The following is a 72,089-nucleotide window of genomic DNA, read 5'->3' as shown; positions in this document are numbered from 1 at the left end:
ATAACCTGATGTAGATTTCCTACTATCTTGGCATCCAGCGAAATCAGAATCAGAATACCCTACGACCTCCAAAATATCTGATCTCTTATAAGTAAGCATTTTGTTCTCTGAAGATATCTCATAACCCTTTTGGCTGCTATCCAATGGTCTATACCAGGGTTGCTTAAATATATGCCTAACATCCCAACAATATACGCAATGTCCGGATGCGTACATACTTGAACATACATTAAAGTCCCAACAGCTAATGCATAAGGAATCTTTTGCATTTCTCAAGGTTACTTTTAGGGCATTGAGTAAAACTAAATTTGTCTCCTTTAGCGACAGGGGTGTCACATGGTCTACAACTCTGCATACTAAACCTTTTGAGTACTTTATCAATATAGCTCTTTTATGATAATCTAAGAATACCTCAAGATCGATCTCTATGTATTTGAATTACTAAAATAAAAAAAGCGTCCCCAAGATCTTTCATCTCAAAATACTTGGATAAAAACCTCTTGGTTTCGTGCAATAAGTTTATATCATTAGTGCAAGCAAAATATCATTAACATATAAAACCAGAAATATGTACTTACTCCTATTGAATTTGTGATACACACAATCATCAACAATATTCATCTCAAAATCAAATGAAACAATTATTTGATGAAACTTGTGGTACCATTGACGGGAAGCTTTTTTAAGTCCATAGATGGATTTTGTTAATTTGCAAACCATATTCTTTGAGTCTTTCGACTCAAAATTTTCTAGTTGCACCATATAAATTATTTCTTCAATGTCACCATTAAAAAACGTAGTCTTAATATCCATCTGATGTAACTCAAGATCAAAATGAGTAATAAGGGCCATGATTATCCTAAAGGAGTCTTTCGATGAAATTGGAGAGAAAGTTTTTGTAAAATCAATACCTTCTTTCTAAGTATATCTTTTAGCTTTATACCTCTCCACATTACCATTTGTATCCCTCTTGGTTTTAAATATCCATTTACAACCAATTGGTTTTGCACCTTCAGGTAATGGGACAAGTTCCCAAACTTTATTGTCTTGCATAGATTTATACTCATCTTTCATGGCATCAATCCATTTTTGAGAATTAGAACTTTTCATGGCTTGATTAAAGTTTATTGGATCATCTTCCATCATTCCATTATCATCCTCATATTCTTGGAGAAATGTAATATAATCATCTGGAATAGCATTTCTCCTTTCTCTTGTGGACCTCCTTAATGGCACTTGTTCTTGAGGTTGTTGAATTTGTTCTTCTAGAACAATTACCTCATTTTGAATGGAGAGTTGTTCAACATTGTCTTGTAGAGGTTCTGGATTCACTTCTTAATCAATGATAGGTATAAGAACCTGAACATCGTCAAAAGTGATAGTAAGAATTGAGTTAGAATCCAATTCCTCCTCAAAATCAATGTCTCTAACCTTATTTCTCCCTCCAAACTCAACATCCTCAAAAAATGTTACAGTTCTCGTCTAAAAAATATTTCTTATTATAGGATCATAAAATTTATAGCCCCTAGATCATTCAGAATAACCAATAAAATAGTTTCTTACTGTTTTGGAGTTTAATTTCTTTTCATGTGGCCTATAAGGCCTTGCCTCAGTTGGACATCCCAAATGTGAAAGTGCTTTAAACTAGCCTTTTTACCTGTCCAAAGCTCATAAGGTGTTTTTGTAACTGCTTTATTGGGTATTCTATTCAGAATGTAAGCTGTTGTCTTTAATGCTTCTCCCCAGAGGGACTTAGGTAAGGTAGAATGAGCAATCATGCTCCTTACCATATCTTTAAGAGTTCTATTTCGTCTTTCAGCTACACCATTCATACTAGGTGATCCTGGCATAGTGTACTGTGGGACAATACCGCATTCCTCTAGGAATTTCGCAAATGGTCCTGAACATTATTCACCTGAGCCATCATATCTGTCGTAGTACTCACCACCACATCAGATTTGATGCTTTTAATCCTTTTGTTGAGTTGATTCTCAACTTCAGCTTTATAAGTTTTGAACATGTCCAAAGACTGAGATTTCTCATGAATGAGATATAGGTACCCATAACATGACTAATCATCTATGAATGTTATGAAATATTGTTGACCATTCCAGGATGCCATAGGGAATGGCCCATAGATATCTGTATGAATTAATTCTAAGACATCTGTAGAACTGTTTGCACCTAACCTCTTGGTTTTGGTCTGTTTTCCTTTAATGCAATCGACACAGACATCAAAGTCTATGAAGTCAAGGGACTCTAAAATACCATCAGACACAAGGCATTCAACTCTAACTTTTGAGATATGACCCAAGCGCCTATGCCATAACGATGCTGAATTTTCCTTATTTAATTTGCGTTTAGTACCACGTGATTCCACATACAAGGTTTCATTATAGGATGCAACTGTTTCTAACAAATAAAGGTTGTCATAGGTGTTTAAATAACCAGTTCCAATAACATTTGAATTTAAAGACAAATTAAATTGATTGTTTCCAAATGAACAATAATATCCAAATTTGTCCAAATAAAAATAGAAACTAAATTCCGTCTAAATGACGGTACAGCAAAAGTATCTTTTAAATCCAAATAAAAACTAGTTCCTAATAACAACCTAAAATGCCCAATTGCTTCCACTTCTACCAATTTTCCATCACCCACAAAGATGTTTCTTTCACCATCACTTGGCTTTCGGTAACTCAGGCAACCCTGCATAGAAACACTTATGTAAGTAGTAGCACCAGAATCTATCCACCAAGTGTTTCTAGGTACTGAAGCTAAATTAATCTCAGAACAGACCAAATTAAGAATTATACCTTTCTTTACACACCAAATATGATATTTGGTACAATCTTTCTTTACGTATCCAGACTTAATACAAAAGAAACAGCTCTCTGTAGCTTGTTGTTGTTTCTTTTAAGCTGGACCCTTAGCAGCTTCATTCTGATATTTTCTTTTCTTGCCCTTCTCCTTAGGGACATTGGTCAAATGAGCACTTTCAGACTTATCACGCTTCAACCTTTCTTCCTCTTGCACACAATGAGAAATGAGCTCATTTAGGGTCCATTTCTCTTTTTGACAGTTATAACTAATTTTAAATTGGTTAAACTGTGCAGGAAACGATACCAAAACCATAAGAACAAGTAATTCCTCAGAAAGCTCAATCTTAAGTTCCTTAAGTCTTGAAGCAGTATGGAACATCTCCATAATGTACTCCCTTACGTTTCCTTGACCCTTATACTTCAAGACATCAAAGAAGTCAAAAGTGATGTCATCTCAACCTTATCATTTTTAGCAAAACATTTCTCAATTTCATCAAAGAAACCTTTGGCCTGAGTAATCTCTTCAGATTCTGTGCCCCTAAAGGCTTCTGGAATGTTGTGTTTCATGATCATTAGACTCATGCAATTTGAACGATCCCACCTCTCAAAGTCCCTCTTAATATTAAGGGTGCTTTCCGCAGTGAGAGGTGTAAGTTGTTCTTCCCTTAGTGCAAGGTCTATGTCCATACAGCCAATCACTATAAGTGCCTTTTCCATTCCTTAAAATTAGTTCCATTAAGCATGGGTATAGAATTTATATTAGCAGATATTGTGGCAGCAGAAGATGAATTAGCTGAAAAGAGAACAAAAAACAAGCTTAAATCAATATTCATAAGTAAACAATAAATTCAAGATAATGGCTGATCCCATTTTAAGATACCAAACACTACATTAATATCAAGTCTTTGGACAGTAATATTAACAGTAAGCGGTACTCTTGTTGTAGCAATTAAACATTGACAATAAACTATGTCAAGCAATGAATTAATCTTTGGACTAACTTATTGCTCACATAAAATACCTTATAATTGTCACACATTTATCACCACAGATGTCGCTGTAATTCTGCCAAATATTAACTTGTCAATCAATAAATGCACGAATTACAAAAACATATAACCATATTAATATTTTAAACAAACTAATCCACACAAAAGAGGTCACTTTGGCGACATTTTGTTTCAACTAATTTATTTAAAATATTAGGCATCCTTAATTAAAACCAAAATCTGAATTTATTTGTTCCAAAATATTTACCTTAATTTTATCTTTCAATCAAATTAAAAGATATATATTTATATAATTTTCAAAACCTCATATATTAAACCAATCAAAGCATGCATATATTATATATTTATATATATATACAAAACATATATATGAATCAATTTCTATATATACATTTATATATTTTTTAAATTCATATAGGATTACAATAATGATAATCACATGCCTTGCAAATATACAGAACTGAATCACAATATTTTCAAATAAAGCTTAAAAACGTAGGTATCAAATAATATTACACAAATATTTTAAACTTTATAATTAAATCTATTAATTTGAAAATCACCCAATTTTTTTTTAATATGAATTCAAGATAATTAAAAACTTTAATATAAATCTTCAAAAACAACATATATATCCGAAATATAAAACCCATGAAATTTTATGAATCAATTATTCAAATGAAGAACCTGAATCAATTCCCAATGATTCGATATGACAAGGCTCGGATGCCACTTGTTAGATTTATAAAATAAATATAAAATACAACTTAATAAACCAGGATCTATCATGTCAAATCATCAAGAATAAATCAAGAACAAAACTAGATGCGGAAGTGTACCTGAATCTATAGATTCCTTGAAACTTTCTAGATTTTGGGGATTTGATCTTCCAAATTAGTACACAAGAAATTCAAAGAATATCTGCTCTCTCTTTCCTAATGATGGGATATTAGAAAAGATATCTTGTGTGTAATTTGGGGACCATAACCCTAATATTTATAACCTTGGTATATTAGTTCTAATCAAATCCTAATTAGTCCATCATTAATTAGAATTTGGTTAAAAGAGTATCTACACATATTTGACCCATACTTTATTTAATAATTAAAAGCCCAATAAAATTCTAACCAAATTAGATCACTTTTAATTTGGACTAACCTATCATAGTAGTAAATAATAACATGTAATTATTCTTATTATATATGTGATGTCCAAAATTTTCAACAAATTATTGTTTTAAGAATGTAATAAGTTTGTTTATGGACTATGGCATGAAACATTATTTTGGGGATTATTATTTTAATTTGTATGACTTGATTACATGACACTAGAGTTTCAAAAACTACTCAAACAGGTATTTTAATTGATTTTGCTTGAAACTCGATTTTTAAATAAAATTTTTAAATAAAATTTGTCAACATCACATTTTTCACTACCAATACTGAGAAATGAGTTTTAATAAAATTCCAAATGGTTTTAAATAATGATTGAATTTTTACAAATGAAATACTAAATATATTGATTTCTAAAATTATCAAGTTTTTGAGAAATTAAGATAAATGTTGCATTTCATTTGTTTTGAATTCATAAGCCAATGATTTTAAAATATGTTAAAATTTATGAATATCTAATTTAGGCCATTTTTCGATTTCAATGGATTTGAAAATTTACGCAAATTGTTTAAAAAGTATGTTTGAAAGGTTATTTCAGCCATTTCTGTGGTTAATGTAGCCTTTTTAATTCAGCCATAAAGTTTGGGTCAGATTTGAGATGTTATGGTATTCCCTAGACCTTTAGCATCTAGGTGAATTTTAACATCTAATACTCATGACAAATAATTCTTGCTTGACAAGATTTCACATTATAATCACTAAAAAAATAGTAAAATAATAACAATTTTCAATAGTAAAACAATCCAAATATATATACCAAAGTTATGGAATAATAATATGCATGTCAAATATTGGCATAGAGAGGAATAGTCATAATAATAAGTTAAAACAAACTGAAATAATTGAAATTTCTTTTAGTAACCTTAAAAAATATGTATATATAATTATCATTATAATATGTATATAAAATTGATTTGTATGCTTTTAATATATTTTTTATAGAAATATGATGAATAAATTAAAACAATGTTGAAAATAAGTACACCATATATAGTTCAACGGAAGCTTTACGGGCAAGTTATAAATAGTGGCAATGACGTGAACTTCACTATGAACTTGTAGAGGCTCGTGTTGATAACGTCTTATAAAACTAAAAGAAGAATATAATGATATGGAAGGATGATTTAACTTTCAGTTAGGATACAATAAGTTTGTACATGCCCTCTATTTGTAAAACTTCAAGTACCATAAGTTACAAAGCATTAAGGACCAACATTAAGGTAACCTATAAATGACTTAAAGGTTACAAGATAATGATTTTAGGGATTATGGATAGGAAAAATTTGAGGTGATTATGGACATCCATTTATCAATGGATTTACAACAATTTAATTTTTATTTAATATTGAATTTCAAAATTTTTATAATTAAAAATGACACATGTTAGTTATTGATTGACTCCATTTTTATTTAACAGAAAGTAACGAAGGTAACAGTAGGGTTCATAATGGTCACATTATTATAGTTTAGATATCTAGTTGGATAAAAAACAAATTAAATATGTCACTAAAAAAAGTTACATAATTTAAGAGATTAAGCGTTTTAAATAACAAAAATTATTATGACTTATATAATATTAAATTAAGTTAATTTGATATAAACTAAATTCGAAGAAAAAATCAATGGACTTATGAGGTATGTAATGTATTAATTAGAATAGAAACAACCAATCCAAACACGAATTTAATAGGTTTTGAAGGAAATTTTTTTATAAAAATGGAATTATACTAATTTGATTTTTCATTCTTCATATGATTTTCTTTGACTTTTTATTATTATTATTATGATGTGAATGAGATATACATTGGATAATTCAAATTTTAAAATAGTTATGATTATCACAATTTTAAATAATAATTATTATTACTTAAAAATATAATTTAATATTTATTATCACAAATCTATTAAAATTATTATCTCTCATATTTTAATAGATTACTTTTCTTAATGTAATTGAACATTTTAAACATAAATGAAAAAAAAATAGCGGAATAAATTGAGAAATTGAACATACAAATTTAACGTGAAAAAACTCCTCCAAAGAGGATAAAAAAATCATGGGTAAAGATAATTTTACTATAATGGAAAAAAAACGAAGAGTACAAAAGATGGAGATAAAACTAAACCCCAAAAACCTGAAAATAAAGAACCCTCAAAACGTAAACACAAAATTCTCTAAATGTGTTATGAGTTCTAATATCTAATGGGTGTATTTTATAAGGTTGTAAAATAGCCTATTTATAGGCTAAATTCATAGGTCAAATAATAAAAAAATAATCTAAATTAATCAGTGTTTGATTGAAACAAATAAACAGAGTTTAACTAGAAGATTATTTCTCAAATTTGACTGAAATAGGAGTCAATACTTAACAAATCTCCACCTTGACTCATATTTTCACAACACCATCTTTACCAAAGCCCGTCACGAGCCTATCTTGAACTATGCAGGGAATTAACTGAGTCGAATTTGTGCTTAGAAACTGGAAGACTTCTAGCCTTCAACTTGTACACTGCCAAATCAAAACTAACCTGGGTTTGATTTTTACGAATATGGTGCCCTAACTTTTCAAAACTTGCATCCAAAAGAGAACCTCTCTTCAACGAAACGGTCATACCTTTTTCCCTCCTATGACCAAGTTGCCTCCGCTCCAAACGAGTTGACTTCAACTCTAACGGACGAGGGACGTCCGATTTCACCGGTCACTGTAAAACCTTCTAGAATATAAAGATTGCTAGTTCTTTTACCTTTTAACAAAACAATAGCTCCACAAGATACTTTAATGCCGCTAGACTCGATGTTGATTCTGCATTCTTTCAAGTCTAAAATACTTAAGGAGATAAGATTCTTTCATAAATCAGGTACATACTTGACATCTGTGAGTGTCCTAATCGCCCCATCGTGTATCCTAATTTAACAGTACCAATACCAATTACCTTACTAGATGAATCATTTCCCATGCGCAGAACTCCACCTTCATCCGAACTATATGTGGAGAACCATTCTCTATTGAGACACATGTGGAAAGAACATCCCGAATCTAGGACCCACTTGGACATGAGCTTGGAGTTTTCACTCGTTGACACTAACAAGAAATCATCACTACTTTCATCGGCCAAATTAGCACTATCTACATCTTCTTCGTTACTCTCAGGAACTCTTTTATTTCGCAGTTTATAGCAATCTGCTTTGACGTGACCTAACTTTTTACAATAGCAACACATTTTGTCTCGTTTCTTTGATGCTAACAAAACAAAAGCTTGCTTATCTGCCTTGCTATCCAAACCAAACTCATTGTTGAGTTTGTCTCTATTCAACAAATGAACCTTCACATCTTCGAACAAGAGTTTGTCTCTACCATAAATCAAGGTCTCCCTAAAAGACTTGTATGAATGGGGTAAAGAGCACAATAATAGCATAGCCTAATCTTTATCGTCAATATGAACCTCAACATTCTTTAAATCATTTAAAAGAGTAATAAATTGACTAATGTGATATCTAAGAAACTCACATTCGTTCATGTGAAACGTAAATAGACGTTGTTTCAACACTAAACGATTAGCTAAAGACTTAGTCGCATAAAGAGTCTCTAACCTTTTCTACAAGGCGGATGAGGTTTTCTCCATCAATATCTCCTGCAATACCGTATTCACGAGGCACAATTGGATTACAGACAAGGTCTTTTCATCAAGCTCTTCCCATTCTGTTTGATTTAGATTCTCAAGCTTTTTCCTGGTAATAACCTTTTTCAAGCCAGTTTGAACTAGAATTGTCATCATCCAAACTTGCCACAGGTTGTAATTTATCTCACCATCGAACTTCTCAATTTCAAACATTATTGCTGTCATATCTAAATGGGTTGATCTATGAAAATTAAACTAGCTCTGATACCACTTATTAGAATCAACCAGATTAAGCAACAAGTAAAAAAAATAGTGAAATAAATTGAGAAATTGAAAACACAAATTTAACTTGGAAAAACCATTCCAAAGAGGATAAAAAAATCACAAGCAAAGATAATTTTAGATGGAGAGAAAAACTAAACCCCGAAGACAAAAAACCTCAAAACGTAAACACAAAATTCTTGAAATGTGTTATGAGTTAGAATATCTAATGGGTGTATTTTATAAGATTGTAAAAGAGCCTATTTATAGGCTAAATTTATAGGTCAAATAATAAAAAAAATAATCTAACTAATCAGTGTTTGATTGAAACAAATAAATAGAGTTTAACTAGAAAATTATTTCTCAAATTTGACTGAAATAGGAGTCAATACTTAACAAAATTATATTTAAAAAAGAAAACTATAGAAATTGAATATAAAAAAGAGAGATGCACCACTTTGTGATCCTTAAATGATGTATGATATGATTTCTTTTATATAAGATAATATAGATGTTAACAAAAAAAAAATTCTCGTAAAAGAAGGGATAGTTTTATGCCGCCTCTCTATCTCTATATTTGAATTCATTTACAGTTGGCGGTTTAGCTCTATATGTGAATTGATCAGTCGGCCATAAGAAAGAGTTCATTGCCATGTTTTCTAACCTTTAGCATAAGTCTTAGACATGAATGCCCCTGTAGATGCTCCGTCTAAACTAAACCTTAAATTCTCGTCCATACCATTATAAAAAGTCTGTAACTGCTACCAATCCTAAAGACATGGTAAGAACATTTAGCATAAGTTTGAAGCGCTTCCACGCCTCATAAAGTTATTCCCCATCTAGTTGTTGGAAGTTAGTGATGTCCATCTGCAACTTCATCGTTTTGATTGGTGGGAAATATTTTTCAAGAAATCAGATGACTAGTTCATCCCACATCGTGATGGAGTCTATCGGCTATGGATTCAAAAACATAAAAGTGTCATCACATAAAGAAAATGAGAATAAATGAAGATGTACAGTGTCATTGGATACCCTCATTACACTTGAAAGTATCACAAAAGGTAGGAAAATACTTAAGGTGTTGGTTGGGGTCTTCATTCATTGGGCCCCAAAATTGGATATTACTTTGTATCATTTAAATCATAGTTGGCTTAAACACAAAATTGTTGGCATTAATGGTGAGTCATTTGATACTGCCTCGAAAAACATCTAAGTTTGGCATGATGTAATCTCTCAAATTACAGTTTATTATTTGTCTCAGTCGAAGAAGAGGTTCAAGCTCCTCTAAGTTGGGAATACTGAGAAATGTGCCCATATTGTAATAAACATGTAATTATTTTCTATGTATTTGAATGATAAATAAATAAATTTCACATTTCACTATTATGTCTTTTGTAATTTTGTCTTTCATATTTTGCATGCATAGCAAAATTAGCTCATTGATTGTTTAAGTTTAAACTAATGATAAGTGGCATTGTAAGAACGCGTACATTGCGAGAAAGACAACTTACTTCAGTAGATAATCTAAACAAGTCTGTAATCTTGTAAAAAAATAAAAGTGAGCATTTGATTCAAATACTGAGAAGAATTATTACGTTATCTACAATTCTAATTGGAAAGATGGCTAGTCTTGATTATTAGAGTAGTTGACTCCATGGATAAAGACATAGATGTATTCATTGGCAAAATGATACATTGGACTAGACCCAAGATGAATTAATTCTAAATCCATTTGTCAATTAAATCACTTGTGACATTTATGGTCTAATTTACCTAAATCCTAAGTTAGTCACTAACCATGTGTATGTAACTCATATGCTTTGATATAAGTAGAGGCTTATGCTCTAAAGATGATCGAGCCGATAGTCGGTATGTTGGGTACATGACTTGTGCATGGCATAGCTTTACTAGTAATAGTGGAATTCCTAGCTCAATTAAAGAGTTAACGATATCCTCTCATTGGCATTGTGTGGATTGATAAATATGGAATGTGGTCACGAGTTGTTTGTTCTCGAACGAGCAATTTATCACAATCATTTGTTGATAGTGATCATATTAATCATTAAAAAGACACAATTGTGACAATGAAATAAAATAGGATTGTATTGAGTGAACGAATTTAACTAAAAGGAATCAATGATATCATATGAGGGTAACACACACATGACGAGGTCATTGGACAAAACACTTGGATGAATTGCTTTTGCAAAGAGTATACAATAAGGAGTTTTCAATCATGATACTTTTTATGGGCTGAATCCATGATTAAGTAATAGTGAATTATCTAAATGATGCTTCTGGACATAATTGCAATTACTAGAGCCTAATTGTATATGTCTGATTGGTCCCTCCACTCGCTCAACAAAAGTTTGATCAGACTGCTTTTGAATTAGAAGAAAAATTTGACTTTGAAAATAATTTAATTAAGTCAATTTATTCAATGTTGAATTAATTTTGGCGGTTGTAAGAATTATTCAACTAGAGAATTTAATTAAAGAATTTTCTTGAAAAATTAATTTGGAAAATCTAAGTGATTTTTGAAAAAAATTAATTTTGATCAAGTAAATTAAATTAATCAAATTAATTAAAATTAATATGATATTTTTGGAAATCAATTTTCAAGTTAGACAATTGACCCAATGTAAAATTGAACTTGAAAATTGGACCTAAGATCATAAATTGGGCCCAGGAGCCCAAAACCTAGACCAATACCCAAAAACAGGGTGAATCGGGCCTAGTATGTAAAGCCGGGTGGACAGCCCAATCGGTGGCTAAATCGGACCGGTCAAGTCGGTATTAGCTTGGACTGAATCAACAGAAACCGTACAAGCTCGAGGTGCTGGCGACTGCGACGACGGCATTCCGATGGCCGAAAAATGGTCAGCGGCGGTGGATCTTCAATGGTTGAGCAGTGGAAGAATTACACTCCTACTAGGACTCTACTAGAGAATTTGATTTCAGATTAACTATTTAAAAATAATATTATTTTAATAGATTAATATTAAATTTAATTTAATATCGATCTTAATAGTATTTTATTAATTAATATTAAAATTATTATCTTAACATTAATTTTAATTTAATTTTTATCTTATAGATAAATATTCTATTAATTTAATAAGATTAATATTAAATTTAATCTGATATTTATCAGAAATATTTAAACTCTCCCTGTATATAGAGAGCCTTAGGTCATTATTTTTCACACACTTGAATTCTAGAGAAAATTGTAGAGAGAAAATTCTCTAATAGAAATTATTTCAGAAAATTTCTAGAGATATTTTTCGTGTTTACAACTTGGTCCAAAAGTTTAGAGAAATTATAAAATTATCTTATTGGTAAATTTTGTGAAAATTTTTTTGATTCGAAGCGAGCTCACACTCGATAGACGTGAGTTTGAGGATAACGGAGAAGACTAATCGATCAAAGTGTTAATTTTAGACAAATCTAAAAGGTACAATTTTGATTAAGTGTTTATTACTTTAGTTATCACAACCAAGTTCTTGTTTTGGAATAATTTTTTTAAAACTCTAGTTTTTCCCTAAATTTATTTTTCACTGCTTTTTTCAAACTCGATCTTCCTATAGGGAAGGCCTACAAGTGGATCTTCAGAGAGTGGATTGTTAATATGATGGAAAAAATCCAGTTTGAAAACAATTTTCTTACACAACGAAAAAATAAAATTTTGAAAACCAACCCGATTTGTGATATTTTTAGCAATAAACCTTGAACCAAAAGCATACATGTGTTTTCATATAAAAGGATCCTTGACATTTTTCATCTTTCAACCAAACAATCTTCTCTGCTATTCTTATACCACGAACTACTTTGAGTGTAAACTTGAACCAATTGAATCAAAATACAAAACTAGAAAAAGTTTTCTTTTATCTTTAGGATGGAAACGAAAATTCTCTTTTTTTAATAGAAACTGGTAGAATTGTTATTTTAGAAAAATGTATTTAATAATTGAGAATAAATTCACTTTGTTTTTCGATAGAGTAACAATCTCTCTAAGTTACGTAAATAACTCTACTGGTGTCATCTATTTATAGGGAGAGAAGGTAGAACTTTTATTGAATTGTAGAGATTTTTTTTTTCAAATAGGAAAACAGCTTTCTAGTCCAACTAGAAGAGGGAGAGAGGCTAATAGGGTGTATTTCCCCTCATATGTATTATGATGGGGATTCAAGCCTCTCATTGTATTGGGCCAAATTATATATGCTTTTTAGACTTTTAACGCAACACTTTATGGTTTAATCCAACTCAATACATAATTTTCTATTTTCCAAAATAAACATCAATTTTACAATTAAATAAATTTCTCATCCTAAATTTACCCCCGATAAAATTATGACGATTTTACCCCTAGTAAAATTTCCAAGAAAATATATTCAATATTGCACAACTCAACTTGTTCACTACGACTGAATGGTTTATTTTTATTTTCGGGCTTTAAAACTGCTTAAAAATATAAAATCATTTTTCCGATTTCAATGTATCCATTTCGTAGAAAATCATTATTATTTCTTAATGTTTTCCATTTCTTTTTTTTTATTCATTCCATTCATTTTGATTCAAACACGCAATTAATTTTTGGTTTCAACGAGCTAGCGGAGGGACTGATTAGACATATGTAATTAGGGCTTAAATGATTTATAATTAAGTTTTGACTTTTCGCCTATTAATTATAAACTCATTTAGTCACGAAGTCATACCACTATAGTATTGTGACTAAGCTCTCTCTAATCAACATACCATTACGAAAGCAACTATTCAGTGCTCGTCCAATGACCTTGCCATAAATGTGTTACCCTTATAATATATCTTGATCTCTTTGGGATAGTATTCGTTCCCCTAATATGATCTTATTTTAACTCATGGTAACCATTATATCTTCCTTAATAAAAATTTAATCACTATCAAATAGTGATCAAGTCATCCATCACAAAGACGATGACCCATTGCCACGTTTACTTTTCATCAACCATGTAATGCCTATGAGAGAATATCATTTACCCATGTCTCGGGCTATGAATTCCACTATTTTGAATAATGCTACATACTGCAGAAGTCGTACACCCAACGCACTAACTTTCAGTTCCTTCTCTATTCGAGCTCAGACTTTTACTTACATCAAAGTATACGAGTCATGCATACATAGTTCACCATCCACTCAGGATTTAGGTATGCCAGACTATGAACGTCACAAGTGAATTGCTCCATAAACGGATTTAGGATATATTCTACTTGGGTCCAGTCTGATGTACTGTTAGTCTAGTTAGTCACATCTATGTCTCTATCTTCGGGGAGTCATCCACTCTGATGCCTAAGACAAAGCATCTACCTAATTAGACTTGATAGATGACATATTAGTCTTTCAATCGATTTGCTCATTTTCTATTAGACTAAAGACATGTTTAGGTTCGTCTACTAATACAACATGTATTTCTATATTACGATCCGATCACATAACATTGTTAAATATTATTCAAACAATAAACAACCAGTGAGCAACATTTGCTTCCATTTTACTTTGCATGCAAAAATCATGTCAGGACAATATACAAAGTATTAATGTAATTCATGAATAGTTTTATTAATCAATCTATTTGAGAAATTACAAGTGTACTTAGGCAAAAATACAAGACTTAGGACACTAGATCCAATACAAAAATCATTGGTTCGACCGGTGATGAGTCGTATCTCAAAAGTTTCCCTTATCTTGTGTTGGTGATATCTTTTCTGACTCAAGATCAAATGGGACTAACTCATTGTTACTCCAAGTTATACACTAAGAAATGCAACCATGACAAACACAAGTAACGAAAATAACAAAACAAATGCAGAGAGAAGTACAAGAATAAGTAAAACGTTGTATATATAAATCTTACTTTCACTAATTATCTCTCTAGAAATGTATGCAAAAAAGTCAAAACAATTCAACTTATCACACACAAATCTTCCTGACAACGGTTCCAACAACTTGACCACCTCACGTCAGTGTACAAACATCGAGCAGAGATTTAACACAAATATAGATTTAAAAGTGGTTTTAATTGCAATTATGATAGGTTAATTGTAATATTTATAAATGTTACAATGGAACACTAAGAGTATTCCAACGATTGAACCCAAGATAGATCAGGTGATAAAGTGGATGGAAAATAATCAAGAATGCAAGTCTAGCTCACTAATAACTAAGTGTTATATTACAAAAATCCATAATTCAAGGTTGATTAAATTAAACTATACCTATAATGACTAAATTGGACAAAAGTCAAAATTAAAAAAGTATTAATTCTATAAAATAGTGGTCAATTGATATCCATGTTGCTAATTAATTATTGAATTAGGGATCTAAATTTTTTAAACTCTTAATTGGTCCAATTTTACCTTTCAAACACCATTTTATCTAATTAGACGATTTAGTCAAATTTATCTCTTGACCTTACCAAAATAAATCAGGAAAATCAATTTTTTTCACAATAGGATCTCCCCTCGATCCCACCTATCTAAATTTTCCCCTAGAACCATCAATCTTAAGTTTTGAAGTTTATTCGATTTAAGTTTAATTTTTATAATTTACTCCCTAACCCTAAAATTAATCATGCAACATCTCAATCAATCAACCACTATAAAGCTTAGTTCCTACTCATCATCAAAGCACAAAGCCCAACCAATTTTAAGCTTAAAATGAATCATCAAATAATTGTAAAAGACATAAGGGTTAAGAAATGTTTAGTGAATCTTGAAGATGTCCTAAATTATTTTTTCCTTATTTTAAGTCTCAAGACAAAAACCCTTTGTCTCGAGACATCTAAACAATGAAGTTAAAATAGGAAAACAAGAGAGGTCTCGAGACATAAAGAACCTTGCCTCAAGACACAATTTCTAATATCTCGAGACATGTTGATTTCAAATCTAAAATTATCAAAAATAAAATAAGGGTTGTCTCGAGACATGAAACCTCTTGTCTCGAGAAACAACATTAAAATTTGAAAAATGAGTTGGATTCGAGTCCTAACTCCGCTTTTGACCCCGTTTAATTCTAAAACACTATTTTTGAGATCATTTGATATGGATTATTCACGCTTGTTCATTAAATTAAATATGTATGTTATGTAATGTGATTGAATGCCGTTATCATTGTTGAAATAATTTGAAATAGTCTTAGTTGCTTTGACAACGTAGTGTGATATCATGCAATTAGATCCGTGATCGGATCGAATGTGGGGTGTCACAACACTATTCCTATAACATATACCCATGCAGTGACTTGATATCCCCTACCCATGAGAACATCTTGTCATCAATCAACCACATATTAAGTTCAATGTAATATTATTGTCTTAATCCACAATAATATTCGACTAAAGTTAATTTAATAATAATCATATTATTCTAGGGATTTTGCTATTAATCAGTTTATTTAACACTCAAAAATAATGATTGAATATAATTATGGGAATGTCTTCTCAAGATTAGCCTTTGGGCCTAGTTCAACATGATTAGTCTCTCAAACTTTCTCCTTTATCATACTCTAGCATCTTGGAAAAAAGAGAAGACGTAGTCTATCAAAGCATGAGCCTTTAAAGGATTAAAAGAGAAGACTACTTTAACGATTTCAACTTTAATGATAGGTTGTAAGAGTTGTCAACTTAAACATTTGTTAGAGTGGTGGAAGGAGAGTTTGAGGGTTGGACATCCATTGGGGCTTTATCTTTAGAGGAAGAGAAATTGAAGTGAAATAATCATGAATGATGTGATCCATACTAGTTTTATCAATCTTCTAACTTCCCTAGCTGTTTGATAATCCTATAATCTTATTAAAACTTTGTCAAGTCAAAGTAGTGAGAAAAAAATCTTTTATCTCTTTCTCCCTCGTTAAGCCAATTCGCCTAGATTTTATAACCCTAGTATCCCCTTTTTGTTTAAAGATGTCTTGATATTCCAAAATAAGGGATTTCTAAAGCTTAATGTTAAATCAAATAGCAAAATAGTCCTTATTAAAAATGCCATCCATTTTTATTATTAAAAATTAGCATGACTGATGGAATAATCAAACACTTGAACATGGTGTGTCACGTGTACATCATGTTGACGTACGGAGACCAATTTTTAATAGCAAAATTTGATGAATTTTTAACAGAATGACTATTTGCTATTTGATTTAACATACATGGACTAATTTATTTATTTTTTTAATAAAAAATTTAATTCGCTTTTAGTATAAAAATCTCTATGAGATAGATTCAAAATAAAATCAACTATTGTACTATATATTTAGTTTCATCTCTAACTTTATTTTTATTTTTAATTTTTGGGTGAAAGTGGAAATTGGGTAGGAAAAATAAACATAAACTAGTCGCTTACATGATTGCATCAAAAGGGAAAAAAAGAACATTAATAGCTTACATCATTAATAGATATATAGTTTTAAAAATTCTGATTCTTAAAGTTGTATGTTAATGTGAAGCAAAGAGTAATGCTAAGTCCTAGGAGCAAGCTTCTTAAATGTTATATTTTTATTTTCCTTATGTCATCAAAAAAGAAAATTTCTGTAATTGGTTATTGGTTTAAACATACCTGTCTGTGTCATATATGCTTTCCTTTTTTTCCCTCACGGTGTAAGAAAAGGATATATAATAGTTTTTTTCACCAAGGGTAAATAACAGAGTGTCTTCACTAAATTATGAAAGACAAAAAGAAAGGAAAATATTAATTAAAAGAGTTAATGAAATAGTAAAAGGTAAGTGGGGGACTTGTCTGCGAAATGCACATGTCCTTTTCCATTCAACTGCTACAACCAAGAAGAGATAAATTTATTATTCTATTTCACTTTGTCCTCTGCAATTTTTTAACTTTAAACGCTGTTACCTTGTACATAAGTATTGTGTCTTTCTACTATTAAAATTTTAAACTCGTATTAAAGCATGTAAAGAAAAAAAAAAATGGGTTCAATTTTGAACTTTTTTCATTATCAGTCACACTCTTCTGCACAAAGCACCAGGTTTTACTCGTGTGGGGTTAAAAAGCCCTAAAGAAAATAAATAAAAGAGAAAACAAAAGATTCAAGCATTGGTATATACGATTCATCAGCGACAAACCAGGATTGAAAAGAATTAAAAAAAAAAAAGTTAAAAAGAATAATTTAAGGTTAATATGTAATTTGTCTCCTACATTTGTTTAAAATTACTTAATTGGTACCTGAATTGTATTCTGTTATATAAGTTATTACCTTTGCACTAACGCTATTAGTTTATACTGTTGTGGCATTGATAATCAGTCCGTTAATGATACATGTCAACCTCTTAATATACTACATGGTAGATATAAATTTCAAAAATTATAAAAATTTAAAATATATAAATTAATAAAAATATATTTTTTCCCACATCAATATTCAATTTAGACAAAAAAATTATTCTCTTTTATTAATTTTTTAGTACTAAGAAACTGTTACATATTACCGTTAGATCGACTATCAATATCGTGTCAGCACATATTAATAATATTAGTGCAATAATATTAACTTAAATGACAAAAATAAATTTAAATACTAAATAAATACAAAAATAATTTAAAACGAATTAAATACTTTTTAAACAAGTAGGCAATAATTTAAAAAACCCATATCAAAAGTAACCCTCACAGTTTCTCTTACTTGTCTTTTTACCTATTTGTCCTTGTGTTGACAACTGTGAAAATTCGTTGTGTGGGTAAATTTTCCTTTTACCCAACGCAAGGTTTCATTGCTTTCGTTTCCCTTACTCTTTTACCCTCTCACTTCTCCTTTTAAATTGGTAGGCAGGCAGGCCAGGCTCCCACGCTCACTCAACAAACAAACAAGGGAAAAAGAAAAGCTCTAATTTAGGTCTCTCTTTGCAGTTCTTGACCCTTTGAAAAATTCAGGTCAACCTTCAACATTCTTCCTATTTCCGACTTCTAACTCACTTTCCACCTCTGTCACAAAATGGATGTAAGTAAATTGAGTTTCTTTTTTGGTTTTGTTTTTGCACCTGCTGTGTTGTTGGTGATGATGAGATAACTTACTTGTTCTGGGTTTTTGTTGATGCACAGGATTACTATAGAAGGAGCCATGTTCCAGCCTTTGGTAGCTGGGATTGGAACAACGACCTCCCTTTCACTCAGTGTTTTGAAACAGCTCGACCAACTGGGATGCTTCGTTACAGCTACTCCGAGGATCGTGACTTGTACGTCGCCGGTGATCTTTATGAGAACGATGTTGTTACCCCTGCCATGATTGTTGTTCCTCGCAGAAGGGTAAACCACTAAGAACCACAAAATTTCTTATTCTTTAATTCCATTTTTTTCTGAGTTTTTCTTTTCCCATTTGTGCATGTGCATTTTAGATGCTTTTCTTCTTTTCTTTCATAATTATCTTTGGTGGTCTTTTTGATGGGAGTGAAAGGCTATTCATTGAATTCTACATGCGTTGTTTATGAAAAGCAGTTTCTGGCTTGCAAACAAAGGTTCGAAAATGTCAAAACGGAAAAAAAATTCATACAAAGAAGCTTACTTTGTGTTAATTTAATATTATTACCATAATCAAGAAAGAAGCTGACCCAAATAAAGTGAGAAAATCCAAAATTGGGTATGCTAAATACATAGCAAAAACTGCTTTTTCCAGTGGGGACCATAAACCATCTTTCTTTCTTTCTTTCATTTTTTTGTCATTTCTAAACTCAAATTAATGCGAGCAGATTCCCCTAATAACGCCATTTCCTTTTTCAAAGCCTAAAAGAAAACCAAAAAAAGATGGAATTGTGATGAGCAAATGATGGTAAAATTGGGTAATAGTGAGTGGAAATTTTGCAGACCAAAGTAGGGCAGACGCATAGTAAAGAGGGCAAAAAGCAAAGGTGGGAAGTGAGTGACGGGAAGGAAGCTCCTGAGCCAAGGCCAAGGCCAACGCCCAAGCCTGTTGATGAAGACCTCTACAAAATCTCCCCTGACCTCCTTTACGCAAAACCCAAAAAGGTACGCTCCACTTTCCATTACCATTTTAAAAAAAAAAAAAACCCACATTCAGAAGGCTTTAAAGTTGAAATTTAGCATCCGCTTTCTTTGATTTTGATGCAGAAGAGAGGGTTAAGCTTCTTCTCAAGCTGCCTACTGCCAACCTGCGTATCGTGAATCTTCTGCCATTGCCCATTGACAAGTGCATGCAGCATGTTTTATATATATATATATTATGTAAATATTATAGTTTAAAAGAGTTGAAGAAGAGTCAAGGGATGAAGCATGGGATTTGTACTGTTTACCCTTCCCCTTTGTATATTAAGGGGACTATTGGGTTGAGGAGAGAATTAATATACTGATTATCAAGTAGAACAAAGGGTTTTTTTTTTTTTTTTGGTTTGGTAAAACCATTTTTTTCTTGGTAAGGCTATCTTTTGAAAGATCTTACAATGAAAATCGAAAATCTTGGTTTACTTTTGGAACTTGGAAATGGAATGAAAGAGAAAAGGAAAGTAAAATGAGTTTACATTTTGCTTTTTTAGTTTATTTATAAAATGAGTAAAATAATCTCATCAAATAGTAAAATTTTATTCATTTTGATTGTTAATAATTGATTTTTGTATTTTGATTGTTAATAATTATGTCACTTTTACTAATACAAATGAATGAACATTTTAATTAAAATGTTCAATTTAACTTATATAAATTTAATTATTTATTTTTAAAGTAAAAAAAAAAGCAAAATGTAATAAGAGTTTTAGTAGAAGATATTTTATGATGCAAAAAAATGAGAAAATACCACTTTCAAGAGTTAGTAAAATAATTCTACTTACCTTATGTTATAGCACATTGGTTTTTTGTTTTAGAAAATATTATTAATGTTCATCATGAGAGATCACGTGGTTCCTTTGATTATTAAATGTATATTTTCAGGGCTTTTATATTTCAGTTTTGGGCAAACTCTTTTACCAGTTTTTACAAATTCAGCAAAAACCCAAGAAAAAGAGTATTGAGAGAGTGGTTGGAACTTGAAAAATATGGACCAACTTTCTCTCTTCTTGGTATATAGTTAAGAGTACCATCTTTCACTGTGTATGGGACTCTTCTTTGCAATATTAGTATTATTATGATAAGAATGAGTTCATCACTCTTTGTTTTTCTCCTTTGAATTTTATTGTTTATATGTCTCTTTTTAAAATAAAATAAAATGCATCAAAATATATATCATTAAATTCTGCTATTAATCTTTATACTTTATAAAATTATGGATTTAATCACTATTTTTAAATTTGATAAATTTGTCTATGTAACTTTTAAACAGGTCAATTTTAGTTCATGTATTTTTGAATTAGTTAATTATAGTTTTGACTCATTTTCTCAAATCGCATCATTTTAAATCTTTATACTTTTTAATATTTAAATTTTAGTCTTGGCAATCATCATTAATCCCTTACTTGAATTTTTAGTAAGTAATATATGAAAATAAAAAACTAACATGACATGTTATGTTTGCTGCATCAGATTTTAAAAACAGCATAACTTAATTGAACAAATTTAATAATTATCATTTGATTTAAACTTAAATTTTTATTTAAAACTAAAACAACTAAATTATAGAGATTAAATTCATAATTTTATAAAATACAGGGACTCATAATAGAATTTAAAATTTTTTCCTTGAAACCAAAATGTGCAGCATTGGGGCCGATAACACCGTGGTGTAGGTCCTAAGGTATATTTATTTTCAAGTTAAATGTGATTTGAATTTAAAATATTAAGATTTGCACATTACAATGGTCACAAGTTCTTCTGTTATTATATACCTACATATTGGTATAAAATATATTTTTAGACAAAATTAGAAGTAAAAAAATTTTAGTTTTACTAAAAATATTTTTTGACCTAAAAGACTATACTAAACCATAATAAATTGAAATGGAGAAGTATTCAAATTACTATTTAATTAAAAACAACATTTTACTTAATTTTAATTATAGACCACCCCACCATTCTTAAATAAGGGGTTTTCGTCAATGTTCGAATCGTCGGCAACAATGCAAATTGGGATGAAAAAAAATAATGGAAAATATATGGATTTTCTGCCATAAATTTAAATCATGGATCTGGTTTGCACAGCATTCTAAACTTGATAAAATCAAATACTAATAATTTCAGGATCCAAGAAAAATGTTTCTTGATAGCATAAATTAGATGAATGAGCTTAAAAGGTCTTAATTCTTACTTTTCTATCATTTCTCCATTAAAATTTTATTTGAAAAATGTCCATTCATTCAATGCACTCCTTTTATCCTCGTCATGCCGTGTTTTATTTATATTTTTATTATTTAAGATCAACTGAAATTATAAACAAATTTATTAGTTTTATAAATTAATAAATATTATTTGGAGGATTTTTTTTTATCTTTTATATAAAATCCAAAAATGTGTGCATATCATTTAAACCTAAAACATCATAATCTTCACTATTTTTACTTTACTTTCTTAATTAAAGCTAGTCTTGGTTTTTATATAACTGTATTACATAAATGTTTTCACCTATATTGTGGTTTGTCATAATCTTTATAGTATATTTATATAATTTTTATACATTAATAATTTATATTATATCTATGTTATTATTTAAATATCTTATTGTATTAGGATTACGAGTTAACTAAACATTAACTCAGTTAAGAAATGACTAAAATTTATTATTTATACAAATTAAATTATATTATTATAAGAGTGTTGCAATGCCCAAAAAATCATAGGGTAAGAATTAATAAAATCATCATGAAAGAAGTTTTAGTTTATGTGATTGAAAACTTAGGACATTTCCTAGAGAGCCAAGGTTCAAACCTTACTTTTTTTTATTTTTACCTCTTATTTTTCAGCAACTAGGGAACAAATTCAAACTAGTATATATATTAAATGTGGTAAAAAAATAATTAAGAATGTGTTTGTTGCTTTAGTAGTTAAGTCTTAATATATTTCTCCCACCTAGATTTAAATCATGCCAACTCCTTTTCATTTTTATTAATTTCGACGTAATGGTTTAATTACCAAATCAGCCCTCTAAAGTTTGCTTAACCTAGCCATTTAGTCCATTCCTAATCATAGTAGAATTTTGATTATCTTTTTTAACCTTATTTAGTATTTCTTTTCTCTCCTTTAAATACGTCTTTTATATTTTATTTCTCACTTTTTCTTTTCATAAATTTCCATATTCTTTTGTAGGAAATTTATTTGTTGAATCCCAAACCCAAATTCCACCCCATTCAAACCGTTCTTCGCATCATTTTAACATAACACCGTCAAAATTCGTTTCTAGCGTAACACCGTCAAAACCCTAGAAATCTTGTATAATATCTTCCTCGCCAATTTTCCAAAATCAATTTTGAATCTTTTAAGAGTTTCCCCGAAAATCTTGTTAAACTCAATAAATTTTGAACATTGATAATAATTCTTGTGTTTTTGCCAATCGAAAGACCCATTGTAGGTATCTTGGATCAGATTTGGATGTAAGAATCGTCGAACAAGACCCCAGAAGTCAGGTATATGTTTCTTTATAAGAAAATCAAGGCAAATTCGAACTCAGTCCAGACCAAACGAGCTGCCACCATTTGAGAAGAAAAGAAAAAAATATGTAAAAGAGTAAGAGCTTCATAAAAATGAAACCACAAACATGAGAGTTGTACCCATAAACAACTTGAAAGAGAGGTAAAGCTCCATAAATATGATACACATAATCAACATGGTATTTGCATCTAAAAACAAACACGAAGAGAGCCAAAGCTCCATAGATATGAGACTTACAATCAACATGGTAGTTGTATAAAAAACAAAGAGAGCTGAAGCTCCCCACATATGAGATTCATAATCAACATGTTAGTTACATTTAAAAACAACATACAAACAACATGTAGATAAAATCCAACATAAAATGAGATAATTAGAATCCAAAAATAATATAGAATAAGTGAAATTGTTAAGAAACTAACATGGCAAAGATGTAATAAAAAGCAACCTAGTAAAAGAAGACCATAAGTTTAAGTCTAAACTTGATTTGTAGAATTTAAGGTCTATGACTACAATATCATGATTGTAGAATCTGAGTTATGTACATAGACTCAAGATTATAGAATTCAAGGTTTGCGGTTGGATAATTATTACCAAAAAATTAGAGGTTTATGGATGTAGAATAGTGGTTATAGAATCGTTATTATAAAATTTGAGGTTCGTGGTTACAAACTCATGACAATAGAGTTTGAGCTTATGGTTATGGAGTCGTGACTATAGAATCTAAGGTGTGTGGATATGGAATCTAGACTATAGAATTTGAGGTACAAAATATGAGTGTTAAAAGAGCTTTAAGAGACCTATAAATGAAAAAAAGTTAATGAAACCCAAAAATGGAGATGAAATGTGTTAGGAAAGCTTATTGAAACCCACAAATAGAGTCAGCTTAAAGAGACCAAAAAATGATAGAAACTTCAAGAATCCAAAATTGAAGAGAAAATTGTTGATAAAACTTCAAGATACCCAAATAATAGAGAAAGTTTCAAGAAAAACATAAAATAGAAAATGTTTCAAGAAATCCAAAAATAAGAAAAGCATCAAGAAATCCCCAAAACTACAGATAAATATCAAAAATGGAGATAAAATATGTTAAAAAAGTTTTACCCAAATATGGAAGTAAGTTCAACAAATGGAGAAAATGTTAAGTGTAATGACCCGGTTTCCAGTAGTGTTAGAAAATGTAGCTTTGAGACCCCATTTTCGTAAACTGAGTCCTTAAATATTAAATAAGGGTATTTACAGAGTTAGGGTATAGGTGAACTGAAATTTATTTAAGCAATTTAGCTAAAATTGTGTTTAATTTTGGCTTAAGGATTAAATTATAAAAGTTTAATCGCTACAGATTTTTAATTAGATTAAGGCTCAGGAACTTAAATAGCAATTATCCAAAGGACAAAAAAGGCCAATAGCCCAATTTTAAGTGGATAATAGTGGGATGTGATGTTTATTATCATTAGCATAATTCAATTAAGGATTATGGTTTAATTAATTATGATTATGTAAATTAACTAAGTTTAATTAAAATTAATCAAACTATATAAGTTAATTAAATGGGAAAAAGATAACAAAGTAATCATTTTCTTCCCAAAGAACCACCATCCACCATTTGAGAATAAAAGAAAAAGCTTTCAACCTAGTTTCATATTCGACCCTTAATTTCAAGTAAATCTCTTGCCATTTTCCTTTTATTTTTGTAGATTTGAGGTTATGAGAGCTTGATTTAGCTATCCCATGTTTGTAAAACTGTTGAACTTTTTGAAAGTTTCCATCATTGAGAATTGAATGAAATTGGTGTGAAATTGTTAGAAATTAAGCTTAGATTATGAAAATTACTAAATTGTAAAGCTAAATTCTTAGTTTAGTACATTAGGGACCAAATCAAATTAAATAAAAATTTGTTATGAATTATTGGTAGGGATAGAAAATAGAAGGTCCCTAATATGGTGGAATTGGATTCTAATATGAAGCCCTAAATTGAAAGTTATGCTTGTCCCTATTTTAGGGACTAAATTGAATAAATTGTAAAATATGTAAAATTTGGTATTTGATTCTAATTTGTCTGGAAATTGATAATTTGGTATGTTTTGTGAACAAAAACACCGAACAACTAAGACAGAAAGGAAAAGCAAAAATCGTTGACGCGAAACTTCAGTTTGTACTTTTATGATTTGGGATAAAATATTCGATTATGTATGCATTTTTATTTATTGATGAGTCATTGGGATGATTCTTTTGTGAAAATATGAAATATTTTAATTGATTTGTTATGGTTGAGATTCAATATCGAAACAGGGACTAAATTGAATAAAATAAAATAAAAAATAATATAATTTAACTGATATGTGATAATTGGTATTAAATTGTGTTGACATCGAAATACACCTAGACGAGGGGTGAATTGGTGCTTTTTAAAAGGTTTTCAGGAAATGGAAAAAATTAAACGACTCAAGAAATTATAGTGGTTTGACATCAATTGCCTACATCCACTACCTTAGCTTTTCTCAACTAAGGATTTCCTAAATCCACTAGATTTGAACCTTTAAGGACAAGGTTTAACCTTACAAAATCCTATCTTTTCAAAGATAAGATAGAACCACTTCCTCTTAGGGTTTTTTACCCAAAACCTTAAGTAACACCTCACAAATGAGAGAAAAATAATGATGAATAAGATAATACCTCTAAAAGGTAGATAATCAACAATTAAGTACTCTCACACAAAGTTACAACACTTGAAAGAATGATAAAAAAACTTAACCCACAAGTGTGTCTAAGAAATATTTAGTGAAAGATTGATAAAGATTGGAAAATTGAGTTCTTGGAGGTTAGGTACTTGTTTCTTGTCTTTGTTGACTTCAATGGGGAGCCTTGACCTTGTATTTAAGTCCTCTAACAACCTTGTGGACATTAGTAGCTGTTAGAAACAAAATAAAGTCGTTGCAACCATAAAAACCAATATTAAATGCAGTTTGCAACTTTGTTGTATCAGTAGAATGATTATTGTATAGGTAGAAGTCTTTCCAAAATATTATCGTTGGGCTTGTTCTATCAGTGTAAGTTCCCTTATATCAGTAGAACTCTAAAGGTTTCATTTGATATCAGTAGAACCAATCAGAGTATCAGTAGAAATGCAGGGGATACTGAACTTTGGTTGCTGTCTTGACTTGTTTCGGTAGAAGTCCTCAAGGTATCGGTAGAACTATGGTGATTTTAACTCGTATCGGTAGAAGACATCAGAGTTTCAATAGAAATGCAGGATAGGTTGAACCTTGGCTACTGTTTTGACTTTTTATGGTGAAAGTCTTCAAGGTAGTGGTAGAACTCTGAGGATATAGTAGATCTAACCAGGGTATAGATAGAAGTCCCAGGCCAAAACTACCTTGCTTACTGGAGTGTGTTCTATCGATAAAAGTCCAAGTTATATCAGTAGAACACAGAGTTGTTTTGGTAGAACTTCCAATTCTACCGGTAGATTTCTGTAGCCTTTTCAAGGTCATTTTCATCTTGATTTCTATCGACACTTGTCCACCTAAGTATCGGTAGAAGTCCTTCTGACTTTAAAAAAAACTTGTTAAAAATCAAGTTAATTCAAGGCTTTTTAAAAGTTTATTTTGTCCAACACTTTGAAAATAATTTTCAAGACTTATAAACAATTTTTACAGATTTAAGTAGGGGATTTTTAATTTTCTTTTTGTTATATCAAAATACTTGAAAAACTAGAGCTAACAAATTGAGTTGAAATATGTTAATGTTACATGATAGATTGATGATGAATAGTGAATAATGTAATGTGAATTGAACATTAATACCCTATTAACTAGTCAAGCTGAGCCGGATATAGTTGGCATGTCATAGGATTAGGTTTTATATGAGTTTATGTGCTTATGTGCTAGGATACACTTCATATGTAACACCCATAACCCATTTCCGTCATCACAATAGGGTTACGCAATATTACCATACAATTCGAAACATTCCATAACAAATAGCTTCCAAATCATCAAATTAATTAACAATATTCATAAATAATTCAGAATGAAGCAAGACATACATTCACGGGGTCTTAAATCAAGCCTACGAGGCCTTAAAAATAGTTTAGGAATAATCAGAGACCAACTCGAAACAAAACAATAAATTTAGGACAAAAATGAAAAATTTCAAAACAGGGGTTACACGGCCATGTGTCCAGGCCGTATGATAGAGCCCAGACTATGTAGCTCAAGACATGACCATGTGGCTACTCCACACACCCGTGTACTCACCCATGTAACTCACTAATTTGGGTCAGCCGACTGTGTCGCAGGCCGTGTGCCAGCCCATGTGAACCCTACATCTAACACGCCTATGTGAGTTGCCCGTGTGTGACACACAATCGTGTGTTAGCCTGTGTCCCAGGACGTGTATGCTAAAAAATGACTGAAAATAACTTGCATTCAATTCTAACATACCTTGCTTAATTCATATCAAAATTACCATTCCATACTTGACCACTCATGCTTAAACTTGGAACTTAACAAGCATACCACACTAGTTACTCTTTCCACTACATCAAAAGCACAACACATAACACATTGCAAAAAAAAATTGTGAACCATACAATCATGACTAAATGATCATATTACATGCCATATAAGCCAAGTTAAATTCAAAATCTACCAAAGAGGTCCTCGGATAGTGTGATTCTTTGAGTTGTTTCGATCTCCCAATTTCCACAAAAATGTAATCTACAAAGAAGAAGACAAGGACACGAGTAAACTTTCATAAAGCTTAGTAAGTTCATCGATTAAATAATAAAGCTTACCAAATCAAACATAAAATACAAATAACAAGATTAATTAACAAAGTTCCTGTCAACAAAGTTATAAACAGAATTCCTATCAATCACAGCTCTCAACAAGTGAGTAATGCTCAAAAATAAAGACAAATCAATTTTCCACATTTCAATAACATTTAGTAATCATTAGACAATGCCCGATAAATGATATACAGATATGAGTATACAGTTAACCATCCAGAACACACTAAATGCTCATACGAGCTAATCTAACCGAAAAACACCCCTCAACACTAAGTGTCTAACTCGTAGGCCAACACCCACCCTCGTAACACATCAGAAACACTGTAATATAACTCAATAGTCCGCAATAAATGCAAGACTTCAGTATATTCAGTGAACAGAGGATAAATAGAAATCATCATCACATCTCATACCAATCCTGTACCACGTGTAAATAACCTATTGACATGCCAGTCATACTTTATCCTATGTTTATCTGGCTCAAGATTTATAAACAGAAAATAGTGCTATCGTTTCATCCCATTAGCTCTCATTTATAAGAAAAAATTTTGTATTAATCAACATTCAACAATTTAATTTCGTCTAATATACATTTAAAAATGAATTAGAATTAAACCGGTCGAACTTACCTGACAAACTACAACACAATAAGGTACAGAGACTATTCCGCAATTTTCTATTTTCTGTGATTATCAGCTCATTCTTGATCTAATATGAAACCAAAGCTTGACCAAAGTTTTCATGCCCTAACATAAAAATGGCTATTTGGTTCTTTCCACAAGAAGAATAAAGGAAAAATGATGATATTTACGTGAATTTTTTAATTTTAACCTACCATTTAATTATTTACAACTTTAACCTTTTAATTTTAACTTAATAATGTACTAAGACATGTCCATAAATGTCCACTATAATTACCTAGGGTATAATTACCATTTAAGGAGGGTTTAATTGCACAATTAGTTTTTCAATTATTTTAAATTAACAAAATAAGCTTAATTTCAATTTAACCCTAAATTAATTAGGACTTAATAAGGAAATAGCCCAAAAGCTATTGGATCAATCATATCCACCACCGCTTGGACTTTTTGACCATGATTTAATAACCATTTTAGCCCTTTTACTATTTTAAATCTATAGCGACTAACTTTGACCTCTTTTACAATTTAATCCTTTTTAATTAATTAATTATCTAAACGATAAAATTTCTTAACCATAATTTAATATGATACTAATGACTTCGTAAATATTAAATACTTAGTATTTACGAGCTGACACGTCAGAGTTGTGGTCCCGAAACCACTTTTTTTGACACAACTGAAAAATAAGTTGTTACATCGTGTGCCAATATGCACTTTACGTTCCAGTTTCCCTTACTCGGTTTTTCTGTTAATGCACTTCAGTGTCATTTGGTTCGATGATCCGTGTATTCGTCCAATTCCGAGTTAGGTTAATAGGGGTCATTAATGATAAGTTTGATAACTTATACCGAAATGAATTAATATGATGCTTGATATTTTGAATATGTTCATATATGAATTGAATTGAGAAGTATGTATCTTATTATGTAAAGCAAGTGAAATCAAGCCCTAAGAGCCGAATCGAATGTGAATGAGTCAGTAGACTCTAGAATCGATAGAATGGTAAGTATAAGGTAAGTGAATTGAATTAGTTATACAAATTTGATAGAAGTGATGCCATTGCCATAGATGTATTGATGTTAATTAATGATTGTATACAAGTTCTAAATGGTAGAGGAAAGGGAAGATGAATAGATTCGTTATGAACTTGTTTGAAATAATGTCAATGTTATTTATGCATATGTATTGAAATTTTATTTGAGTATAAGCACAAAATGTTCACTTGAAAAGTATGTAACAAATGATGGAAATAGTATGATTGATGAATGTCTAGTTAGGTTGATTTGTTAATTGGTATATGCATTATGTTGTAACAATACAGCTATGTTCTTATATCTTGAATCATGAAAGTACTACTAATCCCTATTGCTTATTGTATGGTTTGTTGTCTTCGTGTGCAGATGCAAGTTCTCTCAAAGTCCTAAAAAGGTGAAGTCAGCATCCAAACCACATCTATCGACTCAATATAGTTTGTATAGTTCTCATCTTTTAATCTAAGGGCATGTACTTAGGCTTTTATTGTTCAAAGGTTATAAATGGTCAAAATTGTATTATAGTGTTTTGGATATAATGTGATGGTTGATGTTTATGCATATTTGGCTTGGTTGTAAATGATAAATCGTTGAATTAGTTGTAAAGAAAGGGAGTATACATGTTTTTAGGTCGCCCAAACTTATACAAGTTGATTTCTCTAGAAACAGTTTGTCATGCCGCGACGTCAAATGATTGTCTTTGCAATGAGACCAGGTTTTCATGCCACAGTGCGACGTTGAATATTAAACGTTTTGACAAGGCTTACTCAGTATGTTGTATCGTGATGAGGAACCCCCTAATGTCGCGATTTCAACTTGATGTTTTAGAATTTTTAGAATTTGGTATTATTTCGGCCCTAGGTTAGAAAAAGAACTTTCGTAAGCTCAAATAAGACCCGAAATTGATACCATCTTGTATTATACACATAATTTACTTATATTAAATGTATAATGACGTTGGTTTAAATATGATTGGTTATAGTTGCTCTTGCAATGAATGTGATACCTTGTGACTTGGACCCAACGATAGGATCAAGAATTGGGGTGTTACATTGAGAAACCCCAAAATGGAGCAACAAAATTAGGGATGGAAAAATAACATAAAAGATGATGAATTCTGACCAAATTTTACTCCATAGGGTTGGGTATTTTTTTTGTTGCTAAAATTGAGTTCAAGTTGAGTTGGGTTAATTTTAAAAACTAGTCGAGTTAGATTTAGGATAAACCTGCTCCACCTTGCCTCGAGAAATTTATAAAATTAACTCTATTTTAATTTTTAATTATAATTTAGCCCCAATCCAATTTTAATAGGAAAACTTTTTTGGTTGGATCGGGACCATTTCTGCCACCTCAGTTTTTCTTTACTCTGAAATGGTGATTTTCCCATCGAATCACCATCTCTGCTAAATAATCAACAAGTGAGTTCAATCCCCCCCCCCTTTTTTTTTCCCAATACCCATAAGATAAATGCATGAGAAATTGGGTTGGTAACTATAAATAAAAAATTGCCATACAAATTCCTTGTGTAATAGAACGAAGTACAAACGAAAGATTTGGTGTTTCTATAGAAATTTTCAAGAGCCTATTTGATGTTTTATTATGATTCCTAGGGAATCAAAATAGACAGTCAACAATGTCATGCTTTAGATGTTGGCTACCATCTCTTATTTTCAAATTTTGGCAGCAACAAAAGTAGCAGAAAAGGTTAAAAAAAATTGTTTGATGTGATAAAACTGAAATAAGTTTGGGTGGGGTTGATTCAGTTCGGGATAGGGTATGGAATAAAATTTGGGGTTTGGGAATCGGGGTGGGTTTATTCTTCTAATGTCGGGTCGATTCGAGAGTCATGGGTCGGATATGAAAGTTCGGGTTGGAGTTGAGGTGAGCAAAAATTCATCCCGCCCCCGTTACCATCCCTAAATATAACAAACCCAATAATAAAATGAGAAAGATGGAAGAGGTTTGAGAGAATTAAGCCATGGGTTTTTACTAGATTCCCACAAACGACAAAAGCTTATTATGGATGGAGTTTAGAGATGGTGTTGAAGGAAGGTGAGATGCTCCTAGTTTCCCAAAAGACGAAGGTGAAATAAGGGGGTGTTAAAAGTCAATTAGGTGTTTGGTTAGTAAAAAAGATGAATGTGAGAAAGGTATAATATGTTTAATACTAGGAATTTCTCTCTAACAAAACAAATAAAAGATGGAAAAAGGACTTTTGACTTTTCTACTTTGTGTTAAGTACATAAAAAGAACAGAATCATTTCAATATAAATTTAGTGTTTTAAAACTACTGTAATATATCACAATATGTATTCCTAATTACTACCTTCATTGCTTTATTTCATTCAAAATAACTCTCATATCAAATGAATAACATTTAAAATTTCGTTTTCGGAATAAGTTGTAAGCCTTCATTTGAATAACATAACGTATATGTGTATATAAGTAAAAAAAAAAAAAAAAAAAAGTGAGAACATTTTATATTGAAGGAAAAGATTTGAACTGAAATGTCTTTGAAATTATGTATATATATATATATATATATAAATTTGTATCGCCAAATTTGTGAAAAATTGAAAAACTAATAAAGTGATTTTTTAGTTACGAGAAGTTATTTGAACAAGAAGTTTAAATAAGATTGATTTAGAAATGTGGATAGATTTTTCTTTTAGAAGTAAATAGTTTGTTTTATATAAATTTCAAAGGAGATGGAAAAGTTTTTAATTGTCGGTTAAGTTGTCGTGAATAGGGACTTATAAAAATAATTTTAGATTGAAAAAGTAACAATTAATATAGATAATTGATTACGTAGTTCGAATCTAATTTAATTTTATTAGATTTTATTTAGAGAAAAATTCAATTTTGCTTTTTAAAGGCCTTAATCAAAGTAGAATCCACTATAATCTTCATAGTACAAGAAATATTTTAAGCTCAATGATGCTCGTATTCTTTATAGCTTCATTCCTATACTATTATAATGAAATAACCTTCCCACTAAAACTTTCCGCCCACAAATAAATAACACAGTTTGTATATATATATAGTACTTTCACTTACTAATATTCCCCACACTAAATAGACTAAACTCTCTTAATTCCACACTTAAAATAGTGTGATCAAAATAGGTTTCAATCACATATTATGGAAAAGAATAATGTAGAGATATTGATCTGTAAACCTTTTCGATCCCATTCTCATAAAGAAAGAGAATCACACTTAATTTCACTTTGTTGCACGTGGTTATTATTATGTAAGGTTTTTTTTTTTTACTATAATTTGACTCATCACATTAAATTTAATGAAGTGTTTTATTATAATATTAGAAATCTTATCACATGCATATATATATATATATGAAAACCACATATTTAGAATATAAATTTGTGTTTAAAAATAATATACAATAAATAATAAAATATATGATTTGAAATTAATTAATTATAATAACATATGAAATATGTACAATATTAAAATAAAAAATTATATTAAATTGTGAGTAAAATGAAATTTAAATACATAACTACATCACCTTAAAAAAATACAAAAATACATCATATTAACAATACTAAATGCACTACAATTGTTTATCATGGTATTGACATCAACCGTGAGTTAGTGTCAAGTTGACTTATTGCACCAACTCAATTAACAATATTATTAATATATATACAACTAATAGAGATAATAAATTGTGCATATTAAAATAAATATATTAAAATTAAGTTTTGGTTATGTGGTAAATTAAAGGTTTTAAAAATTCAATTGGTGTGGGTTCAAATTAGGCCATATAAATATTTTAATTTTATTGATTTTTGTTAAAATAAAAGACTAAAGTACCATCAAATAATATAACTTAATTTAGTTACGAATGACATTTTTATAATTTATTTAATCGAGTTGATGTAGAGTTGACTCGTGATTCCAACTCAATTAGGGATTTGAAAAAATATAAATATATTAGTGTTGATAGTATAAAATAATAGAAACTTGTAAGGATTATGATTTTAATATTTTAATTTCATGAATTTGTTTAACTTTTATTGAACTTATAATGAATTTAATGTTCGGATTATACCTTCACTAAACAAAATTCGGTTTATATTAAGGGTGAGTGTTTGATTAAATTAAGTGAAAAATTTTGAGTTAGTCGAGTTGACGAGTTTTATTTTATCATCTAAATTGATTTGAAATTTTTTCATGTCGAGTCGAACCGAGTGAAATTGTTTGAGTTAAATTAAAAAAAATTAAACATGTCAAAATATCTTGATAGAATATAACTAATTCCATATTAGAGCACATAAATTTAAAACAATATATATTTGAAAACTCTTTCAAAGTAAAATAAGAGAAAATAAGATACTTTAGTATTATAAACTTGAATTGGTTATTTACTTGTTTATATATATTTTGTTTTTCAGAATTTTTAAATTATGAAATTTTGGAATTTTTTTATAAATATTTGTATTTTGAAAATTTGAAATTTATTTTGAACTTTTTTGTATTTCTTTTTGTTGAAAGAGACCAACTTGTTCATTTTGGAAATTGAAAAGGACCAAAGAGATATTTACACCAATCCGTTATTCAAGTAATTTGAAATGTAAAATTCAACTTGATTCAAACTCAAAAAACCGAATTACTTATTCGAATTGACTCGAAAAAACCAAATAACTTGATTAACTCAAAATTCATAGTTTTTTTCAATTTTTTCAAGTGGAATCAAGTTTTACTCACCCTAATTAATACAAAAGGGAAGTTTAGGGAAAAAATTGTTTGCATATTCTTTCAACCACGTAGATAGAATTTGTGGCAAAAAGTTCAAAAAAGAAAGTAATTATAATTTACAAGGTCATTACTTCTATCAAAGAATATGGCACCAGTATTGATTTTGGCTCAAAATTAGTCTGCTAAATTGACTAAAGTTTTTTTCCCTCCTTTTTCGTCAAGGTTTGTCAACATTTTATTGAACCAAGAAAAAGAATTTAGACATCTAACAATTTTGAAGTTCCGACCTGAAAATCTATAATTACTTTGCTCACCTCATTTGAAGATTCAATAAATGATCTTACCCAGACGAGAAGGTATGTGAGACCAATGACATGTGACTGCTTAAATGTGCTTTAAGTTGTAACTGTAATTGAGTAGTCACTAGGCATATTTAATGAAAATTCAGAGTGCAGCAGTAAATTAAATACAGAACGTAAGTGATATGCTTCTTCGGGCATTGAGTGTCAATAAATGTGGTGTTTTACCTCCCACGCCCACTCTAAATCTATTGAAGAACAGAGTGTCCAGCAAATCAGGGAGAAAAAATGGCAACTCAAAAGTCAAAACTGAGTCTGCAACAGTGCAACTCAGATCTAAGTCTCTTTGTCTGGTGGCCATCTACATCATTCCTGGTTGTAAAATAGCAACTGCTGCTCAATGCTCATTCTGTACATTCTTTTATTGAAGGATAAATTTGTCACAACACTTTTATTAGAAATTGAAATTTGGTACTATTATCTTCTTGTACTTTTGAGAGTAGAACAATAAAATAATTATAATCAGAAAATAGATTTGTTATTGTAGAAGTAAAACTTTTTCTAAAGCCTTGCATATGAAAGTAACTATAATCACATATAAATTTTCAGATACAACATAGTTTCCTTTAAAAAAGGAAAAAGACTCAGTGATCATAAAATTCAAACCAAAAGGTGGTAAACTAAACATAGCAATCAAATTTTTACAACTCAAATTCTCATAAAAACCAAATATTATTCTTCATCTCAAATGCACCTTATAAGAGAAAAGGATTAGGAATCTTGAAAAGCTCGAACCCGAGCAGTCAATTCTCTTACTTGGCTCCTCAATCGCTCCGGATTGCAAAAGAAGTCCACAAACACCCTCCTTTGAAGTCCAACCTCTTGGGAATGATGTTTTACAATCTGCATTTCCCACCCATAAATTGATAAAAAGTAGATAATGGCTTGGGTTGGTATGTTTCAAGCTGAATGTTTGGAATGTTATGCCATAAAACATTTTATTAAAATAAGCTACATGCCTAACACGGATTTGCTCAATCTTTTTATATCTCTATATCTATTTCAGAATGTGATATACATAAGTGTTGGACTTAACCAATGCATATGATACTAAAATTTTCAGAGCTGCATATAATTGAGTTTAGCAAACAGCTGCATTTTAAATTTTGGTGCATATGCAATACGACCACACAAATAAAACTTTCATTCAATAGGTTTTTGGTGCCAGCCTAAATCTTCAGACCATTGTCTGCCATCATGTGAATCTAGTCTATATGTTAAACTCACGTAACACTAACCTCAAAATGATTATATATTCTTGAGTAGATTGGAATGGGAACTGAAAAATGGTTGTAATCATATGAAGTGATATGCAAGAATTCATCCATGAGGAAAACTGCTTTAATAACTCCAATTACCTCATTCTTCTTGCAATGCTCAAGTGTAACTTCCTCTACTGCAGCAGAGAGTTTTGCATTTATCTTTTCCATTTCATCCAGCTCTTTCATTAGAGGCTAAAAGAGGGAATCAAAATGTTAGCAAAGCACGTTAATTTCATCATCAAATGAACGACATAACAACACTATGATAATAACAGAACCATGCTTCAAGTGGAAATGAAGGGGAAAATGGACACAGCTTTTGCAGTAATTGTTGGATATACCCGAGGTGTCAATATTGGTTGAGCGGTTGTTGAAGATGCAAATAATAATTGCTGCAGACTTTGAATCAGAGTGCACCTGGCACAATAAAGAAAAGTTATGACTACCAGAAACTCAAGATTCATCAAACACAATTCTAATTCAGAATGTATTTAATTGTGTTTCCAATAGTAATGTTGAAGACAAATTCTAAAATACAAGCAAAAATAGAGCAACTCACAGCTCATTGATACATCTATTTCTGTCCTCTGGTAGAGAATTCTCAAGGTCAGATTGAAGAGCCATCAAGTCTGAATGCAGACCAGATATTTGCTGTACAATGCCAGGAGCAGATACGTATGTTGATAAACCAGCCTGTGCATCTAAAGGAAATGCCAAAAGCAACCACAAATCAAAATCCTCTCACTAAACAAAAACCCCATATAAAAACAATAATCTGGTCTAAATATGTAAGGATGGGGACATTACTTGAATGGATACTTAAAAGATCTCTAACACCATGCAGAAAAGTGTCTCGATCATCCACGGCACCTTGCTCTTGGACCTCAGAGGCAGCTTGAATTAGTGCCAAGCAACGCCCCTAAATGATAATAAACAGCTTTCTAATGTTAGGATTTCCAAGGAAATCTCAAACAGTATCCTGGAAATAATACTATTCCATGTAGCTTTGAATCAGGATGCAAAGCAAATGGATCCAAATAGAACATCTGAAAAAACAGTCTCTAGATTCAATATCAAAGAACTTTTTAACTAGTAGCTGAGAATTAGCCTCGTTAGCAACACCTGTAGTGTACTAAATGAGAATGTCCAAAGTACTAATCTCCCTTCAAAACAGTAATAAAACTAAAGACAAGAAAAACAGAGGAAAACAACCGATTGACCAAGAAGCTAAGCACCGTATAGGAATTTTAATGAAACACCTTTTTCTTAATTCCGTCTTCATAATAATGCTAAATAATTTGGAGCTGATAGTGCTCTTTCCGTTTTTCTTTCGAATATCAGTCAAAGTAAAAAATTAACTTACACTGTCGGTAGAATTTCAACCCAGTATGGACCAACAAATAGAGATTTCAATTCAACCTCTATCACTCAAGGTTAGACACTAACATGGATCAATAGTGTAACATCGCAATTAGTAGAATTGCAAAGTAGGAGAGCAGGAAGTGACAAGTTAGAAGTGATAGATGTATTCCCTTTGGAAATCATGATATATATACGCATACATATGAACATTGATGGAAATATAAGGTGCACATAAACAAAACACAGACCACCACATAAGTTCCAACATACCACCCGGCCTTTGGTTGCTGACAGGTATGCCTGAAGCTCTGACTCGATAACTTTAAGCAATGAATATGCTCCAAGCATATTCTTCTTTTCCAATTGACAAGCTATTTTTAAGAGCTGATGCCTTGTAAGATGATTGATCAGATGATTGATAAACTGCAAAAGGAAATTAAGAATGCTATAAATTTGGTGATGAACTTAAAGTTTGAAAATTTTCATTACTTCAAAAACCATGTATAACTAAAAAGAGTGAGGAGGGATGGGCCAGCTTTAAACAACTCATGATTGTTGCTTCAAGTGGTTGTGACGCTAGTAAAAACATGAACTTTATACTTGTCTGTTATCACAGTAACATTTCAAATCTAACCCAACAGTTGACATGATTGAACGCCACTGACATGTCAAAGGAACATTTTCTTTTGTTAACAGGCACTGTAAAATGGTGATTATTCTACATGAATGTTCTTAGTTTCTCACCTTAGCTAAATGCATTATATCTCAAATAAAAACTAAGAAGCATGAGACCCATGGCCATAAAAATTTGGGTTATGCCTTTTTATGGAAAAAAGTCGAAGCAAGATATAATTAAATTAAAACCTTTGCAGAGTAGCCAAACATACCGCCTTTTGTCTGCTAATATAGAACTCTTGCCGCATAACCTTTAGATCATAATCACCTAAAAGCGGATAAATTTACCACAATATTAATCGACAGGGTGATCACAGTGACGCAACCGTTTACCTTCTGCTTTCAGTTCTCAAAAAGAAAGGCAAGGAAACTATACCTTGCAAAATGTATGTGTCCTGGAGTTGCGCCAGCTCCCAGCAAAGATCTGGAATAGTCTGGATAAGGAAGGTGGAAATGAAAAATAAGAGTACTTAAGTAAATACCTGAACTCCAACAAAGTGATTAGCACATATAGAATATATATAACATCATCTATCTTTTACCAGTACAACACCATATTTTAGCTCATGTTCTTGAACATCTCAAATGGGGCACACTAATATCACACAAGATTTAAGTCTATATATAATTAAGCATCAATATAATACCAGCAGGTAACACAAAGCGGCCAAACTTGATTATAAAGTCACAACCAGCCCAAAACATAACTGATGACAGATAACACCACTTAACATCTCATGAAACCCCTTATGCTGAAACCACTGCCACCAACACCAAAAACACTACTGATCTTGACATCCTTCTCATCATTACCAAAGAACCATTACTTGAAGTTTTATTAAACCCTTCAGCACTACCTTAAAACACCAAAACCCTGTTTCCAAAACCAGTCAAAAAACACTTGCTAACATATTAATCATCATTTCTACTGGATGCATCATTACTATCCTAAATTTCATAACTTGCCATTCCATCAGACCGTAAAGACTATTCTCCTAGTCTTGCATACAATCATAATAGTTGCATAAGCCAATGCAGAAACAATAATCAGAGTAATAGCAACTTTCCTATTGGTCTCTTACCAAAATACAGTTTCCCGAGAACCAGTTTCCATCTCTAGCAACCACAAAACAGACCATTAATTTTTATTCCATAACAGTCAAGCCTCACATTTCTGATTCCATGCTCAGGAATGGACATTGCCATAATCCTAAATTTCTAAACTCCACATGCAATTAAAAAGACAAGAAGAAAACCATCCTTTCATCTAGCATTCTGCCTCTATAAGGATTTCTCTAAATCAGCTCAGATTAATAAGTATCAAGTACATCAAGAAAAAGCACAAATCAAACTTAAATCTTCATTTATTAGGGTCTTTAGTAGCATAGGACGTTTAATATATTTATTGGATAAGGATTTTGTTTATAACACCAAAACACATTTTAAATCTAGTGTTTTCAGGAAAGCAGCATGACTAGACAATCCCACAAAAAGGTCCTTGATGAAAACATTAATAAATGCCTTAATACATTCCAAAATCAACTAAGGGTGTTTTGCGGATAATATTTTGGTATCAGCATCATGAAAAATTTTAATGGAGAATTCATGTAATGAAATTGGAATAAACATGAGTGAAAACTTGACAAAAATGTACTCTAACCAATGTTATTCATTGGGAACACAGGTATGGCAGGGAACAACTACTTATGTAAAAGATTTAGGTAAAGTGAAGAAATGCAAAAAAAAGGGAAATAAAAATACACAAACAAACCTCAGTTAATAACTTCTCTTCTTTGTGATAAAGGTTTGAAACCTCTCCCACCAATTCAGCATGCTTTCTTCTGCATATCATAATCAACATAACATAAGAGTATGTAGCATCATAATAAGTAGGAACATTTCTATAACTCCTTCCAGGGATGATGACCCACAGCCTTAAGAAACTTAAGCTTTTTAGAAGCAAAGCTACTTTTAAAAAGGAGAATATTTCTTAGCCGTATGATAATAAAGTAATTAAGTCTATATAAACATTTGATTATAATTTTAGGGTTGGGATGGATAGTTTAGGACAAAATTTCTTTTTAAATGATTTTCTTTTTTACCAAATATTGCCGTGACCAGCATCTGGATTCCCTTAAAACAGATCAAAGGCATTTCTCAGTGCAACAAAGTTCATTTGAAGACAACAAAGGTGTTGTTTTACAAGGTCACTTGCACAGCATGATGGATGCACTAATCAATAATTATGGTTAATGAGAACACAAAGTTCTGTAATTTGTACACTATGCTTCTATAAAAATAATGAATTAACTCATGAAATGTAAAAGCTTACCTAAGGGAATGAAGATCAAGATGAATATGAGCTTCATCTGATGATATTTGAGATTTAAGCGCCATGAGAATGGCTTGCTGCTTGGCATTCTCAACCTGGGCTTCTACCCATTGTCTTTCACTTGTTCCGAATCTGTCAAATAATGACCAATAAAATTAAATTAACATCACTGCCACATCAATATGACATGCTACTGAAGAGCTCATCTCAATTGCTATAACCAAACTTGTTTTTATCTGTTTATGCTTTTTAACCTCTATATAACTTGGTGCAAGTGTAAGAAAATAATTTGTCGCAATAATCATTCTACTTTTTATTGTAGTAAGAGCAAATGCAATATGGAGAGGAAAAAAAAATTCCCCTAACTCCTATGAACCAAAATTTCCTCCAGCAATCGCTAACATTCAAATAATTAAATTAGTTGAACAGCAACAAGTTAAAAATCAAGATTAAAGAAGAATATTTCCAAAGCTATAAGGCTTAAAGAAAAAGGAAAGGGCATACATGGAGCGAAGCCTCTGCAATTCAGATACACGTTGATGATGGGACTTTTCTAGATCTGCTGCATTTAGGTAATAATAGAAAAAAGTCAAAAAACTTGTAAGTTCACCAGTTCATGTGTTACTAAATAAAACTAAGACTACATAATCTGGCACAGCTACATTAAGTCAATACACTGATATCTTTAACATATAGTATGTGTGCATGACATCATTTTCTTCATACCTTTGCATGTACATCATTTTCTCAAAAGTTAAAAGTACAATCTAAAAACATAAGCTAGTACATTTAGCATGACTTGCAAAGCACATAACAGAATACTATCAAATTCTTCCTTTAATTAAGCTTTTGCATCAAATCATGTATAAGAAATTGAAAGAGGCTTCCAAATGTTCTACTTAGATGAGTAGCACAGGGAATAATATGACAAACAAGCAAGATGTTAGAAATAACAGATGTATATATATACATTCAATGAATCATATTCCTCTAACAGAAAGTTTAAGTTAAAACAGAAAAATAACTGAAGGAAATTTTTAAGAAGGTAGAACCTTAAGTTACATATATAACCCCCACCCTTTTTTAAGAAGAAGCAAGCCATTTCACAAAGCCGGTTGTTACTGTTTGTACAATGCTTTTGCTTATTTTGTAATGAGATACTTATAAGTTTTACCACTCAAAGAGACTTTAAAAAAGCAGCAGCTGATACTCATTATAAACATTAGTCTTTTTAACAGAAAAAGGATATGCTTCATCATTTCAAATAAATACTAGGAACATACAGTAAAAAGAAAGACCCCTCTGGTGAGATGAGTAAAGACAAAAGAAACAAGAAGACAAGGACAAACGAATTAGATTAAAGGCACTACAAGACAAGAGAAAGACTTTCCCATTTTCCACTAGAAAGATTATCCAGGAACAGGTTCTGATGATTATTCATTCAACAATAAATTTATGTAATAGCAGTGAATAGACAAATAAGAATAAACAAAAGAAATACTTATTCCTTGAATCTAAAGTAAACCATTGCTGTTGGCCTAAAAAAAATGAGCATACCATTTGCTAAAAGGAAACCAAAGAGCTTTACTCTAAGAGCAACAGTACGGAGTACCTCTTACTAAGCTGTTTGAGACATCATCAAGACTAACCCAGGAGCATTTTGATTTACCCTCTTCAGCAACTAATCGAAAAGGAACCTGAGTTTAATTACTAATTGAGTCAACAAAATTAATAGAATAAAAATATAGAGGCCTCCATATCTAAAGACAAGATAAACTGTTGCAAAAACCCTTGGTAAGCCACAGTTTAACTTATATTAGTTGGAGGATTAAGCATTGCTAGGAAAATGAAACTTAGTTACAAAAAAGCATATAAAGCCACAGTCAATGACTACCAAGAATCCAATGGTATTCCATAATATGATAAAAAAAAATGCAAGAAAACTTAAACCCAAGTAAAGACATAAAAAGTAGCAAGACACCTCACAGAGATAGTAACCCACAAAAAGAGCTGTAGAGGAAATATTGCGTTGCTAGAATTGAAATGAGGCAGAGGTCCATAGTATCAAAAATTGAAGTCACTAATGCCCAATCCTAGGGCAGCTCCAATGCCTAATGAAGGAGACGAAGAGAGGATTTCTAACATATTAGATGTTTGCTATCCCATTCTCCACAACTTTGGGTTTAGCTCTTCTAATGTGCACATCAGATAAATTTTAGACCAAATAGTTTACCAAATGAATTATTATCACAAGTAGCAGCATGAAGACTGAATACAGCCAGTCAGCCCTCAAGACCAAAAGTAATAAAAACTATCAGCAGCTTTGATGCCCTCTGACCACTACAAGCTCACGAGAATGAGTGATGCATTCTAAGAAACTAAACTCCTATAAATTAGCAACCGATGCTTTGCCATATTCACTAATCAACTCCTAGTGCAAATGCTTCAGAAACAAGAAGGTAACCAGCACTAATTTGGCATAAGCGCGAAAGGTAGGGATACATCATATTTATATGCAGGTGGCCAGAAATAATAAAGTCTAAAGTACAAACTAGAACTTTTTTTGCCATAAGGAGACAAGAGGCTGATGGAAATGTATATGCAAGCGTTTCAGTTTGTGAGCTGCCCCACTATATACTTCACAGAGCTGTGTCCATGTACATATATTAGAGGAATTAAAATTAACATCATTGCTATAGAACGTGAGAAAACTCGTGATAATCAGATATTGAGTAAGCATAGTCACACGAGTAAGCTTACAGTATAGTAAAATGCTTGGGTGAACTATTAAATACAATCTAAATAATCTGGTAATATATATGCAATCTGCTCAAAATGCTACATTTTGTTACTCTCCTTTGGGGTGAGATTTCTTTTCTGCCTCAAACTTTTACATTATCTCTCCCAAAATCTTTTTCAAAGAAATTTCTTCCCCTTAGTTTTATACTTTAGGTAAAAATTGGTGCTTAACAGAAACTCTTAAAGGTCAATGATAAAATTATTGAAGACTCTGCAGCAGAAAGAAACGAGATTTAAAAATGGCGTTTCCAGATCATACCGTGTCTAGTTGCTTAGCAAACCACTGGTTTAACTCCATTATGCAGGATGAATCTCCAACCAAGTACGGATGGAAGTCAGAATAAGCTAAGTAGATGCCTTCCTCTGCATGTACACATCATGAGTAAATGTTCATCAACAAGGTGCAAGCAACTAAGAAAAGTTTCCCTCCACTGTTACATTCCCCTAATGCTAGGCACACATTACCTCAGGCTTCTATATCTATTTGTTATTTGACATAGTTTTTGAGAACCAACAAAGGCTAACGTTCATTTATCACCATGGTAAGAACCAAATACACACCAAAAGTTACAAACCTAATGCAGCAGGCTAATGATATTCAAAGTAACCCATGCAAAATGATAGGATTCCAAAATGGGAAAAGGGGAACAGGGAGGAGGTTATTGACTAGGCTGGTTTAAGATCAGTCTTTCTTCATCCAAGTCAAACCCAAAGCTGGCTAACCCTCTTACACAATTGGGTAAAAAGAAATGCATTGTTTTGAAAAAGAACATAACAGCATAGAATCTAACATCTCAGATGGAAAGAAAAGAATAAAAACAGTACCATCTCCAGAATGGTAATGCGCCAGCTCTTGTGCTGTAGATGCTATTTTTCCAAGAACTTCGTTCATCTAAATCACACACACAAAAAGAAAACCACTCCTTCGATGTTAAAGCAGATAAACAGTATCCTCCAAGAAGAAAGCAATGTAAATAAAAGGATAGCTTTTGATATTAAATTTTCATGTTATTCCTTTTATACTTGGTGCTGTGCAGCCATGTAATGCAGCATAAACAACTCAGAGAAATACCTTCCACCTCACTTTGATCAAATTTGAACATAACATGTTTCAAACATTTAAAGTAATTAGAGATTCCCTAGATTTACTTACCTGCAAGTTCCTTCCCGAGAGACTATCATCTATGGTTGTAAGGTGTCCATTAGCAGCAGATGTTGCTGCAACCCGTGCTCGTCTGCCTTGGATCAAAGCTGAAGCCTGACCTGTAAGCATGTCAAACTGAGACTGCAAATGCCTAAGTTGTTTCTGTAGCTCTAAAGCTTCAGCTTTATATGCTACAGTTGCATCCCTAAAGACAAAAAAGAAATCCATCAGTATAACATGCACCATAATTAAAGAATTCTTTCGCTTCCTGGAGTATGCACATAGAATCCTCTCTAAAAAAGCTATATCAAGAATGATGCATTCAGACTATCCAAAAATATCACACAAACACTATTCCCTAGCTAAACGTTTTCAGGGTTGTCAGCTTAAGCTTGAGTTGTATTATGCTTAACCTCTTTAAATAACAGGGAAAAAAAAAGGATGCTAAGGAAACAACAATAATGAGGCAATGTGAAGCATGTGTGCAGTGCAGAGAGAGAAAGTGAAAGAATACCTAATATCTTTCAATCCTTCTTCAGCTCCAAAAACCGCCTCCTGGTTGTCCCTCCTCGACGAGAAGGCCGAAATGCTATCATAAGCAAAGTCCAAGTCTTCCCCCTATTTCATTATAATAAACCGATATTAATGGCTAAGCCCGAAATTTGCAGAAAAAGAAGAGGAAATGAAGCAAAATTTACCTCCAACAGCTTCCCTTCTTGTACGATTTGCTCATACCTGCACAAATTGAAATTGATCCCGTGAATGATAACCTAAAAGAAGGTTTAATCAATCGATGCTTATTCCTAAAGAAAAAGGAGAAATATAAAGGGAACTGACAGGGAGAGTTGAGAGAGGGAGAGGACATTGGAAGGGCGGAGGGAGGAGCAGATCCAGTCAAGAATGGGGCGGGTGTCGTCGTATTGGAAAGGCCATTCGAAGCTATCGGGGTCCAATTTCTCTGCCCCTTCGTATCCCAAATCCGCAAGTAATGTGCATAGTCTCGCCCCACTCATTTTCACTTCCTCTCTCACACTCTCAGATCTTTATCTTCATTTCAAAAATGTTGTTAGTTTCAAACATTCCTTTAGTGAGAAAGAGAGAGAAGGGTTGTTTTGGCGCCGGCCTCACTGAAAATCCTAAAAATAAAAATAAAATGAGAACCATTTTAGGCTGTAAGAAAGCATTTTTTTTTTTAAATCCCCACTCGCATACTCATTTTTATGAAACATATTACGTTATTACTTTATAGAAATTTTAGAAAATTTTATATAATTTTATGTTAATTAAATAATTACTTATTTAGTTGAATTATCTTTTCATTCTTCTTGTTATAGAGATATACCAGCAGTTAAGCTAGTTGGTTACGCTTCCATTTAGCTTGTACATGAGTTCATGATAGTATCAATTTCTCAGCTTCATTCTTGTTCATCTTTAGTTGTTTTCTTTATGCCATTCTTTGTTATTGTTTGAGGTTCTTGTTATTCCTTTTCTTTTGAATTAGGTAATTCTACATTATATCTTGTTTCTTATTTTTCTTCATTTATTTTCAATTTTGTTTTTAACTTTTTATTTCAAACTTGTATTATATTTATTTTTAAGGCATTTTAATTGTTTACTCATTCGATTAAATTGTTAATTAATTTAAGGTGTAATATATTTATTTTATATTCTCGATGTTGCATTATATATGTTCTTGAATGTGCATACTGATTTTATTTTTTTAATTTTACATTTATGTATTAGATGAAATTAAAATAGTAATCTACACATGTTGGTATGAAGTCTACATTTTTAATATTTGTACATAATACCTCTTGTAGTTATTCATCATTATTTTTTATTTATTTTTCGAATGGTCATTTCGATAATCCTGAACCTTTTATAAGCTCTTGAATATTTTTAGTGCTAACTTTTATACATTTTAGTAATTAAGTTATATTTATTGAAATTTTATTAACTATATAATGTTTCATATTCTAAATATTGCTGTTGTATATTAGGTTGAATCTTGCCAAAACCTTATTTGTGATTCTTGATATCTTAGCTAAAAATTATTTGTCATGAGTATTGGGTGCTGAAATTTATCTAGATGCTAAAGTCTCAAGGAATACAATTTTAGAATATGAAAAGGGCATCTAATCAAGATAACTAAAAAGCAAATGGATTTTATCTGTCATTGACCTCCTCCAAACATGTGAACATTTAGAGTAAAAATTGTGTAAATAAAAATATAAATATTTAAGTGCGGTATCTACAAGTGTACATGTCAAATTATAATATAGATTTATGTTACAACGGAACATCGTTAAGTATTCCGAAGATTATTACCAATGGATTGCATATTGGAGAAACTATTATTAAATTAATTATAGAAAATAATTACTAATCTAATCGAGTCACGAATTAGTAATGTGAATCAAAATTAATATTTTAATTAAACTAATTAAATTAATATACCTAAACTAACCTAATGGAATTTCCTATTCCTAGTGTTGACAATGCAAGCCTTTAGCCTAAGATTGATTAAATCCCTAATTATCTAATTAAATAATTACTTATCCTCGATTAAGTTATTTATCACCCTTAGTTAAGAATACCTTTCCGGCCTCATCTTCACTAAGGATTACCACCTAAGTTACCCTTCTGGTCTCTTCCTAGGCATACGAATACCCTCTCTATCTCACCACTTAGCACAAGTTATACATGACAAGGCACTCTACCTGTTTCACCTATCTAAATATTCTATCAGGGGGCATCACTCCCTAATATACTAAGTACTCTTAACTAAATACCTAATTTCAGATCAATAATTACTTAACAGATAAATTAGTTTGTTAACCGAAACATGCAAGATATAAATAAAGCGCAAGAAATTATTCAAACATTCATATAAATGTTAATTGATCAGGTTAACGAAATATAAAAAAAGAAAGATATAAGAGAATGCTTGTGAATATATGTTGAAGCGCGGGCTCGAAGGAAACTCCGCTCGCAAATGTCTTCACATCGGCATAGAGAAATTCCGACTAAGCGAACATAAAAAAAATACAAAGAAAACTGAATAGTAAAAATTGTCTGTCTAAGTCTGTACCCCCAATTTCGATGACCCTAAGGTTACTTATGTAAGCTACGGGTTACTTAGTGCCTAGATACATTTAGATACTAATTAATTCAATATACTCTTAAAGTGTTAGGGTCTAAATATGGAAATATCCCAATAGTGTTGTCCAAAGAGTCAACTCATTTTGGCCTACCTTCGTCATGTCATCATGACGTGGAAAGACTCCTCATCACGACGTTGCCACTGTGAACTAATTCCTATAATCACTGCGTCGTCATGACTAGAGGAAGTTCCTCGTCACGACGTTAAGTGATTTTCTAGCCTTGGCAGCTTTGTTGATCTATTTTGCAACATGGCCTTCTTTGTATTGTGGCCCGACGATCATTCTTTGTATTCTTGGACTTGAATTGACATCCTACACACTTAACTACCCCATTAGTCACTCACGATCAAGTTGGCCTTCCGGGTCATCAAAACAGCAAAAAATGTGTAAAAACACTTATTTTATTAATATTTCATTCCCAACCTACTAATATAAAAAATGTAATAATTAATTATAAAATGCCAAGAAAACAAACTCGTTAAATACAGATAAAATTTTAACGATTTTACCCTATGTAAAATTTCGAGAAAATCCATTCAATATGTCACAACTCAACATGTTCACTATGACCAAATGATTTATTTTCATTTAATGGCTTCAAAACAGTCCAAAAACATAAACTCATTCTTCCATCATTTTTTAAGTAATCCTATATAGGATTGCAAGTTCCCATTTTCATTTTCATTTCTATTTTCATTTTTGGAAACCTACATTCATTTCCAAATGATTCCATTTCTCCATTTTAGAGAAAACATAATCATTCATGAATGCTTCCCATTTCTTTTTTTCTATTCATTTCGTTCATGTCTATTTAGATATGCAATTCATTTATGGTTTTAACAAGCTAATGGAAGGACTGATTGGACATATATAGTGGATGCTCAAATGATTTATAATTAAGTTCCAACTTTTTGCCTATTAATTATAGACTCATTTAGTCACGAAGTTATTCCACTATAATACCGTGACTTAGCTCTCCTCAACGACATACCATTACTAAAGTAACTATTCAGTGTTCGTCCAATAACCTTGTCATAAGTGGGTTACCCTCATAGGATACCCTTAATCTCTTTGGGATAATATCCGATCTCCCAATATGATCCTATTTTATCTTATGGTAACTATTACATCTTCTTCCTTGAAAAGCCAATCACTATCAAATAGTGATCAAGTCATCCATCATAAAGACGGACGACCTGTGGCCACGTTTACTTTTCATCAACCATTTAATGCTAATGAGAAGATATCATTTACCCAATATACTTTTTGGTGGACAAGTCGGTTTTTCAGGATCAATTACAGCACCAGCCCTCCGGCACATCTTCGTGATTAGGTGCGAGTATGTGATTCCTCGTGTATGCCCTTCGACACATTGTCGCATGTTCGCGAAGATCTAGTCTCCCATGTTGACCTACTAGCCCTGTAAGATAACGTACAAAAAAAGTGCATGATTACAGATAACTTCTATGACGTGCTGAGTAGGGAATAATTTTGTGCCAATAAAATACATCCACATATTGGCTTCCAAGGTCATAATTGATTGTTGAAATCGTAATGGCTCCTAGGTCACCTATTTTTGGACCCAATGGTCTCAACCCTCAGTTAAAAATTTAATTATTGCATCATAATCTACCTCGTCTTCATTTAAATTTTAGTAAAAATCGATAGCTTAGTGAGGTGTCTTATGAACAACCTCAACTGCTATTTGAAAGATGTCTATGCACACGCTTTTCACAAAGACTTTGTTCTCTTGGGTTTTAAGAAAATTTGCGTATAGTTCCTGAACGATTGATATTACAATCGATTTGAGTGGTTTTCGGCAGAATGTATTCCACCATAATCGATTGACCTTTGTAATTATTGGGTCGTGAAATGACTGCTTGGTGAAATCGAAGCCACATTTTGAGATCAATGGTTTGTTGAAATTTTTTATTCAAGCAACAACATTATTGGAGACGAACCGTCTCCTTGGTTCATTCAGAACATCGCGTTCCTCAATTTGTCAAGATGCTAGTCATTTATGATGGCAACGAATACAATTCCCACAATCAATCAGACAAATTAATTTCAAAAATCCAGGTTCTCTAATCCATCATTCAAAATTCAACAATAAAGTAAACAAATTAGAGAAAGATGTCACCAGGCTGTTCTTATTGCCGATATGTCTATTTTTCCTCGGCCATCGTGTTTGACTTTGTTAGAGATTGATTGCCCTTTAGAGGAGAGTTTTCGAGTGGGAGAAAAGTAATAAAAATTGAAAAATTAATGTCTAAAAATATGAAATATATAGAGTAGTGGTTGATTGAGGCATTGGAATGGAGGAAAATGATGGAAAATGGAAAAGGAAATCGTTTGGGTGCAGTTGAATTAAGGCTCGTCATGACGAGGGCCCTTTTATAATCATCACCTCATCACAACGTGGCTTTTTGGTTCGTTACAATGTTGCATCGACGTTACAATTCCCAAGGTCGTTACATGTACGTTTCTTCTCATTGCGACGTGGGGCCTCACATTGTGGCAACGCGATGCTTCTTGCCGTAACGACACAGGCTGTTTGTTTCCTTATTGTGAAGTTGTAGAACCACGTTGGGATGTGGTTGGTACCGTCAGGATGATGCGATTTTTCCCATCATGACAAAGATGGCTCATTGTGACATCCCGATGGTGCTCGTCACGACGCCTCGACTGTTTTGGCCTCTTTTTTACGCGAAATTCCATATTCTCAATTCTTCTATTTCCCCCTCCCCCTATTTTGAGCTTAAAAACCATTAGTAAAACACATAAAAATACCTTAATTAAAGATTAAACTCAATAATTAAAATATTTAAATGAAAAAAAGAATTTAAAATTAAAAGAATTTTAAATAAAGTATTTTTTTTATTAGGACGATCCGTATTTCAGCTAGCCTTTGAGACTTTGATATGTATTTTTTCCCTCCATCGAGATATGTAAACCAACACCTTCTGTCAATACCATTGTCGTTGCCTTATCTTTCACCGGCGTGACATCCATATTACAAGTCAGTGGCGAATCCGAGCTAACCCCAAAGTATTTTTCATGGTATTATTGTCTCGAGCTTCCTCCCATCCATGTCACAAGAAGCTTTGGTTTCCCGAGCTTTATATTTATCGTCAAACGAGAATGAGATGAACTCGTCTATTTCTTTGGTTGGCACCTCCTCGGTTATGGCTAGAAAATATATCGTCTCGTCTACACTTTTATTCAGAAACAATTGAAGCTCCTCTACCTCTAATTCTATTGCTAAATCTACTACTACATCTATATCTAGGTTAGTTGGATCAGAGGCATCTACGATTATATTCAATTCATTCTCGTCTCAGTTTTTTGTTGTTGGTAATGCATTGGTCCTTTAGATCAGAATTGGGGACATCATGTTCAACCACTTTCAATGGAGTACTTGCTTTATATCTTTTCTAGAAGAATTCCTCTAGTTGATCCAACTATTTTTGGATTCTCTTTTATTTAGCTTGGAATTCTCACTCACAGCTTTCTTGTTCGGACATATGGTCATACAAATCACAAGGAGTTTTGGTTAAATACTCGGATACCCCTAAAGGTTGCTCATGTATCTCTTCCATTGTTTCATTTCTTTATTAAAGCAGTTCTATCATAAGCGATATTTGGTTCTCCATGATCTCCCTTTGATTGTGTACTCCTTCCTCGTATACTTCGTCTTCCTTCCATGGGTTCGTCGAAGCTCCATCCGTTTCAGATGTATACTTGTTTGAATTTTGTGGGAGCTTTTTCTAATACTGAGGCTACTTATATTACTAATCGTAAATCCATTGGTTTGTCGAAGCTCCGTACCACCCAATTCGATTGAGCTTGTTTATACACATCCCAAAAAAAAATCACCATCCATGATTAAATTTGATAACCAACAAGATAAATAAAAAAAATTTAAAATAAAAATACTTAATTAACTAAAAAAATTCAAAATAAAATTATTTAATTATGTACAAAAAAATTAGAACACTATCTAGCTCGTTCTTCTTTCGACTAATATTTATTCTACAATAATCAATCTAACAAAAGTTTCACTGTCGCAATCCCCGGCAACGGCGCCAAGAACTTGACTGTCTCCAAACATGCGAATGTTTAGAGTAAAAATCGTGCAAATAAAAATATTAATATTTAAGTGTGGTATCTGCAAGCATATGGGTCAAATTGTAATATAAATTTATGTTACAACAGAATATTGGTAAATATTCTGAGGATCGTACCCAAAGATTGCATATTGCAAAAACTATTATTAAATTAATTAAAGAAAATAATTACTAATCTAATTGAGTCACGAAGTAGTAATGTAACACCCCTAACTCGATGGGAGGATGTGGCGTATACCATTCAGCCAGATAGTCCCCCAAAAACACTGAGGCGTTACTGCCAGTTTAAAAACCCTTTAACTTAGATTCAAATTTTTAGAATGATAGATTTAAAGAGTTCTCTTTACGTTAAATTCTATTATTTTTCTTTCCTTTTTGTAATATATTCTTTTTTTTAAAGAAGGTTACGATTTATAAAAGAAGAATTTGTTATCCATCTATTGTTCAACTATGGTACATACATATAGGTGTTAAAACTTCATAATCAACAAATCACTAAAATTATTCATGCACGTCCAGAGTGAGGATAATTCACTTTTAAAATAGAAATGACAAAGTTAATTACAAAATTTAAATTCCATATGCATGTATGTGCCATCCTCCAAATTCCCATGCATGATACAAAAATAAATAGGTGGCTCACTCGCAAACGCAGCTCTGGCGTTGCCCCCTTCAATTGATCATTCTTCCACTATCAAAATGCCTAAGAATGAAAAGTAACGAAGTAAGTTCAATTGAACTTAGTGAGTTTCAAAAGTAGACACAATAAATTTTACAAGAATTTCGATAATTAATAAGCATCAGTACTCGTAAGAAAAGAATAACAGAATTTTTCGTGAGACTTTGTCACGCAGACATAATACATCAACTTATACACATACAATACTCAGATTTTTCAAAATTGGTGTTGGGTGTATTTTTTAAAAATTTTCTCATCAACTTTTTATAATCTTGTTCAAGCCTTCTTCTCTAATGTCAAACTCAAACATGTTGAGTCTAACAATATCGTTATTGCCATCACATCCCTTTTTATGAACATCCCCATTCGTCTTATGTTGGAAGAGTTTGGAAATGTGCTTTATTTGCCTCCCGGAGGTAACTCCGATGAAAAGGGGTCGTTCAATTCCACTTTCTTTATTGAGTTTGGACATTCAAACTCAATATCTATGATCATGTTCTCTATCTAATTATCATTTGAAATTTGCGTCCTATCAAGAAACATGCCAAGCTTCATAACACCGATTATTAATGGCTTGATTCTATCCATTCCGATAAGCATCCTGACCTAGCCCTTATTATGTACAATGACATAACTAAGGCTATCGAGAGGGCGATGTCTCAAACCTCACCCTTCCTCATGGCACTTATTTGTCATATATTTTTAGGAAGTTAGGTATTAGTACCCTTGGAGACACCCACATTTCCTTTAATTAGCCTATTAGTTATGGGGCACTTCACCATGCCGGTTATCATTATGATGCCAACTCCGGTGAATGGATCAAGAGTGGTCATCTGAATGCAAATGAAAATGACAATGTCAAAGGCGCATTTGAAGATATTCTGGCATCCAAGCATGTTCCTCCTCTGGGTACTTTATCTCAGGTTGTTCAACCTTCTTCAGATATTAATGTTGTCATCATTTATGCTCTACACTCTTTGAGTAACGATGTTCAAAGAATTAGATATGAGGTTAGATCTCATAGAGATGAGGTTAGCTCTCGACTATTGACTTTAGATATGCAAATGGCATCACTTTTAGCACATCACCCCCAACTCCTCTATTTTCCCCTAGTGATGAAGATTATGATAGCTTTGATACATTCATATCATTTTCATGACACTTGCACTACTATTTTTGTTGCTTCCTATGTTTATGGTTTATTGCACCTTATTACTTAATCAGTATTTAAAGAAACTTTGATTTTTTTATTTTTTATTTTTGAAAATATTAGTTCATTCTTTCTTTATTTTTATATATAATCTTAAACTAACCGTCTTTTTCTCCTAAAGCTTTATTTTGATTTTTTTATATCACAAAAAGGGGAAAGTAAAGGTAAATTTATTGATATTGTGCTAAATTAAATTAACTTTATGCAAATTATTTGTCCATTCTTTTCAAAGTAAAAATGAATGCCAAATTTTTATTTTATATCAATTTTTATTTAGAACTTAAATTGAAAATGAATTTTATTAAGGGGAGCAATTTATTCAAAAACAAATTTACCGAATGTTTAAGTTAAAGTTGAGCAAAATTAATAAAATGATTTCTCAAATGAAGTCTAAGAAATAAAATTTTGAATCTTTTCTTTGAACTCTTAGAAAATTTTTGAATCAAATTTAAAATCAAGTTAAAATTATTTTAGTCAAGTAAGAATTCTTTCAACTAGTCAAATTATTTTTAAAACAAGTCAGTATAACTCTAGGCTAAAAAGTACCGATACTTTTTGGCCAAGTATCGATAGTTTTTAAAATATTCTCTAGTATCAATCCGGTATCAATACTTTTTCATATGGTATCGATAAAATGTTCTCTGGTATCAATATCTTTAGCTCCAAAAGTCATTGAATTCTGCATTTAATGCAAAAATTACTAATACATTTTTAGCAGGTATCGATACTCGCGGTTGCAAGTGGATTAAATGCACTGGTTTTCACATCACTAACGGCTCTATTCGTATCTCCAACAACCACAACAGTTGGAAATCAATTAGGGGGTATAAATACTTGCTTCCAAAGATCCTACAACAACAAGAGAGATAATTCAAGCCTAAAAGATCAATCAATCAACCTTTGTGCTCAATCTTCCTACTTTTCTTGTACACACTTATGAGCTTTCATTGTTATTCTTTTAGCTCAAATGTATTCTTGTTTATTAGTGTTTAATTGGCAAATAATTCAATCTTGTAAGGATTTCTTCTTAGTTTGCTATTTGTGTTTACTCTTTGAGAAGGTTTGTATCTTAAGGTTCGGGTGGAAACCTTAAGGGAGTTTGTAAGGTTAAAATTTGTCTTCAAAGGTTATCAAATTAGTGAATTTGGAAAAATTATTAGTTGTGGAAAGCTAAGGTAGTGGAGTAGGAAATTGGGGTCGAACCACTATAAATCGAAATGTTCATTGTCTCTATCTTTCTTTTTAGCAACATAAGGGTCATTGTCTCGAGACGATTGACAAATTGTTTCGAGACATTCAAACATCAAAGATAAAATAGTTTTTCAAGAGAAGCATGTCTTGAGACATGAATCCATTCTCTCGAGACATGGTGTGCAGCTTAATAGTTTGGCCCAAGGTTCGTGTCTTAGCCCCGAACCTTCACAAGTAGGCCAATTGATCATGTCCACATTCAATTGCATAGGATTACTCAATTATCTTTGAAATTCCATGGCATGATTGTTGTCTATTGCTTGATTGAGTTCCTCTAGCAACGAATGTGGTATCTTGCATTCAAATCCACCAACCAGTTTAGGTAAAAGGTGTTATAGAAAAAAAAATGTAGTCAAAATCATCCTTCAAAGTTATTGAAAACTTATGCTATTAATATGGTATGAAGGGGCATTTGTCACGTGCCTGACATACATCTAAGCATCTAGTGAAATTTATCAAGCATCCATTAAATGAAAATGATAGAATATTGAGATAAAATTTTGCATTCCAAAATGATGAAATGAAAGCTAATTTTTCTGAAAAAAAAAGTAGAGTTTTACTACGATGCTAAAGCTAACCATGCTTATAATAACTATGATTTTCATGAGATTTCTTTGAAGATCATAATGTGAAAAATTAGAATATTTGATATTATCTTAAAATTATGTTTTTCTTGTTTTTATGTTTTAAGTATTGTTTTATTTTTCTTTCTCAGTTATATATATATATATATATATATATATATATATATATTTATGACTCTTTTCAATATTTCTTATAGTGTATTTTATTTATTCATCATAATTTTATTGAATTAAAGATTGATGGAGACATGTCTTGCAAGTAAGTGCCACCACACATACTCTACTGAAAGATAAGAAATTAACCTATTTATTTTGCATCGCTAGTAAGGTGGTTAATGAAAAATGTAAGCTTCCTTTTCGAAAGTTTACAAGTACAAATACACATCCAAGTAACCTCCAAGAGTAAAATCAAACTATTACAACACAAACAAAAATGGCTTGAGAACTGGAATAACGAATCAAACTACTCCAACACAAACAAGCTACGAATTGAAACAATCTAGACTATGAATTGATTAAACCTACACATGGCACTAGCATATGACACACTTTGTGTATGGTGGGTCTCGAACCTAGGCACTTAAGACCCAAGACCTCTACCTTTTCCAATAGCGATTAAATTTATTTACTCATAGATTCTAGTACAAACAAACACATTTTCTAAATCAATTTTTCCATCACACCCTTTTGCAATGATCTCTACAATACTTATTTGAATATGTTTAGGAACATAATTCCACGAATTTTCGATACCTTGGATGTTAGTAAAGGAATGTATAGTTTGCTTAGAATTACATGGCAAGGAGAGCAAGAAATGATAATTCAAGTTTTAGTGCTACATACATTTTCTATTTAGGTTATTCAAAATTTTTCTTCTTGGTATTATTCATGTTATGGTTGCAAATATATATATATATATATATATATATATATATATTCGCTGATTTATTTGAATGCTCTGCTCTGTTTCGGTGAAAATATATGAACCATGAAGATGTCTGTTCTTATTGAACTCTGGGATTGTTAGAATGAGAATTTCTTTTTCACATTTTGTGATGGGAATTGAGATCGAGTGGACTAAATGCATTTCGGATTAAGCTACTGAAAAGAAATATAATCATCTTAGCCAATTCTGAAGTTAAAGAGTCCTACATCCATTCCCCAGGCAAAACAAAGAGCTGAGGGAGCCTCTAAACTACAATTGCAAAATGCAGATTAGTATTTGCCACAAATCCTACATGCAGAACCTGCCGAGCATTCAAAACACAACCTAGACTTCCTATATACACATGCAGTTGCCATATCGATACTCAAGCAGTAGCTATTTTTTCCCGAAGTACGAAAATAGTGTTGGCTGCTTATCACCACCACCTTTGATGTTTCCCTTTTTCCTTGCAGGGCTTGTTTCGATTTTATCTTTAGATGGCTTGGTATCAGCTAAAAGCTCCTCGTAGTCCCTTTTAACTTGGCTCTTCCCTACATCCCCAAGGGATGGAACAGGAACATTAGACTTTGAATCATGGTCCTTATCTATTAAGGATGCAAGTCTATCATCTGTGCTTCTAGGATCCTCCTTTAAGTTATTCAGCAAATTTGTTTTGACAGATTCATCACACACACTTTGCTCCATGTTTGATTCTTGTTCCTTTTCAACTTTCCTTGTTGAGAAGAACTTTGAGATAGAATTCTTTTCTTGTGTCTTCAGTGGTACCTACGAACATAGTTGAAGAAGTAATTAGTGGATTTCTTGGAATAAACCCTGACGCCATGAAATTTTAGTTAAATGCAACCATTTTTCTGTAAAAAAGCTAAGCAGAGCTAGACAATGAATCCAAGTTAAAAATCATTGAAACCAAACAGAAACTCATTCTTGGAGTTGTATCTAGACCAATGATATCCCTAGATTATGAAACCAAATAACATAAATTCCTGCTGGCACTACCTCTTTAACGCACTCAGGTCCTTCAAAAGACAGCTTACCAATTGCAGGGGTTACTGGATACCACACCTGAAAGTCAAATGTTAGCATATAAGAAAAACAAACTCATATCTTCATTATCATTCAGCATATCTAAAATGCAGTTGTACCCTTGTGATTTCTCAGATTCAGAAAGCTCTTACCAAATCTGGATTTTCATACGGTTTAAGCAGCATATCAGTTTTAGAACCATTTAGCCATGCATCTGTTGATCCCTTGTCACCCAAAATTACCGGCATCCTGTCTACATAGACATTAATTGAATGTGTTAATACAAGGATTCTTAAATTTCCAACGATTAGTGGCAGGAAAATCAAATTATTCAAGAACATATTAACATAAACGGAAACAGATAAAAAGACAAGGCCAAAACACTGGCAAACCTGCATCTGAAAACTGATCCGACTAAACAAATTTCCTCATGTAGTGCTTAGCAGCATATAGCAACTCACTATCATCAAAATATATTCGCATATGCAAATCTCAAGAACTTATCATGATTCTTTGGAATATCAAATAGTAATCATACATTTGAGCCTTTTTCTTTATTCAGGTCATTAACATAACTTACTATTCTCACATTATTGTAGATGAGACATAAGCATATTCATCTATAGTCTCCAATTAGGTGATGCTTGCATCCAAGCAGATTCTAGGAGATGGTGGTAGCTAGTGGAATAAATTATGTACAGATGGAAAGAAAACAATATCTTCCTCCGACTTAATAATACTCCTCATTGATTGCTTATCTTAATTTTGACATTGATTTAGGGGAAAAATTAAGGGAATACAACTTCACAGCAATAGCTCAATGTGACAAACCTTATATGGAAAATTTTACTCCTAAAAAGGACCACCTCATATTTATTAAAAAGAAAGAGGGCCTATAACTGTCAGAGTTAAGGAATATTGCACTGCTGAAACTAATAAACAAATAATTCAACAAACGAAGTTTCACACGGAAAATATTTGACTACATGGGTCATATGTTCATAGTTCAATATGTTGCTGAAAAACTCATTAAGCACAAAATAAATTTACAGTATAACTCACCATGAAGCCACTGAAAAGTTGACGACGCGGAAGTAGTAAGTATGGTAAAAGTGTGAAGTTTCTCACCTGCAGGAAGACAATACACTAATGTGTTATTCACTCTAATTATAATTTTCAGAAGAAAAAAGAAAACCACATCTTGAATCTTAACAAGAGGTATCTTATTTCATCATTACTAAATTTAAATCAGCATAGCCCAAAATAAGTCATTGTCTAACCTAAATGAACAAGCAGGGAACCCATCAAATTAGCAGAGATAATAAAAATAGGGGAGGAGAAATTTAGTTACTGCAAATTATAAAGACCGGAATATGAAGAAAGGGCTTCACCTTCAGAGTTCTCCCAAGAATCATAAAGAGCAGCAAACACTAGAGGCCTGCCATCCTTGAAATGAATGTAGTATGGCTGTTTCTTCGAAACATCTTTCTTCCACTCATAGAACCTGACAAGAGTAACTGCTTCTTTATTGAACAAGATGGAAATAAAAACAAGAAGGAAATTAGGAAATAATGACACAAAGGATGAAAGAGTAAGTTCTTCTGGTAAGATCATTTGCACAACTACAAGAACGGAGCCTTCATGAAAATAGACCAACTTCAGATGAAGGGAAAAGAAATACCACAGTAATCTTTTTTTTTTTTGGCCAGAGTAATCATTTAACTTAGAATTACTAATTTCCTTTTAGAAAAAGTTTTTTTACTCATAAAGTCTTACAATGTGGCATAAAATCAAATACATTTTCTATTTTCTCTGCTTAGAAAACAACCAACAAGAATTAGTTACTCTAATTTCTAACAAGCAACTACAGGAGCTTAATCTCATCTACGACACCATGGAAGATATCATAAAGAAACAGAGAAATTCTATTCTGTAACATCTAGTATCAATTCTCAGTTCAGTTTTCAGAAGCACGCGAGGTATTATTGCAGTTTTCAGGCTTCAGCTACGGCATCTTCATAAATAAATCAAAGGGCTTCAAAATCTGAATTTTCAGAGCATAAGAACAAATGCAGCAACAAAATATGTGAATTTTTCATAAATAGATCAATGTACCATTCTTAGTTCCATACCCTTCAACTGCCACTAAGCACCGGCTTTTGGGAAGGAGGCGCCGGAAAGAAGCCTTTTCACATACTGATTCTGATCGAGCGTTGAACTGTGGATTTGAAAAGACTCACTTAGCAGAAAAGATTTCCCCACTTTGTGATGTCAGAAGGTATATAGAACTGTACTTGTTAAAACTGGTAGCAATTTTTGAGCAAGGATAGACATTTAAAGGCAAAATTAACTTAAAGCAGCAGCGACAGTATCATCGGAAGATTTCGGTAAAATGTTTTTTAGGTGTGTCTGGTTGTTTCTTTTAAAAATGTATTGGTTTTTACTTCTTCAGAAGTTCAAAACTAAAAGTAGAATCATATCAATGAAATAGGTAAAATACAGAAATATAACAAAACATTCAATCATATTTATTCCCACATAAGAAAAATATGCATTCTTCGACATATTTTCATAAACCTTCAACCTAAGCTCTTTCTTTCAAAAGCAAATTGCAAATAAAAAAGATGTTTGAAACGAACGCCTAAATAAATAACAAGAGAAACTGTCAATAAATTCAAAAATGGATTTAAATTGAAGACTATGCAAAGTTGAACACACTTATTGGAATAAGAGAAGCTTAAATAAAAAGATTACCATCTTGAAAAAGTCAGGCTTATCGGATTTCTTAGTGAAACTAGGGATTAGTCCCCATTTCATGCAGTGAAGAACGACTCCTGCTACATCGGTATTAGATCCATTGTCCCGTCGAACAACAGGAATATTCATTCCCGGGCCAACATTATACGACGGACGGTACCTATATGGTTTTCAAATCAAATTCCAAAATCGGAAAAAAACAGAACACACCCGCGAGAGGTAGGGAGGAAAAAAAAGTAGAAAAATATTAAAATACAGAACATTACCGGTCCATGTTAACATGGCGGATGGGGCCATCATTGCGATGGCAAGCTCTGGGAATGTCATCGGCGCGAAGAGTACAACGAGCTCTTCCGCACATCTCTGTTTGCTTTGAATTAAACTTGTGTGAATTTTTTTTTTAAGTGATGAATTATTGCTAATATTTTTATGGGCGGGTAGCAAGTGCGGGAGTGAGTGGGAGTGGCCAGTGGGGGTGTGTTTTCTCTTTATTTTTTACCGCTGTCAAGCGAATGTTGGAGAAACCTTGTCAGAACCGTTGGATCTCTGGGTGCCTAGAGATTGGTGGTTCTAGTCCAACCAAATTCCTTTCTGGTTTTGGTAAACTACAATTAATAACTTATGTTTTTATCATTTAGTTTTAAAGTTACAAAATGGTAATTATTGAATTAAGTAAATGTTTTCATTAAAATAATTAAATTAGTGGAAAATTTTTATTTAAAACATTGAAATGTTAAAGTTTTTTTTATTCTAAATCATTTAAATAACTTCAAGCAACGATATAATGATCGAGACGGTAGATCAATACTTATCATCAAATAGAAGAATATATTTTAGATTTAAGTCGATTTGACGGTCAATACCGAAAATCAAAGAAGAAAACTGTTTGGATTTTGCTTCGTAGATTCGTGACATTTGTAGATTGACGCAGGCTGTACGAACAGAAAATGTTATACAACAATAATTTTAATAATTCAGTGACTTAAATAAATTTTTTTAAATAATTTAATAACCATTTTATAACTTTTTAAGTTAAAGGACTAAAATGTTTAATCACATAGTTTTTTTTCAATTGTGTTGTTTTCGTATTTCTTTCTTTTTATACACGTTTTCTCATATTTCAAATTCTCTTTAGGGTAAATTGTATAAATGGCCATTCAATTATGTTTGCATTTCTATTTTGTTCACTTAACTTTAAAACTTTTCAATTTAGGCACTAATGTGCCTTTTTATAACTGGTATAATAACACAATTAGTCCTCAATACTTAAATATTCTACCAATTTGATCCTAATTCTAAATAATTCAATAAATTTAACCCTTCATATTTTCAAGTTCCATCAAAATGATCCTTAAACTTCCTAACCAAAGGTTTCAACTTTTAAAAAAGGCATTTCACATCTATAAACTAAGAGATTATTATGTGTTCTATTTTTAAAATTTTAAATTCACAATAGATAATATGTATCACTAATAATCGATTTAGTGTCAAATCATTTCTTGAATTAATTAAAAACTAAAATTATGTCCGTCAGAGTGAAAAATATTTTTAAAAATATTAAATTGTTTATATAATTTTATTATATATTATATTTTTAAAATTTGTATTTTTATTATTTTTAATGGTGTTTAATTAATTTCTAACACTAACTTCTTAAAAATATAAACAAGGGTTATGTACGAATTGGATAATTTCAACCATAAATAAAATAATTAGTAGATGTGGAATGCCTTTTTTTTTTTTAAATTGAAAGCTTTGGTTAGGAAGATTTGGGATCAAATTGATAGAATTTGTAGATGTGAAGGTTAAATTTATTTGAATTATTTAGAACTAGGATCAAATTGATGAAATATGTAAATATTGAAGACTACATGTGTTATTATACCAATTAAAAATAATTTCTGTTATCAATTTAATAACAGATGACTAAAATATGCCGGATTCAATGTTAGTGTCTAAATTAAAAAAAAATTAAATAACTAAAACATGAAGCTGCGCATAGTTGGGTGGTGATTTAGTTTACCCTTCTTTTTATAATATCATTAAGCCAAATTAAATAGACAGTACTTATAAAGTAAATTTAAAAGTAGATTATCTTTATGGTTATATAGTTAAAATTTTATATAAAAGATAATGAAAAATAAACGTGAAAAAAATATTAATTTCCTTTCAATGGTATGTTTTAACTTTTTAATTACATGAATAATTTTTCACAAAAGACTCATATTTAAGGGAAATTAAATCTCAAATAAAAGTTGAGAATTGAGTTTTAATTTGATTAGTATGAGTACTATTATCAATGTAGGAAGACGTAGGTTTGAGTGTATTGAAGCGCATTATCCTTTTATTTATGGGTTAGGGAGGGACTATAAGTAGTTCTAGATATTGTGTAAAAAAAAATGAGATATGATCAGAACTTATAATGAAATTGTTCAAAAAAAATTTCAAATAAAAATTAATACTTTTATGGTACCAAATATAGAAATCATTTTTCCACAACTTCCCAAAAATAAATAAAATTTCCATCTATTTTCAGGATTATTTGGCATTTGTGTAAACTTTATGATCCTCATGCTACAAACCTATAATATATTATTAAGAGATGTGAATTTCAGTAAAATATATTGAAAATTAAGTCAGGTGTTTAGCTTATAGAATGAAAAAATTATTTTTGGCAACAAGATTATTTAGTTGGTAATGAAATTATTAAAATATAAGATTATTTATCACATTATCAAAAATGTTCCATTATTCTATTTGAGCTAAATTTATAAAATTGTCGTTCACCTGAATTTGCTTTTCTTTTTAGTGTATAGTAGGATATTTTAAAATGTTAAATGCAAATATCACCAAAACATAGATATTTTAAATTTTATCTTAATTATTAAAACAACTGTAATATTTATCCACTCAAAAATAAGAGAAACACAATTTTTTTCTTTTTAATAAAATTATTTTTATTTGGTCTAAAGGATAAAATTGACTAAAACTAAAAAAATAAGGATAAAATAGTCATAAAATGAATATTATTCTCAAAATTTAAGATTACCTAACACATGATATTGAGATTATCCTTCTATATTATTAATAAAATTCTTGATTGAGTTAGTGTCATGGCTTAATGGATACTATCTTGTTTAGTGAATGACTAATAAACCATTTTATTAAATAACTATTACTATTACTTTAATGACCGTTTTGTCTTTCCATACTTTTATATAGTTTTTAAATGAAAGAACTTTGTTTCATTGAAAACTTCTTTCGAAAAATAATTTCTAAAAATAGTATGATTTTTGAAAAATTTTGTATTTTTAGTGTTTGGATGGTTCTAAGTAAAATATTTTCTTATATTTGGTAATTTTTCTAAACTCATTCGAAAGTTGTTTTAAGATAAACAAACAAATTAAAAATGTTTTATAATCGAAAAAATGATTTTAGTAGTAAAAATAATTTTAAGTGAATTAACATTGTTTTAGAAAAACAATAATTTGAAATTTTTTGTAAGAATTTCATTGAAATATATACGCATAATAATAAATTTAGCCCTAGCATTTACTCATTTTGTCATTTTGGCCTTCAATTTTTAAAATTTAATCAAATTGCTTGTTTTAGGTGAAAAACATACTAACTGTTAAAATTTTAACAAAATTGATGTGGCCACCAGTGTGTAGTCCACGTATAATTCATAAAATTTTAAAAAAATAAAAATATTTAAAAAATCAACAAAGTTCATAAAAAATTTTTAGAAAATTTATCCATGACAACAGTTAAGTATACATAAAATGCCACGTGAGCTATCACATTAATGTCATTTAAAATTTTAATAGTTCAATCAGTTTTTCTATAAAAAAACAAGCAATTTGACTAAAATTTAAAGGTTAAGGGCCAAAATGACCCTAATAAAAGGAACAGATGTATCATCCCTAATGCCCCTGAGATGAGAATAATGTTATTTCAAGATTTACACGTGTTAGAATTTTTTAAGTATATAAACTAGGAATAATTAGTGTTATTAGTGTAACAGCCCGAGTTTGGAGCTAGTCGGAATAGTGGTCTCGGAACCACAAATCTAAAGTCAAATAAATTATTTTATTATTATTTTGGAGTCATTGCATGTTTATAAGAGAGCATGAAAAATTTAATGGACTAATTTTAGCGTTTATAAGCCCAATTGTGAAAAAGGACTAAATCGCATAAAGTGCAAAAGTCTTGAATTGATAGCTAAAGGTGTTAAATAGTTAGAGAGCTAAAATTAGGGGTCTTTAAAAGGCAAATAGACCCTTGGAAGAAGGCATAGCTGGCTATAGAGTCAAAGAGGAGACAAATTTGTCAAAATTAGGTGAGTTGGTGACCAATTTTGACTAGATTAAAACTAAAATAAAGGGAAATGATATCATCTTTTTTTTTCCATCTTCTTCTCCACTGAATTTTCAGAAAAATTAATGGTTTGAAAGCTTGAAATTTTTCAGCAACTTGAAGCACTCACAAGTAAGTGATTTTAATTAGTTTCTTGAAGATTTTTATATTTTTGGACCCCTTGAAGCATGAGCTTTCAAATGAGGGTACTATTTTGCAAAATGGTTGAAAGTATAGGGTTTTTCCATAAGAGCATCTAGGGTGTTTTCTGAAATTTTATGGAAGAATATGAGTCTTGGGTGTGATATAAACAACTTTTGTGAAAGGTGTTAGCATGAAAACACCTAAAGGGACCATTTTGCATAAGTTGTAAAATAGATGAAAAATGTGTGAAATAGTAGGATTTTGGAGTTACTATAAAGTAAAAAGGTTCGGCTAGGCTTAAGGTGTGAAGAAATTTGATAAAAATCAATTTTCAAGCTTAGGGGTAAAATGGTCATTTTGCAAAAGTCTAGGGGCAAATTGGTCATTTTGCCCAATTATGAATTGTAAAGTGCCTAGATTGATAAAGTGACTAAATAAGTGCATTTTGTTATTATAGATCAAGAAATACTGAATCCAAATCCAAACTAGGGGAAAGCCAAGCAAATCGACTAAATTGACTAGTCGCCACATTTTATAATTCGAGGTAAGTTGTAGGTAAATAATACAACTACAATGTTAATGTATGTGTTGAATTGTATTTGAGATTAATATAGCATGAATTGCTTGATTGTGAAATTGAGAAAGCATGATAGTAATAGAGATAGTAGAGTTCTCATTTGAATTTAGGAAATAAATCGGATATTCATGTCATAACATATGGATTATTGTGAGCTAGTTTAAGACATGTTTGGGACATGCATTGGCCACATTATGAGAGCCAGTGTAAGACCATGTCTGGGACATGGCATAGGCATTGAGATGAGTGCTAGTGTAAGACATGTCTAGGACATGCATCAGCCTCGAGACGTAAGCCAGTGTAAGACATGTTTGGGACATGCATCGGCTACGAGATTATAGTCAGTGTAAGACCCTGTTTGGGACATGGCATCGACTTGAGATATGAGCCAGTGTAAGACCATATCTAGGACATGACATAGGCACCTTACCCCACGTTTGAGGCTATGGAAATATCCGATAATGTTCCAAATGGTTCAATGGAGAAAGTATGATCTCAAGTTAACGAGGAAAAATTTTAACTGCGTTGTGAGTGGAACATGTACCTATATGATATGTATGAAATGTGAGCTCAATATATGCTATATAAGGTGTATTGAATATTGATGAGTAAGTTTTACTTTTTTCCACTTGTGTATTATGATACTTGTTTATGAATGGTAAAGTTATGTTGTATATTTATTTATGTGCAACTTACTAAGCTTTATACTTACTCCCTCTCCTTTTCCATTTCTTATAGTGCCGCCTATCTAGCTCAAGGATCAATGGAAGTCAGAGATATCGATCACACTATCAATTGAAGCACTCGGTATAGTTTGATCTATATTTTTGAATATGGCATGTATAGGGCTTAGACTTTACTATTTTTGGTGTCATTAAGAACTGGCCAAATGTGTTGGCTTGGGTTGAAAACCCTTCATTTTGTATTAAGCCTCAAATGATGGTAATCATTCATTTTGATTTGTATGCAAAGATGTTAATTTCATAGATGAGTATAATGCACCCATGGAATTTTGTTCATTGTGGTTGATTTGGTTGCTTGAGATAGCCTTGTATTAGCTTTGGTTGTTAATGTGCATGTTGTGTAGGTAAGGGTGGCAAAGAGGCTTGGTAAATAGCCTTATATTGTCCACACGGGTAGACACATGGGTGTGTGTCTAGGCCGTGTGTGACACACGGTCTGCCCTACGAGTGTGTGGTCTGACCGTGTGTCCCCTGCAGGTAAAAATTTCAAGTCAGTAAGCATGGTAGTAAATACACGGGCAGAGACACAGCCTTGTGTCTTAGCCATGTGAAGGACACAGCCTAGCACATGGGCGTGTGCTTTGGCCGTGTGACATTTTGGGGATGCTGAAGTCAGAAACAGAATGTCCATGTTTTTACACACGGGCTAGGACGCGGGTGTGTCAAGGACGTGTAAAGCACACGGACCTGTCAAGGCCGTGTGAATCACACGGGCCAGGGACACGGGTGTGTGCCAGGCCATGTGAAAACCCCTGTAGGTGTGCAATTAGAATTAATTCCACACGGGTGGAGGACATGAGCGTGTCCCTGTATTGTTTAGGCCGTGTGAGCCACACGGGTCATCAACACACCCATGTTGAAAAAGGCCACATAGGCATGTTGTCCTTCCACGTGGGCGTGTGTTTTCTTTCAAAGTCAAATTTTCTATATATAGATTAAGGGCCCGGGTTGATCCTAAATAGTTCCCAATGGTTGATTAGGGGCTCGTAGGCCCATCATAAGAGGTTTAAAGTAGAAATTGAAAATTTTTAAATTGGACCTAGTCTGGGTGACTTGTGAAAAGTTATGTGCATGAGATCGAGTTAAGTAATACCTCGTATTCCGCTCTGGCGTAGGTTACGGGTATGGGGTGTTACAAGTAGAGAAGGTAATTAGATATCATAGGGAATTAAAAAGACTTGTGAATTGAGGGAAATTAATTCGAAGTATTAACTAAATCATATTAGTGTGGAAAGTGTTGGGAAAAAGTGTGAAAAAAAAAAGTATAAATGGTTGATAGCAAGATAAATTTGTATTTTTAATGCATTTAAACAAATTGGCGTGTTCAGGTGGGAAAAGTCAGTTGAATTCTGTCAAGGGAGATAATGATCAGATTTAAACAACCTACATGGTTGAGGCCATTAATTCGAGTTGGGCTTTTCAGATCGCAAGATTATCGAAGTCTTAAATTACGGGCACGTGTCACGTGGTTAGAAATTTAACAAGGGTCGATTCACAGGTCATACCGAAACCTACTACAAGAGGAAAAGCTGGTGATTTCAGGTGTCCTCGATCGCTATAACCAATTTACCGGTTGGAAGGAAAAACCTTCTTTTAAGGATCGGTTCAAGTTCGGGGTGTACCAAGGCTAAGGCTAAGTTTTAAAATATTTTATTCACTCATTTATTTTATTTGTTTAAATTTATTTTTGCAATTTCGAATCTGTTTTTATTTTTATTTTATTACACTACATATTTACTTATTTTATTATCTTTATCAATTAAAACCCCCAATTTTTTTTTACAGCTTGCAACGCACAGGTCATGGGTACAACTGTATCGCGATAATAATTCTGGTCACAGAAAAAGGTGAAATTAGATAACCAATCCTTGTGGATTTGACCCTACTGCTCTATATTGCTATTTAGTGTTATCTTGTCATAGGAATTTATATTTGGTGGTTTCGATGCCCATCAAATTTTGGCGCATTGCCGGGGATTGGTAAAATTTTCTATTTTTTGTTTGTTTTCTTTATGACCATGTCAGAACCGGGGACTCTAGCATTTAAACCAAAAATAGAGAAGTTGGCTCGAACACTTCGGTAGTTTTTCGGCACAATAAACAACCATAATCCGGTTTTGAAGTAGAATTTTATACTGAAGATATTTTTTCATTTGACGAACCAGACGAAAGGGCAGATCAAACTATACCCCAACTCGCAATAGGACTAGATGAACAATAGCCACTATGCATAACTTACCCAGTGGGTGAAACATAAATAGAGTTAAAATCGAGATTAATTTATTTATTGCCCACTTTTTGCAGTTTGAAAAATGAGAACCCCCACACTCATTTGAAGGAATTCCACATGGTTTGTTTAAGCATGAAACCAGAGGGAGTAACCGAGGATCAAATTAAACTACGAGCTTTTCCTTTTTCATTAGTCGATTCAGCTAGAGAATGACCATTCTATTTAGCTGCAGGATCTGTTAATACATGGACTAGTATGTCTCGGTTATTTCTTGACAGGTTTTTCCCAACAACCCGAGCAGCGGAATTAAGGAGAAGAATAGTCGAAATATAACAAAAAGAAACAAAGTTACTTTATAACTATCGGGAGCGATACAAGAAGTTGTGCGCGAGTTGCCCACAACATGACCTATCTAAACAATCGCTGATGTGTCACAAAACTAACTAAAAATACGACAAAGGCAAGTACACCTATCGATAAATAGTATAGCTATGGTGAGTAGAGATATCGTATCCATAATGACTCAAAGTATTAGTAATTGTCATTTTTCTATTATTTAATTGACAATTTGGAGTGATGGGTTTTAAACTAAAATTACTAAACTAATTTAGCTAAGAACTCAATAGAGAATAAATCAGGAAAATAATTGAAGAATAACAAATGAGAGAGGCAATACCCAGGAAAGAATCCACCTAGACTTCATCTATTATTATGAATCTGAATTAAACGATTTATTCACTTGGTAACTTGATTCGTAGAAATCCCTAAATTATGCTAATATCTCTTTCGAGAGTAAGAGCAACTGACTCTAGGTTGATTAATTAAAATTTCTTTCTAATTAAAACCCATATTATCGCATTAACTCGATCTATGGATTCCCTTATTAGATTTGACTTTGATCCTGTAGATTTATGCCATCCTATTTCTAGAATAGCTTGCAACTCCACACAATTATGCTAGATATACTCTTAAACAAGAACTTTTGCTCATTTGATTTAAGCACATTAAACATGAATTAATATCCTGGAAATATTAAAACAAGAAATTAGCACACATAACTGAGAACAAGAATCAATCATTTATCATATAAAACAGAAATCAAATAATAAAATTCATCATAGGGTTCATCTTCCCTTGATATCTAGGGAATTAGTTCAATGGGGTTCACTAAGGGTTAATTTAAAAGATAGACTTTTTATCGGTTAAATGGGTTAAACCTAAGCGCCTTTATCATCCCAGTATATCAAATCAAATGTGTGGTCTCGACATGCATAATTGAAGTAAGTTCTAGAATAACAAATCAAGTTGACACACTCATAATCAATAATATAATGAGCATGAAGAATGTATGCTCTAAAGGCTAAAAATCTCACAAAAAAATTATGGTTTTGATGTTAAACTTGCAAATTTAAAACTTCAAGATAATACCTCAATTTAGGGAAACAACTTAAAATTTTTAATTCTAAAAAAAAAACTTATCATGCTTGATTCTCTCATGTCTTAAAGTTTAAATCAACCAACGCACAAATATCTACAAATTAATCCAAAACACATCAATAACAATGTAACATCCCAAAATAGGGCCTAAACGAAACAATGGTTGCGAAACCATAAATCCGAGGTAGAAAATTTTATTTTATTATCATTTTCAGGTCTATGGCATGATTGCATGATTGTGTGAAAATTTCGTTTAGAAATTTTATCGATAGAGGGTCCAATTTGATATTTAGGACTAAATTGCAAAAGTTGTAAAATGTGTATTCTAGTTCACAAAGGTACTAAGTACTTGTGAGTAATGGGTTTTTAAAGTGGAGGTCCTTAGATAAAATTAGACCATTATACTGGTTTGGACAAAAATACCTAAAGGAAGATAAAACACCATAGTTTTTAATTAAGGGCATTTTGGTCATTTAGTTATTAAAATGAATTAAAAACAAAATTAAAAGCCAATTTTTGTCCATCTTCAACCCCTTGGCCGAATTTCACATGAGGAAGACATAGCTAGGGTTTTTCAAGCTTCCAAGCTCGATTGTATGTAACACCCCTCACCCGTATCCAACGCTGAGACAGGGTTCGAGGCGTTACCGGACTTAAACATTTACAACATGCAAAATCGGGCCACAAATTTTTTTCCAAAATTAAAATATCTTAAACACATGCATATCGTCCCTTATATAGGCCTTTGAAGCCTATAACACACATGTTATAAAACTAGGTCCCTATACATGACACTCACTTGATATTTCTAATATTTGAATTAATTCTCCCAAAAGTGATAGCTTGATAGTGTGATTCTGCCTTCGACAATCTCCAACCCCGAGCCGACCTGCCAATACTAAAGAAATGGAGAGGAGGGGTAAGCTTTACGCTTAGTAAGCCCATATGAAATTAATAAGCAATTACTAACATGCTTTTCAAGATAAAACACTATAATTGTACAATTACACATGTTCAGGTTAAGCTATTTTATTGGGTTAAAGTTACTAAATCATTTATATCTGGATCTACGAAACTCCAAATTAAGTTCCGTTAATTTTTCTTGAAACTAGACTCATATACCTTTCTCCCATAAAATTTTCAGAATTTTTGACTTATCCAATTAGTACAGTTTATTCATTAAAATTTCTCCTGTTTCAGTATTTGTCTACTCTGACCTCTGTTTACTACGAATCAATTTTCTCTCTGTACAGAATTTAAAGAGCTATGCCATTTATTTATATTAAAAATAGACTCAATAAGGAATCTATATATGTAAATTATAAATCCTAATTATTTTTTCAAAAGTTTTAGTTAATTTCTCAAATAGGAACAGGGGATCTCGAAGTCATTCAGACACTGTCTCACGAAAATTTAAATATCTCATAACATAAAATTCAATTGCATGTACCGTTTCCTCTATGTGAAACTAGACTCATTGAGATTTAATCTCATATTTATTCATCCCCTAACTCAATTTCCACAATTTATGGTGAATTTCCAAAGTTTCATCACTGCAGTAACCCAAAATTGCCAAGGCTAAATTTACTCAATCACAACTATTATTCACTAAATCCATACAATATCATTTCATCCATCATGGAAAAAAACACATAATTATGCTTCATAGGCATAGATCCATAATCTCAATGTCATCAAGTATTAGGACTTATTCCTCATCATGTCATTTTCATAGTATTCACCAATACTATATACATCATATATCAAGGCATCACACATAAGTTTAGTGTACATACCTGTACAACTTGCAATTTAACTTAAGAACATACTCACCAATGGCTTGTCTCATTGGGACCATTATCAAATACTCCGTCAAATTACCCGTTGAACACTCGGAATATAATCGGATACACGGAATGCATGCACATAAGTGCCACGCCCATAGCTAGACAAACTCAATAGCCTGCGGAATATGTGTAGCCAAGCTACCATGTAACCCACCCATAAGTGAACTCGGACTCAACTCAACGAGCTCGGGTGTTCGCATCCATAAGTGAACTCGGACTCAACTCAACGAGTTCGGAACTCAAATATCCTAGTGACATGTCACTTGTATCCTAATCTATTCCTAAGGTTCAAACGGGATTTTTCCTCGATCATATGCCTTTGCCATCTTTCTCATGATGTCAATATCGATACTCCAGTGGCAACTTATATTTTTCAAGTATTCCACATAATTTGTATAATAATTCAACAATAATCATAACATGCAACAATTCATAAATAATAATC

At 31.6% G+C, this 72,089-nt stretch overlaps 3 protein-coding genes across 5 annotated transcripts; 1 reads left to right on the top strand and 2 right to left on the bottom strand.

Annotated features, from left to right (window-relative positions):
• Positions 1–18,628: 18,628 nt before the first annotated feature.
• On the top strand, positions 18,629–20,245 carry LOC108481502 (uncharacterized). Its single transcript, XM_017784630.2, has 4 exons — positions 18,629–18,865; positions 18,967–19,170; positions 19,726–19,887; positions 19,990–20,245. The coding sequence occupies exons 1-4, from the start codon at positions 18,860–18,862 to the stop codon at positions 20,041–20,043; spliced, it is 426 nt and encodes a 141-aa protein (XP_017640119.1). The 5' UTR covers positions 18,629–18,859; the 3' UTR covers positions 20,044–20,245.
• Positions 20,246–35,470: 15,225 nt separating this feature from the next.
• On the bottom strand, positions 35,471–45,815 carry LOC108455588 (AUGMIN subunit 3). Of its 2 annotated transcripts, none has more exons than XM_017754137.2 (18): positions 45,408–45,815; positions 45,269–45,305; positions 45,085–45,188; positions 44,580–44,775; positions 44,252–44,318; positions 43,686–43,789; positions 42,240–42,324; positions 41,132–41,189; positions 40,628–40,759; positions 40,067–40,136; positions 38,672–38,729; positions 38,508–38,563; positions 37,891–38,043; positions 37,066–37,177; positions 36,818–36,959; positions 36,600–36,675; positions 36,355–36,450; positions 35,471–35,839 (listed from the first exon to the last, which is right to left on the bottom strand). In XM_017754137.2, exons 1-18 carry the CDS (start codon positions 45,581–45,583, stop codon positions 35,708–35,710), a joined length of 1,854 nt encoding a protein of 617 aa, XP_017609626.1. In that variant the 5' UTR covers positions 45,584–45,815; the 3' UTR covers positions 35,471–35,707. The 2 variants fall into 2 exon arrangements, with proteins under 2 accessions (XP_017609626.1, XP_017609629.1); XM_017754140.2 differs by having other exon boundaries at positions 41,132–41,186.
• Positions 45,816–56,658: 10,843 nt separating this feature from the next.
• On the bottom strand, positions 56,659–60,824 carry LOC108469131 (uncharacterized). Of its 2 annotated transcripts, none has more exons than XM_017770031.2 (8): positions 60,578–60,809; positions 60,309–60,471; positions 59,687–59,772; positions 58,946–59,058; positions 58,617–58,682; positions 57,707–57,807; positions 57,528–57,593; positions 56,659–57,296 (listed from the first exon to the last, which is right to left on the bottom strand). In XM_017770031.2, exons 1-8 carry the CDS (start codon positions 60,670–60,672, stop codon positions 56,907–56,909), a joined length of 1,080 nt encoding a protein of 359 aa, XP_017625520.1. In that variant the 5' UTR covers positions 60,673–60,809; the 3' UTR covers positions 56,659–56,906. The 2 variants fall into 2 exon arrangements, with proteins under 2 accessions (XP_017625520.1, XP_052886829.1); XM_053030869.1 differs by having other exon boundaries at positions 57,095–57,296; positions 57,566–57,593; positions 60,578–60,824.
• Positions 60,825–72,089: the final 11,265 nt, after the last annotated feature.

The sequence above is a fragment of the Gossypium arboreum genome, chromosome 7 (genome assembly GCF_025698485.1).
Source record: "Gossypium arboreum isolate Shixiya-1 chromosome 7, ASM2569848v2, whole genome shotgun sequence".
NCBI classification, from domain to species: Eukaryota; Viridiplantae; Streptophyta; class Magnoliopsida; order Malvales; family Malvaceae; genus Gossypium; species Gossypium arboreum.
This window is presented reverse-complemented; position numbering and strand designations above follow the sequence as displayed.

Coding starts and splice junctions, on each gene's coding strand:
- LOC108481502 (XM_017784630.2), top strand. Junction 19,171..19,725: donor TTGTTGTTCCTCGCAGAAGG/GTAAACCACTAA, acceptor GAAATTTTGCAG/ACCAAAGTAGGGCAGACGCA. Junction 19,888..19,989: donor TTTACGCAAAACCCAAAAAG/GTACGCTCCACT, acceptor ATTTTGATGCAG/AAGAGAGGGTTAAGCTTCTT.
- LOC108455588 (XM_017754137.2), bottom strand. CDS start 45,583: ATGAGTGGGGCGAGACTATGCACATTACTTGCGGATTTGGGATACGAA. Junction 41,190..42,239: donor CTCAAACAGCTTAGTAAGAG/GTACTCCGTACT, acceptor ACCTAAATGCAG/CAGATCTAGAAAAGTCCCAT. Junction 38,564..38,671: donor GGACACATACATTTTGCAAG/GTATAGTTTCCT, acceptor ATCCGCTTTTAG/GTGATTATGATCTAAAGGTT.
- LOC108469131 (XM_017770031.2), bottom strand. CDS start 60,672: ATGTGCGGAAGAGCTCGTTGTACTCTTCGCGCCGATGACATTCCCAGA. Junction 59,773..60,308: donor AGCCTGACTTTTTCAAGATG/GTAATCTTTTTA, acceptor TCAAATCCACAG/TTCAACGCTCGATCAGAATC. Junction 59,059..59,686: donor TGCTTAGTGGCAGTTGAAGG/GTATGGAACTAA, acceptor TACTCTTGTCAG/GTTCTATGAGTGGAAGAAAG.